At 37.7% G+C, this 72,089-nt stretch overlaps 2 protein-coding genes across 2 annotated transcripts in view; both read right to left on the minus strand.

Annotated features, from left to right (window-relative positions):
* LOC140164021 (uncharacterized) overlaps nt 1-2,615 on the minus strand; it is a 22,667-nt gene extending 20,052 nt beyond the window's left edge. Inside the window, exons 1-3 of the mRNA XM_072187301.1 lie at nt 2,535-2,615; nt 1,625-1,826; nt 1-10 (exon numbers count right to left, since the gene is read on the minus strand). The exon at nt 1-10 is cut by the window's left edge and continues 242 nt beyond it. Coding sequence (XP_072043402.1) covers nt 1-10; nt 1,625-1,826; nt 2,535-2,615 — 293 coding nt within the window. The remainder of the gene's footprint in view (nt 11-1,624; nt 1,827-2,534) is intronic.
* A 3,777-nt stretch (nt 2,616-6,392) lies between these two features.
* Nucleotides 6,393-39,060, minus strand: LOC140164033 (uncharacterized). The gene is made up of 9 exons (XM_072187307.1): nt 38,949-39,060; nt 38,390-38,426; nt 37,635-37,754; nt 21,134-21,625; nt 19,468-19,693; nt 19,156-19,352; nt 13,097-13,431; nt 7,420-7,561; nt 6,393-6,565 (listed from the first exon to the last, which is right to left on the minus strand). The coding sequence occupies exons 1-9, from the start codon at nt 38,997-38,999 to the stop codon at nt 6,393-6,395; spliced, it is 1,773 nt and encodes a 590-aa protein (XP_072043408.1). The 5' UTR covers nt 39,000-39,060.
* Nucleotides 39,061-72,089: the final 33,029 nt, after the last annotated feature.

Genomic DNA, 72,089 nt, shown 5'->3' on the forward strand with positions numbered 1-72,089 from the left:
CACTCGGCATCTAAACCAAGAACAAGAAATCAAAAGTTAACTTTTTTTAAAGGCACGTGTAGTTATAGTTTAGGGAGAAGAAGGGGGTAAATTGTCTCAAATCATTCGTCTTGCAAAAACCATTCCAATTAAGAATGTTTTGCACTCGGCAATCCGAGGTTGCACGGTACCCCCATCTTCCCACTAAAGTACCAATCATTGTCTTCATATAACACACCATAAGTGGCGTAGAGTCAAAAACGGCTTGTGAACCCCAATCAGGCCTGTTGCCCTCTCCCTCCACATACGATGACTTTTGCAGAATGCCGAATAATAATACCAATACCCTAATTTGTCCCCCTCGTTAAGAGCTTCAGGCGATTCGTGAGAGCTCCAGATTGTCTGTCATCTACTCAATATGCACAACGTTGTATGGCGATATCAATGGCCGATTTGCTTAAACTAGCGGGATACCCGCGCTTCGCGCGGGTCCCCGCTAGATGAGTAAATGGGAGCGTTCACTATAACAGGAAGAATTACTGAACAGTTAGAAACATTGAAAAGGTACATTTTATTTATATAAATCTGTCTCTTCTTACATTTAATTTTTCCTTTCTTTTCAGTTTCTTCTACATGGGGCTACTTTGTTCCCATTAAATTTTTTGTTGCTGCTTATCTTGTGATTTATGTTATTTGATTTATTTAACCCCTTTCCCATTATTTTCTAAATCTGTTATTTCTTACATTTCCCATTTCACTTCTATTTTTTATTTGCTGCTTGTGATTTCCCGTTTCCATGTTTTTATTTAATTCTGTTCTCATTATTTTAGCTTGTATGTAGACGTGTTCATCCGTTATCATAATCACGTGACCCGTCCATGTACCTTTTTGTCCTATATTTTCTATTTATTTTTCCTTAGGCCTATATATTATCATGTCCATTGGTCTCTGGCTCGCAAGTCGCGTGGCTCTGCGCCGTTTACTCGCGCATTGGCGTAGTGCGCATTACGCCCGCGGCGCTGTCGCGCTGCCTACCAGCTGCAGTTTTCATTTTTTCACTGTTTTTGAAGCCAATTCTTGACCGATTTCAACCAAATAAAGTCCAGTCCATTTCCCGTATATTCCTCGATCTCCCGTATGAATTTGGATCGAAACTGACGGAGCCTTTAACATATACCACACACATACACCCCCCCCCCCCCACATACAACATTAGCCTATTTATAGTAAGATTCTTGCTGCAACCATAATGGACCGCAATACACCTAACCTGTATATAGTTTAGGGTAAGCGTATTGCGGCTCATGGTTGCAGAAATAAATATGCTTCCGGTTTCCTATTATATAGATCAAGCCTTCCGGTAGCTCTAGTAAGAGCTTCTACCATATCCACAGGCCATCTGAGCTGAGGTTTTCATTATAAGATGATAGGCTTGAGTTTACACTTTCACAATTCACAATCTACAAATATGCACATCTTCAAGAGAATAGGCTTTACTTGAGGATGTATAGGTAGATGTGTGGTGGTGTCACTGGTGCAAACTTGAGTGGGTGGGGATATGATTGTGTATGTGTGGCTGCGAGTGAGGTGTGTGGAGGGTGTGTATGGGGTATTTGTGTGTGGAGGGTGTGGGGTGTGTACTTACCCGGGGCTATGTGCATCGACAAAGTCATATTATCACCTTTATACGTGGTTAATATGCATTCAAAGTCTTCATCTCTAATGACATATTCGGGACAAGCCAGACCGCCCTTTATGTCAGTCACAACGTCTACTTTCGTCTGATAGGAAAATGTCTCTTCAAAGGCCCCGTTACTTCTACTTGAAACAAATGCACGCCAGGTATCCTGCAACAGCAAACGTTTTTAAAAATGTCAATGCAAACCTGTGATTTGAGTCCACGCGTCTTTTAGGCGTCAGCGACTTTCTTCACTTTTGTTGGGCTTTGGTATTACTTGCATTCAAGAGTGTTAATCAATAAATACATCAATGAAATGTAAATGTGCCTTTTTAGGCTTCTGTCAGCATCGGATAGGAGCAAAAACAAGTAGTAAATTAAACAAGTAGTTATGTACATTTTCTTTCGTAACATTTTCTCATGGGTGAAAAGAGGCGATGGAAAATCAATACATAAATCTTAAGTTTTTGTAAATGGATTTTGACATTAAATCGGATATCATTCATACGATGTGCTATAATACAGGATGTATCAAAATAAAGTAAACAGTTTGGGGAAATGCCACTAGATTATAAAGGATGCGATATTCGGTCAAAAATGCTACAGTTGATAGCTGCAACATCTTCTCCTCCCACGACTGTAAAATCACTGGTGTGTGACCATTAATAAGGACTCGTGCAGTAGCGCAAAGTCAATTAAAATCAAAGCAACATGAAAATCAGATGTTTGACCACTTTCTTTACAGTAAATGACCGTCTTAGTCTTCCGCATTCCCCCAGGTAAGGCCACCTTTCCTTTGTATGTATATTTTAGCTCTCCTCAATATGGCATTCACATAACGTCTTATGAAAGGTCTGTCCTATTTGAGGATGCCAACAAGGGCTGTAAGAGGAACCTTTGATTTCAGATAGATCAGCAAGAAATCAAGAGGTGTAAGATCACGAGATCTTGGGGCCATTTCACTTGGTGCTCCCAAGCAATCACACGATTGCCAAACAATTCTGCAAGCCGTTCTGTCAATTACTGTAAAGAAAATGGTCGAAATGTGATGTTCGTGTTATTTGAATTTACTTTATTTAGTCAGCTGCATTTTTACTCAGCTCAAAAAAAATAGCCACTGAGTCCTTATTAATGGTCACTCGCCAGTGATTTTATAGTTGTGAGAGGACAAGATGTTGATTCAGCTATCAACCTAAAAAAAGCCTAAATCTCGTCTCGGCAATGGACAATGGGCTAATTTTCCCGGGCTAATTTTTCGATATTTCCGAGGACTCGTCGCAATAAATGCAACAGCCAGTTACATTGACTGGACATTTTCCAAGAACACGTCCAGAATTTCAATATTCAGACTTGATGATATAAAACTTATTTTGATTGGTTTGTGAAGATAATCATTTATCCAGCAAATAAAAACTATGAATTTTGAGATAATAATCTGATCTACTGGACTTACAAAAGGAAGGTTTTTTATTTCAAATTCTAATCGTGACCCGCAGGTCAAATTGCAAGAATTATACATTAAACACACCTAAACAGACACAATGCAATTTGCAGGCAGCAGCTTAAACAGCGCCAATATTGCAACTTTGAAACAAACAACTATACAAACATCCAATCCAGCCCAACCACATCCCCCCAAGTAGGCAATGAGGATAAAGTGCCTTACCCACGGACACAACACGTTGGCACGAGCGGGGCTCGAACTCACAACCTATGTATTATGAGTCGGGCGCCTTATCCACTCGGCCACACGTGCTCCACTCGTTTTATGATTTGGTCCTGATACAACAACATGTGCTTCACGGGTCAGCAAACTTTTGACGCCATAAAATCAGTTAGCCTGTAAAATATTGGCACTCATAAAACGTAAGTCCAGTAGGTCAGATTATAATGTCAAAATTATTTTTATTGAATAAATGAAAGTGCCGCGATTTTTTTTATTTGAAATACACGTGTCCTGAATTGACCAAATCAGTATCGATTCTGCGCCCCCTCCAAGCGATGAGAAATTTAAATTTTTGGTCGCTTCATGCGCATTTCAGCACAAATAATCATTTGAAAGATCAATATCGATATTCAACTTCACAACAATTTGGTTGGCCTTATTTGCGCCATTGTTGCAGGAATTGGACATCATGTATCATTAGCATTGGGCGCCACAATGATAGATTGACTATTATACCGCTCTCAGTTTTAAGGACACTAATTTTACAGGTGGGGTGATCAGCATGATGTAAAAATGCTATAGAATTACGATCCAGGTCTTTCTCATTGTGTGGCTTCGTCTAGTACAGTGCAGAGGAATACCAGGGCCGTGACACTTGTATTCAAACCCTGTATTAAAAGTGAAGTCACTTTACGGCAGTTTGATTGACACATCGGCAGTTTGAGTGACGGTTACTAAGGAGTTTGGTATCATCGGTATGTTGATTGACAGTTTTGGGTAGTTTGGTACCCTAAATTTTTCCAAGATGGCGCACATCGACTGCCAATTATTCGGACCCTTTCCAGCAAAAAAGCTTATTTCGCCAGTCTCGTCATGGGGTCATCGAAGAGAATATTTTCCTAGCATATTGAGCTAACTCCTCAGCTATTTGGTTTTTCACGATATGATAGTAATGGAAAGATTCGACCAAATGTTCGCCGTTTTTCGCCATTTAATTTTTTTTTTGAAACGATGACGTAAACATGCATCATCTCTTCCACAGGTGATACACTCCTACACAGCGCAAGCCATCACATGATCGCGCATTGAGTGTGTGACTGACTTCATTTGCGCAAACGAGTGGCTTATCCTATAGTATATAGTCAGGGGCGTAGCAAGAGCATCAGGGGCCCATGGACAAGGAACAATACGGGCCCTTAACCATGGCGAGATTTACCTTATGGGGGGCCCTGGGCCAGGCCAAAATTGGGAGGCCCGAACTCACGTGCCGAGGAAGGCAAATGCACTCAAGTCAGTGGCCAAGTTTTGGTTTACGTATAATTATAATATATATTATTTGCTATTTGAATGCGCGCGAAGCGCGAAAAATTGTACAGTTTTGCCCAATTTTTGCCAAAAAACATGCTGTTATTGGGGTTAAAAGAATAGGACATGGGGCAATTTTGGGGCCAAATTTTGGGGGCCCTGGGCCCATCTGGCCCAATGGTAAATCCGGCACTGCTCTCCATTCGCCTTTGTGCTCGGGGCCCCTGAGCCCTCGGGGCCCATGGACTGCGTGCGCCCTGTCCCCCCGCTTGCTACGCCCCTGTATACTCGAGAATCCTTGGGAATACATTCAAATAGTGTAAACCCATTGCTATCATGGCTATGGTAATTAATCCTGTTGCATCACTACTTCTACAGCGAATATATTCATATAGGAACCAGACCAATTTAACAACCTGTGCATGTTGTACTGTGTGCACATGTGAAGATGGCTCAATTATTATATAATACCACATACTCACTTTGCACTTCGCGTTCACTTGTCAATCAGATTGGGCCAAACCTTATAATATGAACGCTAACGCTGGGCAACATTGATCGTGTATCATGTTGTGCGTGCATGTGTGAAGATGGGCCAATTATAGATTAATGAACGCGTATTACTTATTGGGAGAGAATTAGACAAAATAATGCACGCGTGCTGATGTTGATGCGTCTAATGCACGAGCCCCGAAGGGGAGTGCATTAGACGCATCAACATCAGCACAAGTGCATTATTTTGTCTAATTTCGAGCAATAAGTAATAAAGTTTATTAATCTATTTCATACACGAGAAGAAAAAACACGTGATTTTTACTTTTTTTATATAACAAATTATCACTAAAATGTTGGAAAACAGAACCAAATCTAAATGCATCAACCCGCCCGAAAAATGAATCAATCCTACGCGACGCGAACGCGCGAGAAACACTGCGCGTAGTACGCGGAGTGCACAATATACACAATCAATGCATGTTTCGTACTTTTCTAACAGCTTTTCTGATTGGCTGCTTTGATATAAGAGTGTATGAATTATTAATAATAGCCGGGAGGGTGCCTGTTTATAGGGACAATGTCGGGAACCACGTCACGCTATTGTTCGACGTAGGCTACATCATTTTTGACGCATGCGTGTTCGTCAATACAGCTTTAGTCTCCTCCACTTTCGCAACACGGTACGTGGAGTGACTGAAATCACACTGACGGCGGAGGAGAATACTAGCTGGTGAGTTTAATTCTATCAAGCATATAATTATATATAATACCTGAACAATCACCGTCATTTGATCGATTTACTAAACAATATATTGTCAACTTAAAATATAATTTACAAATTGTAAACATGTTAACTTATATATTTGTGTCATAAAGTATAACGACACGTGAATAATATCACTGGAAACAAAATGGCCGCTAATCCGCCTATTGTCTAGACCTAGGCTACATCTTCCGGTTTGATTACGTCATTACAGATGCTCATCCCAATTCTATTATTCCTGTTATAGCACACACTCACTGTGTACTTCGCGTTCACTTGTTCACTTCGCGTTCACTTTCTGACTGAAAATGGGCCAAAATTGAACGCCGGGCAACAGTGATTGTGGTTTTATGTCTGTGAATTTCGTTTTGCACTATTGTTAAGCGTGAATAATGTTACACCATTAACATGTTTCTTCCACAACATCTGTAAAAAACAACGAAGCTTTCCATAAACAATAAGAACCTTCTGACTCAGGCAATTGAACACACATACATTTTAATGACTCATATTTTCTCAACACAATAAACTCGCCTGTATACGTGGGAGATATTTGCACCAATTGCCAATTCTGAATAGCCGTCACCGTAATTGATCGAATACTTCCCCACAATAGATCCTTCGTGTATCATTTGGCCCCATATCTCGATATTTGTAGGCACTACATTGAATATTTGTGCTGAAAAGAAGTGGAACCAAAATATCAAATTAATAGTTTGGAATATTGGAAAAACTATTGCTATGAATGTCATCATTGTTTTTCTTTTTGTTTATTTCTCAAAAATTTTTTTTACAATTTTTCCCATTTTCTTTTTGTCCTTTTGTTTCTTAATTTATTTTAATTTTTTTAATTGCTCCCATTTTTTTTATTTCGTTAAATCTGTTCTATTTTCCAGTATCACCGTGAAGTACTAATGACATTTGGCTTACAAAAATGACTTCGGCCTCACGGCCAAAAAAACACTTTGCCCTCCCTTTGCACATGCCAAGTTTTTGGGATTCCAATTTTCAAACCCAATGGACTTAGATATACAGCCTGTCTAAAAAAATGTGCAAGTGAAAAGCACCCTCTTTGGCAATTAGAAAATACCGTGATGACATGATGCTTACATCAAGGGCCGTAGTCTTAGCTCTCAAATGCCGTTTGTTCTGTTCAATATCGAGATATGTTTAGTTAACAACGGAAGGGTAAAATCACAATTGTGCCACTTGTATTTTTATGTTATTTATATGCTTGCCATTTATAAAGCATGGACTTTTTTCTTATGTAGTGCTGTCTCTTCATTCTACGCTTTGAAATACAGCATGGATTTTTTTCATTCTTATGTTTTCTATTATCTTTGTTTTCGTCAGTGATGTGTTTTGAAAATACAGCATGATTTTTTTAAAATTCTTATGTTTTCTATTGCGCTGTGTTTTGATCACATAGCCTAGCATGTATTTTTTCCTCTTATGATTTGTGTTATAGTGCACTATTTTGAAAATACAGCATTCCCGCCTGCTTCTAACTCAACGAGCCTGGCAATATATTACCTGTACAACCGACAAGTTCAAAACGCATGCTGATGTGGCCGCCGTGCCACGCTGCAGGCCGTATCCTGATGTAAGTAGCCTTAATTGGTTTAGCAAATAGTCTTGTTTCGACTGTGGTTTGGTCGGTATTTCCATCAAATATCTGTGGTATGAAAATATAATTATTTAAAACCATCAACCAAATTTATAAAACTTGTTATGTGCATCAAATGTTAATGTGACATAGAAACCAAATTTTTCAGCCAGTGTTGATTGTTTGAGTCCGGACTCGAGTACATTTTGTCGGACTCGGACCAAAATGACTTGGCTCAGCTTGGTCTCGGACAAAACAGAAATTTGAATCGAAGTACAGTTCATTGAAATTGGAATTCCAATTTCCTTTCTCACGAAGTAAGGGCTAAGAGTGAAATTGTATAATTGTGTTTGGGAGTGGCTTTCTCTCTTTCTCCTTTTCCTTACTATTTTCTTCCATTTCTTGCTTTGTTAATCAAAGCTATCTGGGCCAGTATGCATATTATTACACTGGCTATCCAGACTTGTGCATTTTTATTGTATAAGCTTGGAACGGTCCATGGATTTCCAATGGATTAGCATGTGTCCCTCACGGACCAACCTGGGTAAACAAACAAACAATGATATCCATGTAAAATACGAAAGATCTCAAAGTTTCAAGTCTTAACGCTTTTCATATACATTACGGCAGTATTTTACATGCCATAATGTAATGTAGTTGGTTTCAAATTACTTTCTTGCGCTCGAGTTGAGACTCTGACACAAAAGGACTCGGAACTTGGTTCAGACTCGGATACAAATTACCTCAGCTTGTACTCGGATGAGATGGTCTGCTGCAGGGGCTATTTTAACGTGTCTAGTGGCACGTTTGTGCAGTGAGATTAAAATTCCGTGCAGTGAGAATTGGGGTGCTCATAGCACCTATACCGTATGGTCACTTCCAGGTTTCAATTACAAAATTTCCGCGCTGCACGCACGTAAGATGTCTCTACCCCCTTCCTCATGTTTCTCGAAAACTCCCATTTCCAAAGGGCCTCAAATGCAAGTTTGCGAACCACTAGTATTGTCAGCGCCCACCCTGCCCTGTCCAAGTTATATAAATCATGAATAATTATGAGTGTTGGGGAAGCTCTCCGGCTCGATGCCTTGAAAAGGCTTAAATGTAAAAACTCGCGAGCATGGGGATCTACCCCCTGGGCCCCGCCAAGTCGGGGCTTCGCCCTCGACTCCATAAGGGGATCTAATATTATAAGGCGGATGCCTGCACCCCACCCGTTTGAGTTCGCAACATTAAAACGTGCTAATAAAAATAGTCCTATAATCCCTATAAGTGAGCAAAGTGTTGGACTGCAGTAATTTCTCCCCTAAAATCATTTTGTTCGGCCTTCGGCTAAGTTGCTTTTTTCAATTCAATGTTATGGTGATTTTTTTAGAAGATTGTTATTTTTTTAGAAGATTGTTTTTACTCATTTCATGGGCAATTATTTTCTGTGTTCAAAAAGTAACAAAATAAAAGAGTATTTTGCAGGTTTGTTTGCAGGCTAAGTGCTGCTTTATCAGAGTGTCAAGTGTCCAAACATTCAGGTAACTAATACCATGAATACGGTCAAAAATGAGTCACTGAAAATGCGTGATTTTTAAAAAGCTCCAAAACTCGAGAGGGAAAAATAGAATTTATTTGGGGCTGATTTTTTGAAAAAGAGGATTCTTTTAGGAACTTTCCCAAAACTTTCCCAAAAGGATTTTTTTGACCATGAAAGCAAAAAGAACCAATTTTTTTTCGCTCGCTACGCTCACAGATGATCTTTTTGACCGAAAAAGCATACAAAAACATGGTTTTTTTTCACTCGCTATACGCTCACAGAGTAAACATTTTTGGCTTTTTGTGATGGGGTGGGGGCGGGGGGGTGATCCTACCTACGCCCCTACCCCAACACCCCCTCCCCGGCCCGCGAGCTCGTTGCCGCTGGTTGATCACCGAGACTTTACATCGCGAACGTGCAGTGACTTTTTTCTCCTAAAATTTGCTGCATGTTTTGACTGTAACTTTGAAATGTTTATCTCTTTCATTCAACTTAGGCCTAAAAAATTGTTTGATTGGCGTAACATAAAAAATTAAGGTATATAGTACTTTTTTTTCGCACACATATTTTAAGCTGTAAATTGGGTTCTGATAAAGGCCTTGGAACTTTTTTTATTTTTAACTTTTTTAATTTTAATTTTTTATTAAATTCTTTTTCGCTAAAAAATACGAAAAAAAGTCTAGGGTCGGACCTTTTTTTAGGGTCGGTCGGGTTACGCCAATCAAAAAATTTTATTAGGCCTTATTAGTTCAATTATTCATCATCGTGATTTAAAGACGGTAACCCTATTGGTTTAGGATATGGATTGTCTTCAAACTTGCATACAATTTCAAATATCAGGTGTGAAATATTAGTATTAGCATACATTCAATATACTACGGACACTGCAAAATCAAGCAAACAGGCGGGCCTTTTAAATTGAAGTAAATGAAATGTTATTGAACAACGCAAACCAGCAAAATTTGTCATAAGTTTGAATAGCCATTACAATTTCAAATATCGTCCCCTTTATGCATCTATGTGAGAAAACGAGAACATTTTCAGCGTAAATGTGAATAATTAGCACAACTAGCAAACCACGTGAATTGCATTCTAATCCAGTATCCTGAAACAACATTGTGTGCCAGCATTATCCTGACGCTTTGCCATACCACTACGCCCAAATATCATTCTTGACAAGATATCGCATGCTTCTTTTCAATCATGCATTTCACATTTTTCTTTTCTTTTATGTTCTTTTTTCATGATAAAATTATTTTTCTTTATTTTATTTTTAGGCCTAATCAATTCTTTAGTGGGGGAGGCTCTCTTATATATTTTGTCATGTTCCTCGTATCGTGCTTGACAAGATAAGGTCATGATGCTTTTAAAGTTTATTTTGCTCCTTATGTATTTCTTTATTTTTTGTTTTAAGGGATGAGCCTATAGGAATAACGACCAAACAAAGAAATTCTTGTTTATGCCGTAATATTGTAGTCTTTCAACCCTTTCACAACTTCAGCTGTGTAACTTACAAAAATTCCCGCTAAAAAGTGGTTCTTTTAATTTTAGAAAATACATTAATAATCGCATTGGACTTTTCGTACTGATCGTACTATAAGTGACCACCAGCCTATAATGTTCTAATCACACTATAGACTGGGATTACATGTGACGTCATTGCCAGGCAATTGGTCTCTATTGTTCCTTGTCCAGAAATATGCCCACGCAGTCAGGGACCGTGCTTTTAAAACGCCCGCCAGATCACAATAAGGCCATTGAACTGCGTAGTAGCCATACGTACTCACTGAAGTATAACGGTAGCACGTTCCCTTACCGACTCATTATTAATGTGTGGAAAGGGGTCAGGGACGGCATTCTGATCATTCTAATCCTTTCTTTTGAGGTCAATAGATAAAAGGAAGGCCTTGAACACAGGTGTGGAGTTGTAGATAATATTTAATCATCAAAGCTGATGGCATAAGAAATTTCGAGGAGGCAGCGCTTATTATTTCTTGTAAACACAATCTAATGTGGTACTCACTACATGTAGAAGTCCGGGCGGGTCTGCAAATTAGTGCATGAAGCTAGTAAAGATATAGCTTCATGTTCAGTTTAATCAATTAAAATACTATGGCTGGATATCAAAAAAATCGCGAAGCATTATTTCTTGTTATGGACGACAAGTATTACTTTTTATATTATTATGACAAAATCCAGTCCCTTCTCAATTGAATAGGCTCCGAGATTAGACTTTCCTTTCCAAAAATAAATTATATGGCCTAGAGGACATGATATAGGCCTAATCTAAACCCATATTCGGTACCCAGAAACCTTCACAGTCCGAGCGGCGCTTGCACTCGCATCGCATTAAACTAGACAAAGTTCGCTAAACTGAGGCCTGCTTCAATTGCCAACCTTTATCGAGGGGCATCTATGCGGTGTCTTTAAGCGCGTGCGTATGTACACCAGCGCCATCGAACTCCAGCGAGTGATGCTGCGCCTAATAAAATTCGTACTGAAACCTTTTTCCCTCTTTCCCACCATGCACTATTCCAGGGGAGTATGAGTGTCGCAAAATACATCATCTCCCCGGGGGAGTACAGAGTTATGTTCATTGCATTCTGGAAAACGGACATTTCGGCTGGTGCCTTCATCACAAAAAAGGAATCCCCGATCATCACGATAATGGCGCGCGATCACGAACACACGGCAAGCGGCAGAGCGTTTCAACCAATGACAAGCCTTGATTCTTTCCGTTTGTCTGCAATGCGCGTGCGCCACGCCGCTAATTGCAACCGGCAGGGTAGTATGAAACCAGCTTTATACTGACGTGACCCCGGATGTGACGTCACTGTCACATCAGGGTGAAATGGTATTGAACAACGCAAACCAGCAAAAGTTGTCATAAGTTTGAATAGCCATTAGAACAATCGTGAATATAGTGTCAGAAAGTCTTACACATCTTAGTATAACCTTGTCGTTAGTGTGATACTGAATGCAGCGCCATATTTGGAATATATTCGTACACGGTGTGGGCAAATAGTTGGTCAAATATAGGCTAAGTAGGCCTAAATCATGAAAATCGCTTAATCTGAATAATACCAACCAGTAACGGACACTGAGACAGCACTACGTTTGACGTTTGAGGTAAGTAAAGCTTTTCCTTGTTATAAAAATCAAGGAAAAGGCAGTCATTTTTATCACAACGCGATATTTAAAAAAAGTACATTTTGAGAGGGCCTACGCTGGTTCTTTTGATTCTAGTGTAAAATCTGTTCATCACATGCAGTCCGATTTGGTATCTATGGTTTCATCAAAGTCTTGAGAACTCTTTTTGATGGTATGTTGGTTAACAAAAACGATACTGTTAAAAATAGCGGTATTTATGCAAGCGACGTATCTATTGTGTAAAATGCATTGAAAATTGTCGGCTAAAGAGGGCATAAATTAAAATCGCGAAGAGTAATAGCAACAATAACTATCTACATTCCAAGCGGAAACGCTTTTCAAAAACATACCACCTTTTTCGGGCAATCGCTGAAACCGAAATATGAAATTCCAGGCCATCTGTAAAAAAGTGCGTGAGCAGAAATGACCATGAACTTGGGTCACCGAAACAAGTGTTTATATTGGTGTCAGGCCTATCATAGTGATATAACAATTAGCCTCCAATAATGGCTTTCATTTGAACCGTTATTTGTTAAACTGCGATTTTTACTTTTGAGAAATCAATGAATGTATCAAAAACTTTTCGAAAGTCGATATAAAATGGCCTAACCCGTTAAGTGTATATCAATGTTGATCTATTTTTCTGTGCGAACTGGTATTAGAGTGAAACGTCTCGAATTCACCGATTTCATTCGGCCTGGTCCAGAATCCCGGGCGTGTGAAATTTGGTAACAACAATTCGTGTGATTTGTCACGATATCTTCAAAAATACATCGATTTGGAGCGTAATATTTCAGGATGGTAATGAGAAAAATTTGATCTTTTGAGAAAAATCGGGTGATGGATGATTCTGACGACCGGTTTCGGACCTTTAACAAACGAACACGCGCATTTAGATATTTTCAATTACAGTTCTGTACGTGAAAACTCACCATTTCGCCTTGATTATTTGGTTGTTGCACAAACGTCCAATATTCACCGTCATTACTGTATTGAACTTTGAAGCTGGTCACCCAATGTGGAAGGTCTTGTCTTCCTTGAATCATCACACCAAGCACCCAAGTTGAATCACTCAAGTTTGCCTGGATCCATTGGTTGGTATCAATGAATTGGGCGGTCCATGCTCCATGAGTACCGGACTGTGCAACACGATTCAGACGAGCATTGGTAGGTTCGTAACCGGCAGAATGTATGGACGACGCTGTGAGATGACTGTCAGGTATTCGACCATCTTCAACACCAAGACGGTTTTGGCAAGTAGATTGAGCTGGTCAAGAAAATACAAGAAAAGCGATATGATCAGTGACGGATCCAAGTGTTTGAGATAAGAGGGGAGGGTCACATTCAAAGGGCTGCGATCTCGCGAAGTGCCCATGGCGCCACTTTAGCGCCGCGGGTGGGACTTATTACTTTGATTTTTCCCCTAATGCATGCATTATCCTAATAATAATAGGGCCATAACCTAGTCTGTGCTACCATGTACCTAAATACCCATATGGAGATAAACTTCGCGGTTTGTGACTCGCGGGTTGGGTCCCCCTAAATCCAGGGCCGGACTTACCCTTTTGGGGGCCCTGGGCCAGCCCAAAATTTGGAGGTCCCAAACGCACCGTGAGGAAGGCATGTGCACTCAAGTGGCCAAGTTTTAAAACTTTACCAGGACAAATTGTCAATTTTAGACTATGTTAGCCCAAATTGAAGCTGAATTTTGTTATATAACAGGGCAGTGCGCGCGAAGCGCTCAAGATTTTATGCAATTTTTGTACCCTATTTTGGCCCAAAACATGGTGTTTTCGGCTAAAACGGAAGATGGATAGTGCACAGGGCAATTTTGGGGGCCCCCAAAATTTAGGACCGGATCTGATTGTCGGGAGCACAAGCCGTTTTTCGGCAATTTTCCTGTGGGATTTTTTTTTAAATTTCAGATCGGGGACACGTGCCCCCGTGCCCCTATGACGCTACGCCACTGGTGGGTAGTGCAAGCGATTTCTGGCAAACCCCGGTGGTATTAGTATTGCTCACACCCATACTGATAGTGTATTTAACTTCGGGAGCACTAATTCAAAAGCGTTCTAAAAAGCCTTTAATTATTTACAGATACTCTGTCACTCATCGTCACCTCTTTTAAATTCGTTACACTGGCTTCCAATAGACAAGAGAATTTGCTTCAAAGTGCTACTCTACATTTACAAGACTTTGAACGATCTGGCACCACCCTACCTCTCTGATTGTCTGACCATCCGTGTTCCAACTAGGGAAGGTCTTCGTTCAAATCAAGATCTTACGCGCCTTATCATTCCTAAGACAAACAGACTGATAGGCGATGGATCGTTCAGTGTCTTTGGACCCAGAATCTGGAACAATCTTCCTTCATCCATTAGGTCATCTCCCACAGTTACTACTTTCAAACATAGTCTGAAAACCCATCTTTTTAACCATTGCTGATTTTATGTTGTTTCTTTTGCATATTTTTGTTTTCTTGTAGTCTTTAGTATAGTAGGATAGGTTTTCTGTAAAGTGCAATGATTATTTCTTTGAAATTGCGCTATATAAATGCCGTTGTATGTATGTATATGTATATGGTCGAATCCAACGAAAAGTGTACACGGCATGTTCAGGGCCATAACTTAAAAGTATTAATCAATTGGCATTCGTTTTTGTATTGTGTTTATTCGCCTTGATCATACGCTTCGCGCCATATATAATAAGACCCCCTTCTGTGAAAAACTTAGACACAGAGACCCCAAAACATGCTATTTTTACCCATTTTTTCAAAATATTTCTTAAAGTATTTTTGAAAACATATAAATCAGTTATGAAAAGAAGTCATTGGATTGAATCTAAATTTATTTCCTGAAAGGTGTGTATTCAAAGATTGCCTGTTCAATTTTTCACATATTTGTACATAATTATGATTTTTTTGTGATAATTTTTTGAGTGGTATTTTTTACATTACCTACGAATACAATTTTTATAGCACTAGATATATCTTTAAAAATGGAAATCACTAATAAATGCGCAATTGATACAAGCTTTGATATGTCCAATACTGAAATGCATTGCATTCGGACATCTTTATTATTGTGTTTAGCTGCCAGAAATTCTAAATGGCACAAAGGTAGGTTTGGTAAAAAATATGCATTACCTCCGAATACATGTTAAAAGCTGTGCCATTTCCACAAAGTGAGAGAATAGTAAACAATAGTTAAGCAATAGGTGCAGGGTAATACACTCTTTATTTCTACCAAGTTTTAATAGCCTGCGTTTAAATATTTCTGAGATGTCAACCATAAAAGCAAGTATTCGTAGGTAAATTTCGGTAACCGAATGTTACCTACGAATACAATTTGACATCATGACAGTATTGTGAAACACCGCCATTCATGCCAATGCCCATATTGGTACATAATAAAGGCCTGTATGTTTACTATCAAATCATATGTCAATGAAAGTTGCGAATTCACATACATGCCCACCATGCAAAACTGAATACGGCTTAATTGGTGAAAAATATGTACTGAAATAGACGACGGTCTGCTCATTTGAAAGAAAAATCAGATTCAAAGAAGATTAGAAGGGGATAAATACTTGGATTTGTCAACTGTCATGTGTGCTTCATTTTAAATGTTTACCGACCTTCTGGTTTCTGAGTAATTTGTGTCCAAATTGATTTATTCGAAGGTAACTTTTGACGTTTTCGCTAAGGTTACCTACGAATACCATGGAAAAACGACTGTTCTCATTGTCTCATGATCTAGACAACACATTGATGGACCCTGGTATAAAGCTAATTGTAGTTGCCCTCAAACGAAAGGCCACAAGACGTAACTGACTCCAAGATGGACTTCACAAGTCTGCAATAACGGTTTTAAGCGATTTGTGTGCAATTAAGCAAATTAAAGTCACTTTAGTGCCTTTGTTTCTTACTTCAATCCTCTTTCAACCGCTGTGAACCGACATTATTAATACATGATAGGGTCTAAAGTATCAATAAACGCACATAAAGAAAATAATACATTCAAAGTGCTTTATAAAATGAAGTTTTGATTGCGATATCCACCAAAAGTCTAATTCTTACCTACAAATACTGAAATGTTACTTACGAATACAGCATAATACATGACATGTGTAATGAAGTGTCTCTACCAATGGAAATTAATTGTCAAAACCTTTAAGCGGTACCCCAGGACACTATTATTACCCATATACGGATTCATTCAACAATTATTTATTATGTAAAATTGCTGATTAACTACTTGTATATAAAAATGAAGTGGTCAAAATCTTGCTAAAAGCATCAAAATTTTTTGATCTAAGGTAATAGCATTTATTCATTTGGACGTACCATCTGAAAGAGATCTAAAAACTACCATTTTTTTAATTCATTACCATAATAGCCAAATTTAAACCTCTAAACTCAATATAGATATTGTTAAATCGCTCATGTTACCTACGAATACCCGGGTTTCTTCACCTTTTCATTGTATAAAGCGTTAGGTGTATGCGTATAATTCCGAATATTCTTGAAAACGTATATCCTACTCGTTCTAATACAATGTGTAAATTGATTCATACTCATTTGATAAGTAAAATACAGAAACTGACCTAAACTTCATTTTCAAAAATAAGCTAGCATAAATTGACTAAGATCATATTGATCGCGTTATAAAAATAAAAACAAATATTTTCTGGTTGAGCTTGCATTTTCCTGACACCCTGTGGTCTACATTACACGAAAAAAGCGTTAATGGGAATATTCCATTTGTTTTAGGTTGATTAGTATTGCGATAGTGAAAGCATCCTAGTGGTATTCGTAGGTAACATTGGGTTTTGATATCACATTTACTATCACACGTCCTGGATTTATTTTTCAAGATTAGTAATGGCACTTTTGGTTCCTATAAGGCCAATATGTCATCAATCAATGGGCAAAAGGAAAAAATTGTGGAGACATTTTTATTTCGGAGTTTTATTTTTGGCCCGTGGACACTTTTGGTTGGATTCGACCATATGTATGTATGTGTTTTTCATGTAAATTAAAAATACCCACATGCTTGAGCGCTTAGAACGTTTATAATTATGTCCCAAAATGGTAGTCTAACATAGAACATATAGGCATTAGCACAGCCAAAAAAAAAAGGAATTAGCTCCGTAATGAAAGACCATTATTCCAAAATGGAATTTATTTCTTAAATTATGACACCTCATTTTGTTGTAATGGTCCCCATATTGCAGATCTCACACCACCAAATAAATCCCCATAGAGATATGTACTAAATTTGCCTCAAGAAAACGTCATTTTTGCTTCGCAGGAGCGACTCAGTTCTTAACGACAGATATGATGGTTGAAATTAGCCCTAGCCTGATCCCTCTGACTGGGAAAAAAATAGGTTGCCCGTCATTATTCTGTACGACTGGCCCTCGCAGTCTTTGATGTCAGGGAATTACCTAATTATATCTAAAATCATGTCAGTGTTTCTGTATAGAAAAGGCTGCTTAAGATCATTAAAATATACTCGATCTCTCCGATCTGTAGTGCACTTGCAGGATTTGATATTACTAATCATGACCAATCCAAATTTAGCTAAAGTTATGCACATTTCTGCTAATTTTATAATGCTTACTTCAGGTCATCTATCATTTTTTTTGTTAAATGCATTCAGGGCGCACAACTATATCATACTATTTGGTGGCGTGAAATCTGATGCCGCAGCGTGTAAATACATTTAAACGATCGTAACCCAAGATTTGAAAGTTGTACCAAAATCACAATGCTTTGTATTCGGTATCCATTGAAGGAAATCTGTTAGACTCTTATTATATTATTCTCTTTGTTTCATACATTTGGAGGGGCTTTAAACATGTGATAATCAGTAAGAGTTGTCATTATTCACATCAGTGGCCATTATTCATTTAAGGTTATTAATTATTTTAAACTGTTGTGATTTGGTAGTTCACAGCATCTTACGAATCTTAGTGAGTTTTGGCAAAAACTGCATTGCTCAATTCATAGCGAGTGTGTAGAAGAATTAAAATATTACAGAGATACTTTTATAGGTGCTGTGGTTCTTGAGTTACGTTGTAAAGAGCGCTGAAACAACAACACTTTTGTAAAACGTACATAACTCATTAACAACAATAAATTAAGCAAGTTTGCAAAGTATACAATTTGTAGAATGAACTTTTGCAAAACATCAAGTTATTAATTTTAAATGATATATTGATGTAGATATTGAAAATCGATTTTAGGTTGCTTCGACCAACAATACCTCGTCTACCCTTAAAGCCTACGATCTTTTTTCAGAATTTACCTTTATTTTTTTTCAAAACCGATTTTTTGGCATATTTGTAATACTTACACATGTTCTAACTTAAATCTATGAGCAAACTGTCAAATTCGCCCTATTTGTAGTAAAACGGGATGATTTTCTGTTGGTCCGACATAAAATCATAATTTTTTAGATTATGATTTTATGTCGGCCACGATCGCAAACCGTAGTCTCCTACGAAACTAGTTTGGTTACCATTGTTACGCTCCTTCCACATGTGGAGGGAACGTAACCAAACTGGCCGCGTAGGAGACTATCTCGCTGTCCTAATCCAAATAGTGCGAGATATTTAGAGTGATAGAGGTGAAGTTTATGATGTTATTTTTGTGCCAATTCCCAATGTTTTTCGCGGCCAAATGTTGGTAACTTTCATAATGATTGCATATTATCATTTTGGAAGAAAAAAAGAAAAATCTATAAATTTAAAAAGATCGTACATTAAGGCTTTAATGTCATTTCAATATTTTTCTGGCCAACAAGGTTCTAAATGGCCATTTCATCATTGGTAACGTTAGACTCAACATTTTAGTATATATTTCTCAATTTCATCTTATGTTAACTAAAGTGGCGCTGTGGTGGCTCAATCAGTGTTTTTAAAAGGGTGCAATAGTATGAAACCTTGCTCAAAAGTTTTCCATCTGTCGCCCCACTGGTTTACTAACCTAGTGAGTTATCAAATTCCACTCGCTGAAAAATGATTGGTGCAGGAACGTTGTAGACGGAGTTAAACAGATTATCACCACATGTTAACGTTGCTTCATTCTGACACGATATACACTCGGTTGAATCAGGAACTCCATAGTTGCCAACTGTGTCACCGCAATAGCAAGCACCACTTCCGTGACGTATGGCAGCATAACTGAAAAAAAAGGAGAAATTTTTTGTCGGAATTAGGAAGTACCTGAATAGTGCATACTAATAATAATGAATTTGTAGTAGCCTAAAATAAATAGAAATTTGAATGCGTCACCTACCTGTATGGTTTGGGCTCGTGATTGAAGCAGCGTTTGACACAAGAGCTTGGTATTAGACTGTCCTTGTTATAAACGCCAGGGTTGACATAGAACTCGTGCAATCCTGTAGAATCGGGGTAACTGCCTGATTCACAAGAGCTTGGAATTAAATTGTCCATGTTGTAAACGCCAGGGTTGATATGCAACTCGTGCAATCCTGCAGTATCGGGGTAACAACCCAAGTACGCTTTGAAATTAAAATACAGAAATAACGTTAACGACTTTTGAAGTGTATATACGAAAAGGGGCAATTGTAAATGTAGTACGCAGTGATCCGTACCCCCCACACACACACACCCCCGACTACGTGAGAATTCGAGCGCAATGATTGCACTGGATCATTTCGGCGCGGGAATTTTGAATATCGCGCATTGAGAGCCGGCTGTTTTTATTCATTTTTATGGTCAATATGAGTTTGTTTTAAATACAACCATGTGATTCGTGCTTGATAATTATTTTTCTAACATGTAGTGATGAAACAGGATTAATTACTATAGCGATAAGTGAAAACAATCTTTAAATGTATTGCGCTGCACTAGACGTACGATGTAACTCTGTAATGCACCATTTATAGGTTAATAACTGCGCATCGGTTATTTGGAGGGCATTGTGAAAAATCTAAACATTTTGCCTTTGGAACCGAGGAATATTCCACGTGTGCGCATCTGTGTCGCCGGAACACTTCACTCGCACACAACTACCATATTTGCACATAGCGTGATTGCGCAGTGCTGTAATTGGTAAGTCCGTTTTAGCCTGTTCGACTTTTTGAAGGGCGAAATATACGTTTTGATAAAAATTATTTATTTCAACAAATTTTAGGGAATAAAATCTTGAGATTTGGTTGAGTGATGAGTTAAAAATGACGGTTATGAATTCGGTTAATAACTTTGTATCAGTTATGTGTCGGGCATTGTGAAAAATCTAAACATTTTGCTTTGGACCTCGGAAATATCCCTCGGGGCTGAGGTTAAAGGATTGTTCGAAGGAAGAAGTATTGAGAAGGATGGAGCTGCTTTGGAAGACATAAAGAAATCTTATGCAACAAAAATATACCCATGCTAGTCAGAAGGAAAGTATATAATCAATGTGTCCTTCCAACAATGATGTATGGCTCTGAAACATGGTATTTAGTAACTAAACTACAATCCGCCCAAAGAGCAATGGAACGGCAAAATGTTAAACATATCACTGCGAGACAAAGTATGGTGCTCAACCATCAGACAGCTGGCCGGTGTTGCAGACATTTTGAGAAAAATCAAACAATCAAAATGGAGATGGGCTGTACATGTTGCCAGAAGATATGATAACAGATGGACAAAGAGGTTGTTAGAATGGCAACCAAGAATGGGAAACAGAAGAGGAGGTGGAGAGTTGATAATAGTATCATAATATTGGCACAGCATAGGCGAGAGTAGTAGTAGATAGAAAGGACTGGAGTGATCATGAGGAGGGCTACATCCAACAGTGGATTAACATAGCCTAGATACATAAAGATTTAATTATACTTGATCTGAATTTCCTACCCAAAACTGTTTCTGACTCAGCTGACTGTCGTGGTATATAAAATGAAAATGCAAAGTAAATTTCTTACAGCGTTATGTACATAGAGTGTGATTGACCTTACCTTTCGGTGTCAGATGAGCTTTGAGTGAGTATGCTCTGCTGTGAGTACCAGTCGTTGTGAAAACATCTCCAACTCCTTTAGTAGAATAATTCGGTGGTGTAGAATAGTAGTGATCTGACACTTCTGAAGCTTCATATCCAAATAAGATTGGTGCTTTGTCACTCTGAATTCTCCATCCCATCAAATCCCCCGGTTCGAATTCTAACCACTCTAATTCATTGGTTATAATATGCATTACTTTCACATTGATGCTATGTCCACTTGGTATGATCGTTTCGCCCATTAATTGGAATTCAGTCATATCCGTTTTAATTGGTCTGTAGATCCCTGGTTTGAATCCTCCGTTGAATAGGTAAGTACGAAATTCCCACGCGTAGATCCTTCCATAACAATCGAATGGTTCAGAATTTATCAACAACATGTTAATGGTGTCATAATGTCCTCGTCCCGTCACTGGCAAGCCATGTGTATATTTGTTTGTTGCGCAAAAATCTGTAGTTTACGAAATGGGCAAAAAGGAATCAAACTTCAGTCATTTCATTTGTCAAGTTGACGGATTTTAATTTATTTACCCGCATACAAAAAAATACGCCAAATGCTATCATTTTCAAATAATTTTTTTCAAAGTTTACAATGTTGATTGGTTTGGCAATTTACTTGTATGACAGGAACGAGATCAAAATCCTGTTGATGAATGGAACTAATGGGACAAAAACCTGATACTTGTATTTGAATAGTGATTAGATGGCGGCCAATAAGTTTGTAGAACAAGGAACTTGCCAAAATATTACTCTTGAACGTCGTCACTGCCTACCTAAATGCACCTGTCGCAATTTTTTAAAACCATCTATGCCAACAAAATGGAAGTCTTACGATTGCTCCATGAGCCACTCTCCAATGACGGCTTACCAACATTAATCACCAGCAAACCTGACATTATGAAGGTAGGACTTTAAATTCGTGAATGGTGACTTGATAAACTGATATTAGGGTATAGACCACAATGCGAGAACAGTCCCATTGCTACCACCAACCTTATTCACTTGATGGCTCGCCTCAATTTTGCTATCAAAACGGTATGATGCTCCCTGAATCTCAGAAAACAATGGTGAAGACCTTCCACTATCGTGACCGAGTGGTGCTCCTTTATGGGGATCATGATTAATGTAACTCTTATCACCTTTAGCCAAATATAGATAAAGTTTATTTGCTCGTCATTCAAAGTGTATAGAAGGTGTGGATCTGATTACGCCAACTTTGTGCATTAAGATTCTGGGACCCCCATCTAGAAGACACCATTGAAAACCCAAATGTTAATGGATTTAAGATCTCATTTTCTTGTTTGGTTTTTTATTAATTATCCACGCCACTGTACCAGCACGTTTATCATTTGTGGTGGTGTCAGCAAGTCTTTTGGACCTTGGATGATCTTGAAATACGCAAATTCCATCCTTGAACTCTAAGGATTATTTCGTTGCTGTTGAATATCAATAACTTTGTCACCATTTACAACATCTGAGTTTTCACTATCATCGAGAGAAAGTTTCATGGTGATCCTGTGTTTGTTTCTTGTAGTACCTTTGAAATCAAGGAGGTAGGCTTTATCTACGCCGTGTCCTGCCCATATACAGGGATGCAAAAGTCGAATATTTTGCGGTAATGTCTTGAAGGAACAAGCTTTCAAATCAGACTTAACTTATTACCGTGCTCTCTAAATGTAAAAGTGTGAAAATCCCACTCGGGACTTGGAATGATTACATTTCACTCTATTCGGGCAGTTGTTCTTTTATCGATTTAGCGATGCGTGTCACGGAAAATTATGATTATTTATTCGGTTGCGGCACCCGGTCGAGGAATGTTTTTGTTAAATTTGAAGGTATAAGGACAGGGTTTGCTATCAAATTTCTTTATTGCTAATGGTATGGCACCGGCTCCCGTTATTCCCATTGTACTCGCTCCACTATCAGTGCTCATGGTCAGAAACCTATAAATCATTTTAATTATTATAATAGCATATTTCACTTGTTTGAAGTGTGCTCGTCATCAATTACATTAAAACAATGAATCTTCACCCCATTACTTTGTAAACACGACCAAGATAGCTCTAGATTCTTGGTCTCGCGCCCAGATTGCATGGTCTATTATGAACTACGAATGTTAGGACTGACAGAGGTCAGCTGTGAACAGGGCCGGATTTACCTTTTGGGGGGCCCTGGGCCAGGCCAAAATTTGGAGGCCCCTAACGCACCGTGAGGAAGGCATGTACACTCAAGTGGCCAAGTGTTTAGATTTTGCTAAGACATTCATGATGCAGTCATGGTCCATGGCAAAGGCGATTCGACCTTTGTGGCATTAAACCCAGTTAACAGGAAATTAATCCAGTAAATCGATTCAGTAAAGCAAATAAGCTCATGCATTCGATCACTAACGGCAACCAGCTTCGGTCGATTACCCCAGCTGCAGCGTGTGTAAACTCTAATTTGCATAGAGGCTGTACGTGAAATTATTGATTGGCTCCAAACAAAGGATTTGAACCGGTGCACGTAATCATGGCGCAGTGCAGTCCATTCAATCAAATGTTGTCTTCAACCTATTTGATCGCAGTGCATTGTTATGTGTGTGAGACGAACTGTCGCGGTTGATTGCAATCAAACAAACGATGTCTTATGTATTACTTTGTTCCGTGATGAAAATCGTGATGTTTTATTTAATCACTCTCGAAAAATGTATTTCTTTTGTAGGCCTATTACTTTGTTTTGTGATGAAAATCGTGATGTTTTATTTCATCACGCTTTAAAACAAACGATTTCTCATGTATTACATTGTTTCGTGATGACAATTTTGATGTTTTATTTCATCACTCACGAAAAATTGATTTCTTATGTATTACTTTGTTTCGGTATGAAAATCGTGATGTTTTATTTCATCATCACGCTCTAAAACAAACGATTTCTTATGCATTATATTTGTTTTGTGATGAAAATCGTGATGTTTTATTTCATCACGCTCTAAACAATAATTATAGTTACATGCATTTCAAGAAAAAAATCTTATTAAAACGGTAGGCCCTATGTTGTTTAGAAAAAATGTAGAAAGTGATTATGATGATGATGATGTCGATGATGATGATGATGATGATGATGATGATGATGATGATGATGATGATGATGATGATGATGATGATGATGGTGATGTCTCCAAAAGTGTCCCGGTTTGTTTTTCTTGCCCTAAATCGTGCGTATCTATTAATAAGGCACTTCAATAATCAATAATCAGTCCCGTGACGGCCTCCACTAACTAGCTACTAACTTGGGTTTATGGGCGCTGATATTTCATGTTCACTGTCACTTATTTATCAGAAAAGTGCGACCCTTTGTCAATCACCTACAGTACCCAATTTCGGCATACTATATAAGAAACTCATCATGAAGGTTTGCCAGAGAATAATTAAAATGTAGCTTTTACCGTTTTTTTGTGGCATCCTTCAGAAGTGAGCGGTCCGATACCAATATTTTCGGTCAAATCTCCATTCAATTAACACGGGGAGTTGGCTAGCTATGCCTTGCCCTCACTCATATTTTACAAAAGTGCGACCATTTCTGAACATCTAACCTAGCTGTAATTTTAGGTCATGTTAGAGAAATATATTTGCTAGAAGTTTTGGAGAATAAATTAAATATTGGCTGGTTATTTTTCACACAGTGATGTTAACTAGTCAAGTGCCCATTCTTCCAACATACATCATTTGTAGGGGTCACGCGTCAATGGTGAGAGCACTGTGTATTTGTATAGGAAAACGGACAGTAACTGCAGTATGTTGCATTTTTAGCCCAAATTGAAGCTGAATTTTGCGATATATACTAGGCCAGTGCGGGCGAAGCGCGCAAAAATTTTGCATTATATTTTGTTTGTACCCTATTTTGGCCCAAAACATGGTGTTTTTCGGCTAAAATGGAAGATGCGCACTGCACATGGCAATTTTGGGGGCCTGGGCCCATCTGGCCCTATGGTAAATCCGGCCCTGGCCTGTGAATGAGGCTAGCAAACTGTCCCTAAATGAACATTTATCGATTAATCAATACAAAGGAACAAAATATCAATATATATTATTATTAAATGTATTCATCATTCCTTTCTTTTTCCTTCTCTGTACTTATTCTTTCCTAGGCCTACAATTTATCACTCCCTCGCTCTCCTTGTCCCCTCACCCTCCCTCTCTCATTCCCATCATTTTCCTTATATTGCTATTTATCTACTTGTCTTAATTATATCTCTTCATTTCTTCCTCTTTCTCCCTTCCTCCAGCCCTCTCTCATTCTCCATATCCACTCCTCCCCTCTTCCCCCCTCCTCCCCTCCCAAGCCTTCTCACAGGGGTGAATCTGCACCTCCCCAATCCTCCTCCTCTCGTTGGGTACGCCACTATTTCTATAACAATCTCCTTCTTAAAATAAGATTAAATGGAAATTTGTTAAATACAACATTTATAGGCCTATACTTATACTTACATTTATGCATATGGTCAATTCCAGCCAAAGCGGGCCAAAATTCTCTCTGGGGGCCATTTTGAAAATGTTTTCCTTTTCAATTCTAGACTTGTCAAATGAGACGATCATGTCTAGTGAATCATCAGGTGGAAGTGCCATCGGATTGAAAAATAACTTTTCTTGCTAGACCAAATAAAGTGTTAAATGCGCATATGCATGTTACCCACGAATTCAAGCATTTTTCACCTGTTGTACGCCATAAAATTTCACTTTCTTTAATATCTTTTAATATTTTATGTGTGACTCATATACACTAGAAATCGGTGAAGACTTTGAACGTAAAATAGAATTTTATTACATATATCTACAAAGAAATATTTTGGTTATTACAAATTTTAAGAAAGAACCAGGTGTACAGTTAAGATTGTGTCAATTCTTCGAACTCTTTCCAAAGTGGCTGTCATTTAACATTACTGTATTATTTCGAAAGATTAGAATAAATGCTTCATATAAATATAAAGTTAGATTTTGTATCTCGTCGCAGGATGAGGATCTCGGATGGATTCGTGGGTAACAGCGTCTGGAATATAGCAATTCCTATTAATTTGTTTTAATAAAAATAAAAAATACTTTTCCGTATGTCAATAATTCAGGCTGCAATGGCACTAAAATGAATTTTAATCAAAATACAGACTACATGGAATATTTAGAATGGATCATTATGGCATTTTGGGTATAAAAATTTTGAGAATAATGAAGTTGCCAAATTCAAATAGACAGAGCAAACAGTTTTATATTATTATTTTAGTAAAATCATTCCATATTTTCATGCAGCAATATTCTATTAACTCGTGTTTGACAGTTCCTATGAACTAAAACACTATCAATACATTGTTAACTATAATTTAAGTAGGGATTCGTGGGTAACCAAAATGTTCGTGGGTAACACATATTTGAAGGTATGTATTGGTAAGCGGCAAAATAGAAAATATTACAGAAGGTTGGAAACCACCATGCGGTTATTCCTCCATTGTGTTTCAATGATTCCCGTTTCTCTAACCAATTGCATTTACCCAAAAATGGTAATTTAGGATAATCAATCAAAACTTCATGATGCAGCTTCAGTATACCTTCAAGAGGACGCTATTAAACAGGACTGTTTTGGAACCTATTTCGCATGTTTTCAAAATGTTAAGATGCATAAGAAACATATAATTTCGAGTAAATCCTTGGATTCGTGGGTAACGCCGAATTCGTGGGTAAAGCTATAAGTACTATAGTACCGTTTGGGGTTTGCGTTTCTTAGGTGTATAAACTGTAAGTACTGTCAAAATTATAGCATACCCATGGCTTGAATATGTGCTGATTTAAACTTAAAATAAACAATCTCCTTATTTTTCAAGGTTAGCATCTATTCGGGATTCGTGGGTAACAAAAGTTTAAACCGTCGTAGATTCTTTTTAAAGCGGTGAACGTATTTTTACGATTTACAATTTTAAGCGCTTGTCAAACTAAATTCAGTGTCCAAAGTCATTAAATGTTAATTTAAGTTATGGCAATTATATTTGCTGGACTCGTGGGTAACAGTTGATACGTGGGTAACGTCAAATTTGATTTTATGGAATTTTATGGGTAAAACGTATTTGCATAAAATAATCACTTGGACCTCAGAATTATAGAACGAAACTTCGTTTCATGATATAGTCATTTATGGCATATTCACTTAACATTTTCAGAACGATCATTTTATTTTTGATACGCGGGTAACAAAATTATTAGCCAAATTGACTTAATGGCCTCTAGAGTCCACAAACTTTGGTGGAATTCAATCGTTTTACATATGATGAGAGATCATGCAAACGTCTTTCTAACGGTAATAATTTCATTTTGATTGAAGGACATTCAATGACATATATGGTGCTTTATCTTTGAATTCGTGGGTAACGCCAATTTATTTAAGCTATCATAACTTGTCCCCTGGAATGACTTGCTAGTAAATGCCTATATGCACAAAGAGAGCACATTGGACGTGACATGATATGCTCCATCATTAACGTTATTTCCTTTATTAATGACATTTTAAAGTGGAAAGTTAACATAGAGAGAATTTTGTCCCGCTTTCGCTGGAATTGACCATATAGCGATTACCATTATAGAGTAATATAGATATGGTGGATACATTCTGAAGTGTAATCGATCAGCAAGAGCATTCAATTTATTTAAATGAAGCGCCTAAAGTCAGGTGGGTGGTAAAGATGATTGCATCGACAGCTAAAAGTCGTGTTCACACAGTCGGACTTGAATCACTCATTACCGGTCTTAAATTACGTCGGTAATAGTATCGGATATAAGTGGCAGTGTGAATGAGCGTCGGATATTAAAAAAATTACTATATCCGACGTAATGTGCTTTAAATCCGAAAATTTAAGGCTGAAGATCACCAGGGTTAAGAGCAGTTAAGACCGATCGAAACGTTACGTCCGGTAATAGTAATTACGTGTGGACATGCAGCACTATTGGGCTGTCGGATATAACTGTGAGTATATCACTCGCGCAGAGGCATAGGCGTAGAGTCCCGGGGGATCATGGGGGGATAACCCCCCCCCAATATTTTGCCAGGGGATGGTCCATACAATGACCCCCCCATGCCTGATAATGGGTTTCTGACCAAATTAACCTCATATTTGCCCATTTTTTGGCCCAAAGTGCAAATTTTCGCGCGCATTTATTCTACTTTTACACCATTATTTCATCAGTTTAGCTTCAAAATAGCAAAATTTTTCGCGCGCTTCGCGCACAATTGAACCAAAAACTTATTCAGTCACCAAAAGGTGCTGGATTGACTATACTTGAATTTTTTTCAACTCCACCCCCACCCCCAATGTCAAAAAGAAATCTACGCCACAGAGCAGAGGAATTTACTGCGTGATGTCATCATGGCTGCAGCTGTAAATATAAATAAACGCAATAGAGGGGTCAATTGAAATGACAAGGGAACATTGGCTATCCTCAAAATTTGGAGAGACACGGAAAGTATTTCTGGGATAAAAAAAAAGCTTTGGGAGGAGATAGCCACGCTATTACATGACAAGGGGGATTCCCCATACGGTCGTGGGAGCAGATACATGCTAAGATAAAGGCACTGAAAACTCTCCATCGCACCCTCCATGATCGGGTAAAAAGTTCAGGCGCAGGAGCAATTGACCATCCTTATTGGGATGACCTACACGAGTTTCGGGGGGGTAGCAAATGTAAACCCTCTACAGGGCTCAGTGGGGGGGGGCAGTATGGCACTGGAAGTAGATGGAGATGACATTTATTAAGCCATAAGCATGATAACAGAAAGGCATGTAATTGGATTTTATAAGATGATTAGGGGGTCCCAAATATACGGAAAGAAAAATAGGGGGTGTCATAAAATATTTTTGATGACCAAATGTAGGGAGTCACAACACAACATGACTACAGATAGTGTGTTTATTTTATTTTATTTTATTTTATTTTATTTTATTTTTATTTTATGCCTGTTGGGGTGCAAACGGTGGGGGGGTCATAAAATCTTTGCTGACGAAATAGGGGAGGTCGCAATTTTATTGAAGCCGACTTTTTGTAAATTTGGGACCCCCAAGAAAAAAAATAGCATGATGATAGGAGTCATTGTTATTTTTTTTTTTTTTTATTTTTTCAAAGATGTCCACCATGTAGGGCCTACATGTATAAAATGCGATATAGAGCTAAGTCTACTGTAAAATGGGACTACTTTGTCAAACTAAAATAATAATAATAATAATAATAATAATAATAACAATAACAACAACAATAATAATAATAATAATAATAATAATAATAATAATAATAATAATAATAATAATAATATAATAATAATAATAGAACCTACATAAATACCAAATTGGTCTGAATTTTGGTACTTTTGAATCTGCCTTTTTCTTACATGACATACCTACCGCATTGTCTCTAATTTTTTCTAAAGAGGGGCGTTTGTTGAAAGTGAATTTTCAGTGAAAAAATTTAAAATCGGGTTAAATTTTCTGAAGATGCTCATGTAGAAAGGAGAGATTTATGACCGGTAATAGGCTCATCGGACATAACACGTCGGACATACGCTGGCGAAGTTACGCAATTTATCGCATTAATTACCATAGCAATAGGTGAAAACAATTTTGAACATATAGATTGAATACAATACTGGTCTTTTCAAAGATACTAATCTTACAGGTGCAAGTAATCACCACGATTCACCTATTGCTATGGTAGTTAATCCGATTATTACGTAACTTCGACAGCGTATAGCGCTATTGCCGACAAATGTGGACGCGCTAAGGGATTAGCGGAAATATTTAATTCGATCGGACATAAGCCTACCGTCGTTTTATCTTTTCAGTTTCTGTTTCCGTAACCGTAATAGTTTTTGTAAGTCATTGTTATTCTGAAGTGGTAGTCTCCCAGGTATGACCAATCTTTTATTCTAGCCTTTTGCTAGTTACTGAAAATTTGAAGCTCGTGAATTTCAGTTTTCGTTTTGGTAAGTTATATTGATTTTTTACATAAAACCTCGAGATGTGCGGTTGGGTGCTAATCTAGACAAAAGAAGAGTCTAAATTTTACGGTCCTAAATTCGCGGGAAATTGTACGGCTTCAATTGACTTGTGTTTGGTGTATATGCACTTACGCCTAGACGTAAGTGCCTCGTAAAAATTGTCTTGCATTGAAAAATATACTAACCATATTGCCAAGTTATAAGCAAAAGTTTTTCATATTGGCGATGAAACGAGCGTCTAAAATAGTCAAATATCTCCCTATGAGGCGCGTACAAGTGGTGAGTTGGTAATTATGTTTTATATTGAAATGCAATACAAAGGAATTGCATTGGAGCAAAGATAATGTATTCTATATATTCGTACCAATGGTAAGCTAATCTGATAATTGGTTGGGTCTATATGCAAGGCTCGGATTTATTTTAAATGTTTATATTTTTGCAGAGCTTATTTTCAGTCATGGATCATACTGATAAATTTCGGGGATGGGATGGAGAGGGAGAGAGGGAGGGAGGGAAATACTTGAGACTGAACAAGTGACTTGCGGAGACTGAAATACTAGAAAGAGAAGAACTCGAGAGGAGTGAGTAGGGACTGGGGAGGGAGTGGGGAGACTAATCATGGGGGGGGGAAGGAGGAACAAAATAGGAGATAGACATTGATGGAAGGGCGATACTGTGGCCATGCACAAGTGCTTTGGGGTTCGACAGGCTCATAAGCGGACCTTTTGTGATTTTAGGGCTTATTTGCAACGTTTTTACAGAAAAAAGTGGATTTTGTTATTCGGATTGGCATGCATTTTGTGAAATTAATGTAGATCAATTTACCAATGTTAAAGAGAGAGGGCGCTAGGCCATTAAAAACACTGGTGTTAACATAATCTTTTCTCGCGGTTTTATTGACATAAGCAATCACCTGTATTGAAATAAGCTGATTGGTACTACATCTTCTCTATTCAGAGTTAACAATGAAGTCAGATTACAGAAACTCACTGAATCCCTTGCGTTTTCGTATCTGAACAAAAGACTTACGGAAACTGAAAAGATAAAAAGACCCCTAGATAAAATATTACCGGTAATAAGTGCATGTGTGAACACAGCTAAAGCCTCCTTTAAAGACTTCAGCCCAACAAAAGCACACATTTTGAGAACAATGGTACCACTTTACACTTGATTGCCCTTACACATGACTGTATTGTGGTCACTTATTGATACTCGCCTGTTGTGTAGAGGGTTAATATGATGCCAGATCAGTGACCAATTTAATGGCGGAACCCCGTTGTTCGCAAACTCTAATCGGCATCAAACGAACAAAGCATTACATAATCTATTGCTACTCTATTCTATTGAAAGCTCTTTGTGTTCGACCGTCATTACAAAAGTTTATTACTATTGGCTAGTCTCCTTCACAGCATATTTCTGTCAGTCCTAACATTCGTCGTTCGTAACATACCATGCGGTCTGGGAGCTATCAATTAGAGAAATTGGAGAATTTAGAGCTATCTTGGTTGCGTTTACAAAGTAATGGGATGAAGATTCGTTGTTTTAATTTTGATGACGAGCGCACCCAAACAAGTGTAATATGCAATTATAATAATTAAAATGATTTATAGATATGGTTTCAGACCTCGCTGACCATGAGCACTGATAGTGGAACGATTACAATGGGAGCAGGTGCCATACCATATATGGGAGTGTTGCGTTTTAGACCCGATAGAGCTGCCCGGGATGACCCTGGACGAAAAAAGCTAAGCTACCCGATGAAATTCAAAGACCTGGACCACTTCCCCCTACGTAATACATACATTCGCCTAGCCCCATTTCCTAAAATAAAATTGTCAAAAATCACACTTTGCAAAGGTGAGCCTCAAACCCGTGTCGCCTGCTACTTGCACGGCTATTGAACTAAACGTAACTGTATGGTTCCGATACGCTAGACCGCTTAGACTGTGCCATAGTCGATTTTTGATAAAAATATGTTATTAATCATGTTGAACACATTCAGTTGAACTCGAAATTATACTGATATTGTTGAAAATGCTAGTAAATGGTTTAATATGAAACAGTTTATATACAATTATGTTAGTGACAGTAACAGTAAAGGCTTATTAATAGGCATGTCCACTAAAAATTGAAGTACTTTTAAATTGATTCAGACCTAACTTATTGGCTGGGAATTGATGAAAGAAACATTTTGGCGTTTAAATAATCTTAATCGGACGTTTCATTCCAGAGATATGGCCTTTTGAGTGATACGGTTTTATATAGGGCTGCTAGGACATGTTAAAAAGTTAAAGTCCAAAAAGGATTACTAACAGAAAGTGCAATTTTAAGGTACTCTTTCTTAATGTATTTATTAACTAGCGTTATCTGGAACATTATATTTGCTTATAACAACATGAAAATAAGATCATCCTGAAAATTTAATCGATTTTGTTGACATACAACAAAAAATATAAGACTTCAAAACCCTTGGTTTGTTTGGTGAAACCGCAAGCATGATCATAGATGGCCGCCATGGAAAATATCTCCATAGAGGAGATGAACAATAAGTGCATTATTTCAAATGAATGGCGGTAGTCTTAAACATTGTTCAATCTGTTACGGTCAGCACATTTTATCTTCAAAAATTATTATATTTCATCATGGCATAAGTTTGGTAATATTAATCACTACCAATTTTGAGAAATTTGCTCCAACTCAAAGGTTATCTTTAATATATTGAGCAATACACTGTGTGTGCATGGAAGCCATGATGGATAGCTTATGAAATGGACATGGTAGTGAGAAGTGCATGATTTGAGATGGGCCGCGGTTGGCTTAAACATTCTTAAATTTCTGAACATCCTGTACATTTTGTCTTCAAAAATAGTTACATTTTATGACTTTGTAAGTTTGCTTGTCTGATTCACTCCAAATTCGGAAATAATTGCGTTTGAACACCTGATGCACGGAATGGTGTCACTTCAACCTGTTGTAGTTCTCATCTCTAGAAATTTTTCATTAAAAAAAGTTGATCTCTGCATGGAGGAAGGTCCTCTCTATTTACTGACCAATCAGGAAAAAGTTTGGTTAATGTTTTCCGGTGGAATCAGGAATTTCTTGAAACACCCTGATATAGGCCTACATTTTGGATCAAAAACAAGTATGTACGCCATTTAACAGGCCTGGGATTTCTTGTATCGATCAGTTTCTCCATAGACAATACGTGTGTGAGTGCACGCACACAGTAAGGTGCGCTTCAGACTCCATATTGTACGTACAATATTGTATGTACAATATTTTTCGTGACGTCAAAAAGTATTGCACGTCCAATAAATATACGTGCCACGACGAGTTGAATCAGATTAAATAACGCGCTATATAATATAAAACCCTGACGGTTCATTGTTTGCTAAATCCAAGCGAGGTCACCCGAAAATCTATGCAAGAGAAATTTCTACTGCTGCTGATGAAAAATCCTAGAGTGCGTTTTGAGGTTTTTCTGCACTTTACCAGTAGGCCTAATAAATTCATTAAAAAATAAAAATAAAATAAACATTTAGAGGGAATGTTTTTACTCACTGCTCATCTGATCCACTTTCCCAGGAAACTAAATACCGATACTCCTTAGTTTTATCCCTGACTTTCCAGACATAATTATGAGTAAACATCAAATTTAATGTTTACAAAACAATCAAATATATACACATTCGTTTGCATTTTGTACATTAATATTAATATTAATATAAAAAAAATATTATTAATATTAATAATATTAAAATATTATTAATATTAATAATGTACAAACATTAAAAAAGGGGGCCTAAGAGTATGTCTATTTTTAATCATATACTAATTCCGCCATGCCCAAACATATTTTATATATGAAATCGTGTAAAAACAGACTACTTGTAAATTGGAACCCCAAATTCCAATCAAAAATAAAAACAACTTTGTTGTCAAATACACTAGGCCTATACATTGTATTACAGGAATTTAATAGATGGTGCATTTTAATAAATAAATAGATTAACACGGATAACGGACGAGAAATATTTGGCAATACCGGATTTACCACAGAGCCAGTGGATAAAGAAATTAATTAAAATTAAAACAAATTAAATGAGAAAATGAAAGCAAGGACATTTGGTGAAGTATTGTTTTAGAATGCGAAGGAGTCCTAAATGTTACCCAGGCCCAGGACACTGATTAATGTAAATTCGACCCATAGTTATTTTGTCTACTTTTGCCAGCATTCAACCTGTTCAATGTAATTTATGCCTATTTTCAATAAAATTCCGAAATCTGACGTACGGTAGGCCTATCAACGTTGTATCGTGCACAAATTATGATTCGAGACTATTTCATTTGACACGGTTGTATGGATTTCAAAAGATCGGTCCTATAATAGATATCGAATAGAGAATTACAGCAGGAGGCTTTGAGGATGCCGTAATCCTCTTGATAATCAACCAATCAGAGAGACATATTTCAGAAATATGTTCGTATAGTTGAAACTCTTTCAATATTTTAAGTAATCGCGTTTCACATTTAGCAGCACTTTGGCTTGCAATAAAGCCACGAAGGGACGGTAATGCTAATATACGATTTCAGTCAAATATTGATGCAAATATACGATTTCGGTCAACTATTTGGCTATTCTTTGCCCAAAATTATGAAATGTTTATTAGTAACAACTCTTAGGAGGGTTTTCGAGTAATTTTAACGAAATAATGAGGTAAAATAAAAGAAAGCCCACTTACAATTTGGACGCTTAACTGTGGTGTTTTGGACGCTAAACTGATTAGACCAAATATCTGCCTCTGACGAAAAAAAAATGTTTTCCATGCTGATTTGTTTTTGTAACGAGTATATCATTTCAAAAAGAAAGAAATAAAGGCGGATATTACTTTTTAAAATCTCAACGCATTACTATTAATAGGTCTATAATTAATGAAAAAGTATAGAAGGCGTTGCATCCGGGTCTACAGGCCTATAAATAATACTTAAGAAACTGACTAAATCAATATATGACTAAATATAAATTAATCTCTAAATCAATTAATCAATCAGTAATCAATCAATCAATAAATAAATAAATAAACAAATAGGCCTAAATAAATGAACCTATAAATAAATAAATAAGAACTGAATGTGCCATTTATATTATTATTACAATTTTAATATTTTTTTATATTAATATCAGTATTAATATTATTAACTTTAAAGGTGCCCATTGATTATATAATAATTCAAGTACAGTTGAATACAAGAAGACATAAAAAGATGTTCATCATTCCGTGCACGAACACTGCACTAAATTTACCACTCTTAGAAATTTGGCAACTCCGTATCAATTAAGCAACCAATGATTGTGGCAAAATATATATTTTCCCGGTACATACTTTTTATTGTACGTGCAATACTTTCTGACGTCACGAAAAATATTGTACATACAATATTGTACGTACAATACGGAGTCTGAAGCGCACTTAAATGAAAAATCGTTCTAGTGGAAACTGTATGGACAGTGCAGTTAGCAGCCTGGACAACCGATTCTTTAGAAATGCTTAGTCGCGCTGAAAGTCGATCGATACATGTTAAAATCAGCACAATTCAGAGATACACCTTTTTGCTATGAAATTAATTTTCTCGGTCAAATATAAAGCAATATTTTTTTTTCTTCAGTAATGTCAGTTAAAAACTTGGTGCTTGGATATACATTTTTTTTCCATATCCTGGTGTTAAAATTAAGCATCAAATTGTGTCTTTTAGTGTGATATTTTGATTTTTATAGGCCTTCAGTTCGCACGCGAGCTTTTTACGGAATTCATTTTTAGCGTCTCAAACTAATATAGTTTGCTAAAGAAAGATATTTCCCACCTCTGTAAAGCACATCGTGTGGGTCTATATATTATAGTTTTGTTAGAATTTCCGTTTTATTTTACCCTTTTTCCTTCATACTCCGAAAATGTCTAACTCAGTACTTTTATCTCGAGAGCAACCAACAGAAATAGTCGATATTTCCTTTGTTGTTTATCCAGGTCAATTTTCCATTGAAAGCAAATTGCCCGACCAGCGATTTGGTAGCCCAAATCCCCAATTGAGTGTTCTGGTTAAACATGATCAGTAGGAGAGATATAGGCCTTGGAATTTCTTTGCTATATTGAAGTTCTATCAACACTGTAGCCATGCCGGTATTCCTATTAAACCCAGGGATATCGATCCACAATGCCTTAGATTTCACTCGTTGATTTTGAAAAACGGTCAGCCGGCAGTTAAAATAGTGAAATGAAAACGCAAATTCTGACAAAACTATGATATATCGCTCACGGTGATGTGCGTTAGAAAGTTGGGAAAAATCCTTCATTAGCGAACTATCTTACTTTGAAAAGCTAAAAGGTTGATCAAAAAAAGGCTCGCGGACAGAGTTTAAGCCTATCAAAATCGAAAATCTTACACTAAATGACTAAATTTCATGCCTAAGTTTAACACTAGAATTTGAAAAAAAAATACAGTATCAATCAAGCACTACAATTTTTCCTGACATTTACTGAAAAAATGAAAATGATTGCTTTTCATTTGGCCGAGAAAATTAATTTTACATCGAAAAGGTGTAACTAAAAATTTAGCTCATTTCAACACCAAATTCGATCGTTTGTATTGCCTCATTAAATGACTGAGTGAGCCTTGCCAAACAAAAGAATCGGTTGTGCAGGCTGCTAACTGAGTGGGCATCCCTATTATTAAATGCAATTATTAATTTATTATAATGACACTTCAATACTGAACAATTCTGATTTTAGAATCAACAAGTTTAATAATGGAAGTTTATAGTTATAAATGGTAATGGCTCGTACCCGGAGTATTTAAACCATAACGAGATCTGGGCGACCAGTCACAAGTCAGGTCCATTTAAAGATGCATTACATCATGGCCAATTTCAGTAGGCCAGAAATCACATCCATAGACAACCGTGTTAAACATGTTAACCGCAATGAAAAGAACGTAGTCCACTTGGGAAGCCAAAAAACAGGTAGTACGGTGACTAAAAAGATCGGATCAGACGTGAAAATCTATCAATTGTGCACACATTAATTAAATCACAGTTTTAAGAGTATGCACAATGGGCAAGTGGACTACCGAGTAGTCTATAGACCGCCCGGCCACCGATTGCTAGGTAGCAATTTTGAAACATGAAGCTATGTACATAACTTCAACATATCGGTATAAATTTACAATATAAAGACAGAAAACATACCATACAAAACTTTTGTTACCAGTGTGTAGTTATTTTTTTGAGAAAAATGCAAAATAGTCACAAATTTATCAACGGGTGCAGTTGATAAGGACATTTCTTTCGTATATGGATGGTAATGGATGAAGCGTGACTCCGTTATTTAACGTGGGATGAATTATAGAAAAGACAGATTGTGATCACGATAAATTAAATTTCAAGTTAAGATTTTTTCTCATACCGTCTCCTCTGCAAAAACCGCAACTCCTTTGACAGGAGGACAACATCCAAAGAGGATTTGCATCACATTCTCCAGTTTCAGCCACGTTGACGCAGTCATCTGGATTTCTATCAATACATTCTGTAAAAAAATATATATAGATTCTCGAGTTTAGTTTTTGCTTGTAGAAACTATTTTAAGTGGAAAAAACTGATGTAACCGCACACAGATTCAATTTAGGAGCACACGGCATTGCCACAGTGTCAGAGGGAAGCATGACATATCCACTCTAATCATGCTACGACAAATGAAATATACACACAAGAGGAATGGTATGGGTTTATATAAGGCTTGATTTAATATGCATAACCGGGATGTATAAGGAGGGGAAACGCCCAAAACCTTCGTTTTGATATATTGCTGGCCTAAACTCAAGAACCACAAGACATATGTATAAATAATGTGATTATTAGTTTCCTTGACTTAATTCCTTTAACATGTATAAAATAGCTTAAAATTAATGTATTGATATTAAAAAATAGCACGGCGGGTTTTTACTTTTTAACTTAAAACTGGAAAATTGTGACTCCTGCTATCCCACTCGCCTTAAAAAGATCACACTTCTACTTGTGAGGGACTTGGAAGTTTTTCCTGTTTTTATCGTGACATGAATGATAATCGCATGGTTTTTAAACAGGTATTGAAATGGCTGATATAGTTTCACAAAATTTTATATCGATGTCGTAACCGATCTTATACCTTTAGCAAAAACTCACCTGTTGCGGCCGTGAAGATGGGACCAAAGTATGACGCCTGTTGGAAAAAAACAAGTAAAAAAATGTTTCTAGACATTATACACAATTAGCTGGAATGTGCGTTTCAGGAAATAAACCCTAATAAAAAATAGACGGATCCAATTTCGCGCATTCCTACACCTCAATGGCAGCCATAGCTGGGTCCCCCTTTAGGTCTATCTCACCTAAAATGTGACATGATGTGGCATTGGCGGGGATATTAAACTGCATTCGATCACCCGTGTTACAACAAAGACAAAAGAATGATGAAAGTTTACAACACAATAAAATTCAATATCGATTTTTAAGCGGATTTAATCCACCCAGTTTGTTGCAGACGGGACTCAGTAATGGCCGACCGAATTCTGACCATCACTTGGCTCGTTGGATTCGTCTATATTCTGTATGTTTGAAGGTCAGGCTTGCAGACTCCGGCAATATTATTGCTTATGAAACCTTGGTATTTCATCGTAAGAATCGCATGGAAGTACGATAAAGCATTACATAATATTCATTTTAAAAAGTCTACAAATCAACTTACACAAAGAACGAAACCCAAGCCAAATCGCGTACTCAACGCGAGAAGGAGCATTTTGCTTATATTTCCAATGCTCAGCCGGAATTGTTAAAGAGAACCATGTTAACAGTTGAATCTAACATTCCAAATGAATTTTTTCAAAGAGCATAGCTTATTATTGTGAAAAGGCGCTATCGTAGCTAGGAATGACAACTTGAATTTCACGATCAATTTTTGTTTCAAAGCAATCAGCATTTGGAGCAAAAAATGTTGTTCCGTTGTCATGGTAAGTTATATTAAATTGATACACAGTTTACGCTTGTTTTTGTTTCGTGTGGAGTAAAATTGATCAGACGTACAATCTTTTGTTTGGCCATCATACAACACCAAGTTCTCATACACCTCATATCGACAAAATTATCAATCCATTGTGTTTCTATAAAGCCGATAGACGTCAGCATGATTAATAATGCAAATCTGTGTGAATCTAACATGTTGTAATTTTCAAAAGAATTACTGTGAATGTTATACAGACTGTATAAGAAAAAATGGTATTCATCATTTTTGATATTTATTGAAACGCCTGCCTCTTCCAAATGCAACAAATGAATATGTGTGTACTAAATGTCCAAATTTATAACTACCCAACATTAGACATGTACTCTCGAAATGTCCAGAATGTATAGTTTATGACTTGTTATACAATTAATCTACATTATTTGGTTGTTATGTTGAATTTCGATGTGTCAGACTCATCCATCATTATCAATGAAAACTGATGAGTGCCAATCATTTTGATACAGCTTGTTTTGTGGTGATGATGATGATGATAGCAGTGGTCATTTTTTGATGATCATTGTCATCATAATAATGATAATGCGTGACCATGATGATTATTATGATCTTCATGTTGATCATCGTCATCATGATCATGGGCATGCGCATGATCTTGATAAAAACCATTATAATCAAGATGGAAACAGCGGTGATGGCGATGTCGTTGGCGCTGGGCAGTGTCCATTATATGGTATATTACAAGGTGTGAAAAGAGTGGCAACCTTTGTATCGATCAAACGTTTCACAAATTTTTAAAGTGACGATAATTGATGTCCATAAATAAAATAAATAAATAAATAAATAAATAAATAAATAAATAAATAAATAAATAAATAAATAAATAAATAAATAAATAAATAAATAAATAAATAAATAAATAAATAAATAAATAAATAAATAAATAAATTTATTAATAAAAAGGTGCCAATTAGAAAAATTGAAAAAATTAATGACAAGTAAATTTAACAAAAAACCAGTTGTCATTATGAATTGATACATTGGTTTTGGTTGCATTAAGGCGTGGGGTATGGGCGAACTTGAAGTACAGATATCTGGAGAGGGGAAGCAACGAGTTACCCCAAATCACAGCGGCAGGTAGTCACTGGGCCGCCGAGTGCGAATATGTATTTATTTTGGAAGGTTCGTGTTTGTTTTAAATTTTGGGGCGTTTTTCCAAAATTTGATATTTTTGGTGATATTAAAAAAAAAAAAGCGACATGCCAAAGACAACTATTTGACTGAAAAAGTGACTAATTTAACAATATATATGCTTTTCATTGATTCTGGCGGCCATTTTGAAAAAAGCGCCCTCAGCTGTGACCTCCTGTTACCTTCATATTAATAACCTGACTTAGTAGTACATTGTTGCTATCAATAAAAATCTAAAATCTGGTTAAATATGCCCCTAAAGTGACTAATTTAACCATATATATGTTTTTCATTGATTTTGGCGACCATTTTGAAAAAAGCGCCCTCGGCTGTGACCTCCTGTTACCTTCATATTAATAACCTGACTTAGTAGTACATTATTGCTTTCAATAAAAATCCAAAATCTGGTTAAATATGCCCTAAAGTGACTAATTTAACCATATATATTGGATTTTGGTTTGCCATTTTGAAAAAAAGCGCCCTCGCGGAAAATTTCTCAGGTTACGGGCACACACAAAAAAAATGTTAAGCTACATCCTATGCACCAACATTTCACTCGCTGCGATATTTGATTACTGAGAAAACTCTGTTTTAGAGAACAACTTTATACGTCTTTTATACGTTTTTTATACGTTTCTTTGTGTAACCTTAATAATAGATTAAGAGTGCCCAATCAAGTCTATAACAAGGTCAGAAATTGGCCGGCTTGCTGATAGATACAAAGATACAGGGTGTCTCAGAAAAAAAATACCGGGCGAATGAACTTGGACGTAAGTCGAGAAATAGACATCAGAATCCAAAAATCTAAAAATCAGCGTGTGGCCCATCTTATTCTGTATCTTATACGCTAATTTTACTGGAATCGTTTGACTGATTGCGAAGAACTGAGCGATTACATAACGCATGCGTCAATTCACTTCATTCCCAGTTTGAAAGAACGATCAATCAACACAATGCGCACTAGTGGTTAACGGTCAATGGGCTGCTTATTTTGTTCAGTGAAATCCTTTTCGTTCTTTTTAAACAATCTGGTTGTTGCAAAACATTTAATTAGGTTTTGTTCAAATTTGAAAATCTACACGATATTGAAAATGAAAGCTTGTATGTAAGATGATGCTCGGTACTTCTAAATATCTTTTTCGTTAATGTTGATATAAATGTTGCATAAAGAATTATTGCATAAAGAATTCCAGCTGGCTTTAAAAAAATTCTCACACACATTAATGTTCTTTGAATATTTCCAAGAAATTGTAATGCAAAGTTTAAATCTTTTAAAACTTCAAGCTGTAAGCACTTAATCATTGTCATTCTTGGCTCAAATGTTCTTTAGAAAGTTAAAATATAACATACTTGCACAAGCGAAAGTATTAAAGTTGGAAAGCTTCCAATTGCAGAAATCGAAGTTTTCTCGGACAAACTGTTATTCATCTTCAGTGAAAGCATGAATAACATAACATCTTTTGGATTATAAAAAAGATAACTTGGACTAAATTTAATGAAATACACAAACTTCAGGAAGTGGTGAAACCCAAAATATAACTTGTTTAAAACGTTTAAGGGCTGGGGTATGAACGTTTGGACAGTATTTATTTTGGGACATTAGAACACATCAGACATATCGAATTGCATTCTGAATACGAAGAATGTCATTCTGATATCAAATCATTTTGGTTTTTTGAAATTCGCAATTTAATACACATTTTAAGGCAAATCATTAAAAATTGATATTTTTGATATTTAACAGTACTCGCTACATACACTTTAAGAATATATCATTAGATTTATATAATTTACTTCGAGGGCTGTTATATATCAAAAATTTGAAATTTTTATAATTTGTCATAAAATTTGTATTATATTGTGATTTTCAAAAATGAAAATTATTTGATATCAGAAAGACATGCTTCGTATTCAGAATGCAATTCGATAGGTCTGAGGTGCTCTCATGTCCCACAAAAAATACTGTCGAAACGCAATAAACGCTCATTTTAGATCCCTTAAGGACAAACAAAATATATAAGCCTATAACATTTCTTCACTTTTTGGAATAATTTCTTTTGGTATTTATGTGTTCAAAGGGGATGGGTATATTAGATAAATAGTTCAACACCAAATAAGGGGTTATATTAACTCTGAACTCTCGTCACTGACATTAAATGCAGAAATCCAAAACAAAACTTTCGGGTAAAAAGCGATAAAATACAGCACTCAGCGGCATAAAGGAGTGTGGAGAGTATACAAGCATTGTAAAACTTTAGCTTGGTCCCCAGGTTGATGTTACGATCCTTCCACACTTTGTTAGGCTCTCTAAAGGCTCCTGTGGCTCTACCAATTCTGTTGTTCAGTTCTTTGACATTGGACCCATCAGCACTGCAGCAGGCACCAAGGTACTTGAAATGGTCGACTACTTTGATGTGAAGAGACCTTCATTGCCTAGGGGGACAGGTGGTTTTGTAACATTGGCTCGGCTGATGGACATGATCTTTGTCTTCTTATAGCTCATCTGGAGTCCTAGTTTATACCGGCAGTTTAACACGGATAGCTTCGGTTGTCTCTGCCATCTTGACATCAGTCTCTTCAAAGAGAGCTATATCATCAGCGTAATCCAGATCAGCTAACTTTCTTTCTGGATACCTTGAACTCCTCCTTGGCAGTAGGGTTAATCCTCTGCTGTTTTCATCAACAGCCCTCTTCAAGATGAAGTCAATGGCTAAGCCAAAGAGTAATGGAGACCAGATATCACCCTGTCTGACTCCAGTGATGATCTTGAACCGGCTAGAAAGATTCCCTTCTGCTTTCACTGCACAGGTTTTTTCCCGATATGAACTCATTATGATGTTGATTATCTTGTGAGGGAATCCGTAGATGCGGAGAATTTCCCAAAGGGAGGGCCTGTGCACTGAATCAAAAGCAGCCTTGAAGTCAATGAAATTAATGAGGCAGTGTAGCTGTTGGTCCAAGCACTTCTCAATGATCTGATTTAGGCTGAATATTTGGTATTGACAGGAACGACCCTTTCTGAAGCATGCCTTGTAATAATACAAAGAGATAAACATCGATTTGATGAGGAAAATATTAAATTTTACGCAAGTATGTGCTGAATAATGAGGATTTTAAAAGTTGGATTTGAAAGATAGGTTGGGGAAGTGATTTCCCATAAAGGGCTCCTTGAAAGCTAGCTAATTTGGTGTTGGACATTTTAACATGAAAAAACAAGGGACAATAATTTTATATTTTATATTTTTTGAGAGCAAATACCCGGTCATGCTCCCCTAGCCCAAGTCTCCTTAACGGTGTTATTATTTGAGTGGTTTACAAAACACGCTGTTTTGGTGCAATGATTTGAAGTAAATGTACGTTGAAATATAAACGCAGAGGTTGAATGGCAAAGGCAAATTTTATTATGTGCTTTTTATCTAGGCTAAGGGGTCACAAATTTGGAGAGGGTCATGTTAAAAGTTATCGACGGGCTTATGACTATACCAATTTGTCATCTAAATATTGTCCAACATTGCAGCTACAATCAGTTTTTATACTTTTTCGGTCAAAAGGGGTATAAATTTGCCCATTGGCGAGCGTAGTGAGCGAGGAAATTAGGTTCTTTATGCTTTCTTGGTCAAAAAAGACCAACATTTGGTAGCCTTGATTCAAGCCGTAGTGCATTTTAGGATTTATCTTCATTTGACTTCTACTATAATACACATGTTTAGAGATATCAAGCAAGTGTCAAATCCTGCTTCTTTCTAGTTTGCACAACAGCAAGAACTCCCTGAAGGCATGTCACTATTAAACAGTCAACAGGGGAGGGAGGACTTTTAAAATATCACACCAATTGGGATTAGATTAATTGGTAAAGATTATTTTTACATACAAGGGACTAGGCTCTAGGGTATTATAGGCCTACAGCATGAGACAGGGAAGTGGTCGAGAGTTCTGTGGTATACCAGTGGCAATAGTACTTTGGTATAGGTCTATATATTAGTATACTAGTTCTTTTAGCATGTTTTAGGGGAGGGAGGACATGTTAGAACCGGGGCTTGATCATAGAGTGACAAGGGCCATAGCTGAAAAAAGAATAAGATATCGTATCACAGAGACATCAGGTCCGAAAGGGCTTGAGCAAGTCTAACATTTGGGGAAAAGGTCTGTATCTGTTCAAAACAAATCTTTCGATCATACACAACACACAATGAACTTTAGTCCCGCGACTAAAATTATGCACACCATTATGATAACACTATTTGCTCTACCGTTGTAACCGTATGTAATTCCAGGCAATCCCGTGACGGTATACTGTAGGTGATATATTGGCATATATTACTAATATTTCTTGACAAATCGTCTTGCATATACTTACATGTAATATCAAGGTAAGATTTACAAGTAATTTACCCCCAAGTACATATAAATATCAATCTAGAGAAGGATAATAATTCATGGTAATAGATAATAACTAGAGCAGTTATACATGTATGGCTCAGGTGGCATGATTATTGGATGGAATATGAGGATTGCTGACGATGTACAAACTTAGATATCGTCAGCCTGCTACGCTAAATGCCTAAGTCATTTTTACATGTTTCTCATTTGCAATTTTGATTTTCTAAGTAATGAACCCATAATTCATCAAATTCCCAGCCGCATTCTTCATTAACTTGTCGAATACATCAAAAGAGGTCTACATCTTAATAAAACAAAAAGTGACGCAGTTTGGATTGGCGCAAGCAAAAGTTTGAAAAAGAAGGTCGGTGACATCAATTGGAAATTCGAACCAAACAACAGTGTCAAATTATTAGGAGTAGTAGTTAACCCGTCAATTAATATTGAAGAGTTGTCTGCAAATTGGGAACCAAAAATGGTCTCAATAGAAAAGTCCATAAGAGCTTGGACAATGAGAAACCTATCAATGGTTGGCAAAATACTCACAGTAAAAAAATTGATGGCATCAAAAGTTTCATATATAGGTTCAATAATAGACTTACCACAATGTTTTGTAAATAAAGTAAATAGTATGTTTTTTAAGTTTGTATGGGGAGGTTCGGAAAAGGTTAAAAGAACAACACTAGTAAACGAGTACGACAACGGTGGCCTAAAGATGTTCAATTTTAAAATATTTCTGGACTCATTGAAGTTGTTATGGATAAAAAAGTTGGCATCGCCAGAAATCAGCACGTGGAAAAATATTCCTTTATATATTATTAATAAAACCCAGCTAGGCGTATATATTTTTAAGTGCAACTGTAATTTTGAAAATATCAATGCAGTGGTAAGATATATAATAAATGAGATGCCCATGTTTTACCGAAATCTAATCAAGGTATACAAAAAGTACTCAAGACAGAAACCAAGTGCAAAACTGGGGAGATGAAGTTATTTGGAACAATATTTGTATAATTAGCAGGGGTTAGACATTTTATTACAAGGAGTGGGCTAAAAGAGGTATAATATGTATTTCAGACTTGTATGATCAAAACGGTGTCTTTCATTCACTAGATGAAATCAAAAGTAGGTTTCCACAGCCAGCCAGTGTTTGTATACAATATTTAGCTCTAAAACAAGCAATTTTAACGACATGCAAAAATAAACATCAGAATGTTACTAGAACAAGGATATATACTTTTATGATGGAAAATTTTTTGTTGCATTAATGAATTGCACCACACAATTATATAGGAAAGCTATGTTATCAAAGATATCGACTAAACCAATATGTCAAACCTTTTGGGAAAATAAATTCAAAAACATGAAATTCAATTGGAGCAAAATTTGGAAAAATATTCTGGCAACAAAAGAACCTAGGCTAATGACATTAAATTGGAAAATAACCAGTAATATTTATGCAACAAAAGTCTTTCTTAACAAAATAGGAAAAGAAAAAAGTAATGTATGTGAAATTTGTAACGAAGTAGATTATATTGAACACTTTTTTTTGGTTGCAAAAAAAATAAAAAGGTATGGAGCGAAGTGGACAAAATCATTTTGCAACACTACAATGTTAAAATTAAAACCACACAAGCAGATGTTATCTTTGGTTACTACCATGCAGGAAAATGTAATACTATTATCAATAAAATAATAAGTGTTAGTAAACTGTCAATTAGTAAATATCGTTACGGGAAATATCCCGATTTGATCAGTCTATTACATTCTGAATTAAGAATCAGAAAGCTTATGTAGTAAAAATTGTAGTAATCAGTAAAGTCAGAAATTAGTAAAGTGAGAACAAATGAGTGATGTAAATATACAATGTGATGAAATCAACGAAGCAAATAAAATAAAAGATTAAAAAAAAGAGATGCATTACACAAGTTAATGAAAAATGTGGCTGGAATTTTGATGAATTATGGGTTTATTACTCAGAAAATCAAAATTGCAAATGAGAAACATGTAAGAATGACTTAGGCATTTAGCGTAGCAGGCTGACGATATGTAGTTGTCGCATTGAAATGCATTGTCAGTGGCGGCACTACGGGATGGGGGTAGGGTTTTTGAGGCAAAACACCAAAATTTGTCGATTTTGCACCCCCCTGAAATTCACTTTGCCCCCTCCCCATGCCCCCAACAAATTCCTGGTGCTGCCACTGTGCATTATGCTACTAGTGTTAAACGTCACAAGTCACATAATGGGTATGTGAGTTATGGTTGTTTATGTAACATGGAAACTGTAGTGCCTTACACCCTCTGATATTCATGTATCAGGATGTCAACCGTATGTATCTAACTTAATCTAAGATAGTATGTCAACCCTGTGTGAAACGGCACTCAAGAATAAGAACATGTCTGAGTCACAACATCATATTTGTGTGTCTGATTTACTACATTATATTGGCGACGAGTGAACGGATTCAAGATAACAAATATTAACAATGGCAACTTTCAATATTCCAGCACCTGCACAGCTGGATATGACAGCAACGAACCTTGCCATAAGTTGGCTAAAGTTTAAACAAAAGTATGAAAACTTTGCACTAGCCACTGGTTGTATCAGCCAGCCAGACGAAACACAAGTGGCTACACTTCTTTCAGTAATTGGACAGGAGGCTGTAGACACTTATAATACATTTGCATGGGCCAACGTCGGTGATGACAAGAAAATTGCCCCAGTATTAGCTAAATTTGAAGCGTTCTGCTCACCGAAGAAGAACATAGTGTACCAGCGTTACATATTTAACTCGCGAATGCGCAAGGAAGGTGAGTCCATCGACTCATTTGCCACAAATCTCAAACTATTATCTGACACTTGTGAGTTTGGTGCACTGAAGGAATCCCTGATCATGGATAGAATCATCCTTGTTGGGTTACGCGATACGCGTATGAAGCAACGTCTAATGAACATTGACAAATTAACACTTGAAAAAGCTGTCAATCAGATTAGATCAGCAGAAACCGCTGCTGCACAGGTTAAACAGATAGATACGCCCAAACCGGAGCACATCAAAGCAGTGCGACACAAAATCAAGCCCAAGCACAAGCCACAGTCAAACCCACAAATGCAACGACCCAAGTCAAAGCCACCCGCCAGTTGTTATTTGTGTGGAGGTCAGTACCCACACACTGATGATTGCCCAGCTAAAGGAAAAAAATGCAACTTTTGCGGTAAGATGAATCATTACGCTAAAGTATGTAAACAAGCAAAGAAACAGCCAAACAATCGCGCTGCATTAATTAGCACTAACAAGTCAGACTCTGAAGAAGACTACGCGTATAGAATTACGTCTACTGAAGATAAACAACCTAGAGTAAACATACAAACGCAAGGATCAACACTGAATGTAATGATAGACACTGGTACAGGCAAAAACATCATGAGCACAGAAACATTCAAGAACTTGAAAATCAGACCAAAGCTAGAAAAAAGTCATGATGACCGACCACTTTATGGTTATGGTGGCAAGGCACCACTGGATGTTGTTGGCAGTTTTACATCACAGACAGCATACAATGATGTGGAGATTGCAACAACTTGGTATGTCGTAAAATGTGACAGAGGAACGGACTCTCTGTTAAGCTTCAGCAGTTCAAAGGAACTCGGTCTTGTTGCAATAACCTACAGTATTGCTAGTAATCTTAGTGAAGATGTGTTGCATAAATATGATGATAGATTCACCGGTATTGGTCAACTGAAAGACGCGAAATGCACGTTGCACATCGATACCAGTATACAGCCAGTCGCGCAGCCGCATCGACGCATACCGTTTCACTTAAGACAGAAAGTAGCCGCTGAGTTGCAACGACTTCAAGACCTTGACATTATTGAACCTGCTGAGGATCAACCAACACCATGGATCTCCCCATTAACAATCGTCATAAAGCCCAAAAAGCCTGACGAGATACGCATCTGTATTGATATGAGATCCGCAAACAAAGCGATACAGCGAGAGAGACATGTAACACCAACAATTGATGACATCGTCACACAAGTCAATGGCGCTGTCATGTTCTCAAAGCTTGACTTAAACTCAGGCTATCATCAAGTGGAGTTGGCACCTGAATCAAGATACATCACAACATTCTCTAGTCATGTTGGTTTGTTCCGCTACAAACGCTTGAACTTTGGAGTTAGTTCAGCTGCTGAACAATTTCAGAACTTAATACAATCTGCGTTAGGAGGACTCAACGGAGTCCTGAACATAAGCGACGACATTCTGGTGTTCGGACACACAGAAGAGGAGCATGCTGCTAATCTTGAAGCTTGCTTTGAAAGTCTCCGCGCAAAGAACTTGACGCTCAACCGCGGCAAATGTGAACTGTTCCAGCGAAGAATTCAATTTTTCGGGCATGTCTTTACAGACACAGGAATACAGCCAGATCCAAAGAAAGTATCTGCAATAACCAACGCTGCTGCACCTCAGAGCAAAGAGGAAGTCCACAGTCTTCTCGGTATGGTGAACTACTGCGCACGCTTCATTCCAGATCTTGCAACGCTAACTGAGCCACTGCGCCAACTCATTAAAGACAACACTATCTGGACATGGACTGAAACGCACCGGAACGCACTTCAGCAAATCAAGGACAAGCTTACTGCAGCAGAAATAATGTCATACTTCGATCCACAAAAGTCAACAGAAGTTATTGTGGATGCAAGCCCCGTTGGACTTGGAGCCATTCTAGTCCAGCACAGCATGACAGACCAGTCATCGTATGTTGTAGCGTATGCAAGCAGATCGCTAACTCCTACAGAACAACGCTATTCGCAAATTGAACGCGAGGCACTCGCGGTAACTTGGGGCATTCAACACTTTCGTCTATTTCTCTATGGAAGCACGTTTCAAGTCATCACAGATCATAAACCATTGCTCACTTTGTTTAACAATCCAGCAGCAAAGCCATCGCTACGCATGGAGCACTGGTTGATGAAAATACAGGAATACAGCTACCAGCTACTGTACAAGCCAGGCAAGAACGATCCCGCTGACTGCCTATCAAGACACCCACTTCCAGAAAGTGGACATAAGACATCAGCAGAAGACTATGTCAATATGGTATCCCACAATGCAGTTCCCAAGTCCATATCGCTAGAAGAGATACAGAATAACACTAAAGCAGATAAGCTACTGCAACTGTGCATGACTGCAGTTACGACTGGTAATTGACATCACGCGCGCACACAAGTACCACCAGATCAGATCCAAGAGTTTGAAAGCATTCACAAACTGCGCAATGATCTGACTGTTGACACGGAACATGGCATTCTCTTACGTGATCATCGCATTGTGCTACCACGCGAACTTCGTCAACGCACAATCAACATCGCACATGAAGGCCATCAAGGCATTGTAAAAACTAAACAACTTTTGCGTGAAAAAGTGTGGTTCCCCGGCATTGACAATATGGTTGAAACCACAGTGGAAAAGTGCCTTCCCTGTCAAGTTACTACACCTGCAAAAGCTGTACATGAACCGCTCAAAATGATTGAACTCCCTGACTCCACATGGACACATGTCAGTATCGACTTCAAAGATCTTCCATCTGGAGATTACCTTCTTGTTGTCCTCGATGACTACAGTAGATATCCAGAGGTAGACATTGTAAGTTCCACCAGCGCAAGATCAGTCATTCCAAAGCTAGACAGAATTTTTGCCACCATCGGTAGTCCGCAAGTTGTTCGCACAGACAACGGTCCACCGTTTAACAGCGCAGACTTCGCAGCATTCGCCGACTACATCGGATTCAAGCATCGTAAAATCACTCCCCTCTGGCCCCAAGCCAACGGTGAGGTTGAAAGAATGATGAGGAATCTCAAGAAACTGTACAGAACAGCGATAGAAGAGAACCGCCCTTGGAAGCAAGCAATATACGCTTACCTTCGCAATTACCGTGCTACGCCTCACAGTACAACAGGTGTTCCCCCAGCGACCCTTCTCTTCCAACACAACTATCGCACACGCCTACCAGAGACAATAACTGAATATATGAATACAAAAACCACCTAAGTCCATACTTAAACCAAATTGAGTTAAGCATGGGAAAGTGTTCCTTTACATAGGCCTGTCATATGTATGAAAGAACAACTCAAATTCATCCTCTGTGTCTATTGAGCATGTGAAAAATAGCCTGTATGAAAGAATCACCCAATTCCATGATTTGAGTCTTGTAACACATTGATTAAAATCCAGTATGTATAAAAATCCACTTGTAACACATTCATTGCTAGAGAGTGACTTTTGAAAAAAAAAAATGGGTTTAATAAAGGAAAGTGTGTGGTTTATATTACATGGCAGAATGCTTATCAACATTATACATACCTGTGCGCTTTATTTTGTATTATCTTACTAGTGGTAATCTCATTCTAACATTGTTGTCTTTGTATATGATTCAAACAACCACCTAAGTCCAAAATTTAAAATGAACCCCACGAAGTCCCTGAAATGCTAATCGTCATACCTAATACAGGTTAATCCACTCATTTGCACGTAAAACTTACCATATTGACCAGGTAAATCTAACTGAAGGAATTAAAATGATACACAGGTTTTTCTCTCAAAATCACTTCCCATGGACTTAGGTGGCTTTTGTATTCATGTATTCATTACTGTTAAACAATCTGTACTTGACAAAAGTGTCAGACACAAAGATAAGAAAGAGAAACAACGCATGAAACGCAATGCAGAAAAACGCAAGACATTCAGAAAGACTAAATTCCAAATTGGAGATGTTGTCCTAGTCAAACGCACAGGCATCATTCCCAATGCAGTCAGTCCATATCACAGTGAACCAGCTCAGATCACTATGATAAATGGCTGCATGATCACAGCAAGCAGAAATGGTGCAACAGTCACACGCAATGCATCATTCTTCAAACGTCGTAAGCATCATAGCAATGACTCTATGTCCCAATCAGACTTTGACCCTGATCCCTATGATGATCTCACTGAAGACGACCAGCAACAGCCACCAGCAAATCCTCCAGCACCAGCGCAGGTACCAGCTCGACGAAACCCAATGAGAAATCGCCAGCGCCCAGCTCATCTGCAAGATTTTGTGCTTGGATAATTTGACTTTTAAAAAACTACAAATGTACATGTGTTTTTGTATGTCTCTTTCACATGCATGTTTATGAAACCACACAAAAGTTATGTGGAATGTTTAGTGAAATTTTGGACACTTTTTCCCACAATAATCACATGTATTTCTGTGAGCCAATTGATTTCATAACAAAATTTGAAAATTGTGTCACCAAATTTTAGAATTTGCTATTTAATTACTGTGTGACAAGTTGGACACATGTAAAATCACATTCAACATGTGAAACTATATAATTTTGTTGTATTGATCAGTCATACTTCAACTACATGTAAATTTTCAGTACCACCTGGACTACACAATGTACATGTAAACCGCAATGTACTCTGTATGTGAATTGAAACTCCCTACATGTATGTTCATGTGTGTAATCAAAGTGCACAATGGCCACAGCCTGTAATTTTCAAGACTGAAAGTTAAAAAGACTTTAACTTGTTAAATTGGTAAACTATGTAACACCATTGTACATGTGTTAAAATGTTTGACTTTATGAAACTGTTGAACAGTTTTCCCAGTTTAAGAAAGAAAAGACTTTCAAGTTGTTATAAGAACACTCAAAATACTGTTGTTTTGAACAAAAAAAACACAAAAGTGAACAGTAAAGATGCATTGAGTTTTCACAACACTTAAAAAGGTTGAAAGAGAGACTACAGATAAAGAACTATGACAAACTGAACATTTATCTTATTGAGTTGAAACTGGAAAACTACCAGTATTCATTTTCTTCTGATCAAGGTTGAAATATGCCAACCTGTATTGAGTTGAACCTAATTTGCAAACTTTGAAAGCCACAAGTTTGGATCTTACATTTTGCATCAGATCGTATTAAAGGGTAAATGATCTCTCTAAAAAAGATGGGAGAGATGTAGTGTCTTACACCCTCTGATATTCATGTATCAGGATGTCAACCGTATGTATCTAACTTAATCAAAGATAGTATGTCAACCCTGTGTGAAACGGCACTCAAGAATAAGAACATGTCTGAGTCACAACATCATATTTGTGTGTCTGATTAACTACATTATAGAAACATAGGGCCTGCACTTTGGCTCGACATTTGAAAGGGGCGTGAATTCATTTTTGGATACGCCCCTAGTATAATTAGGTAATACTCGACTCACACACATTCCCTATATTAATATGTATACATGTACCACATGTAGTCAATCTGTCTGCTTTATCTGTATTGTGCCCCTTCTTAAGCAAATACGGTAGTTAAACACGATTTCATCAAACATTATAACAATAGCTCTTTTACAGTGTGCAATCATCCCGGGCAATAATTGGGCAATAATAGAGGATGTGCGTGAAATTATTGATTGGCTCCATACAAAGAAATTGAACCGGTGTCCTTCACCGTAATCATGGCACAATGCAGTGCATTCAATCAAACGTTGTCGTCAACCTATTTGATCGTATTTGTGCATTTGTTGTGTGTGTGAGACGAGCTGTCGCGGTAGATTGCAATAGCTTGTAATCATGCTTTTGTTGAATGAATTTGAGTACTCCGCCATATTTACGGTATGATACGTCATAATCTAGGTGATTATTTGCATTGGATATCTTGAATACGCTGGTGAGGTTGTGTAATAATCGGATTAATGCTATAACAGTAGGTGAATACAAGTTTTGAATATATCGCGTTGCAAAGCCCCATTCAGTGATCCCAGCGAAAGTGAAAAAAAATCAAATTGTTACTTTTATAAAAATTTTAATGAAAAAATTGGCACAAAACCCAAGAAAACGGCAGTATTGACGAAGTTGAAGCCCCATTCAAATACATGTAGCTAATTTATATATACTGTCAGTATATAAATTACAGATTCACGTAAATGCATTATTTTTGTCTTAAATAGGCCTACACGGCTTAGGGCTGAACCACTAGCAGAAGACACCAAGTTGATGTTTTATGACCTTTGACATTCTTTTGTGGCGAGTGACATGGTCAGTTCAATTCACGCCGAGTGTCCTTGACAGGTTTAACTCTGCTTCGGTGGTCATGAAAGAATTCAAAAGATAACCTCTGCCCCAACAATCCCAAGCAATTGTCTGAAACTGCTCTTCGGATGATGTATCATAAGAACTCAGTCGTCAAATGATGATAGTCATATAATGACCAAAAGATTATTACTGACTATATCATTGAAGACTGAGTTCCGCAGTCTTGTACAAAATCTGAATTTTGATGATTTTTACGATCGTCCGGATGAAAAAAAATCACTGAATGGGCCGTTAGTTCCCTACTCTCCTTACACTGGCAATATGGATCAAAGAAAAATAAAGAAAAAAATAAAGAAAACAAGAACAAAAAAGACAAAGAAAAGAAACAATAAAAGAAAAACAAATATGAAAAGTTCGAACAATATTTGGTTTATAAAATTAATGTGACCGTGATGAGGCTCGAACGCACCACCTTCCGATTTAAAGTTCGAAGCGCTAGTGTACCAAATTCTGATGCCTTACCAAGTGAGCTGTGCTCCTGAGATACGAAATAAAAATTAAATAATACACTGTATACCTGCTTGTGTCGGTAATTGATTTGCTCAAATTCCATAATGGTACAGTGCAACAGAGCAAAAATGCCCAAAATTTAAAAGCTATATAATTTATGACCACTATACACTACACATAAAAATACTAATACAAGGGAATTTCAACGTAAGAATCCAAACAATTAAGTACCAACATGCACAGCTTTGTCCTTATATCACATTTGGGTTTTAACAAAATGTTATCAAACCTCTACTGTGATTGGCAGCTGCACAAGGCATCTCTTTGATAGCTGATTATGGCCATCCATTCAGCAAGTGGCTACTAACTGACCTTGACAGGCTTGAATGAGCACTGTCATCTGCTACAAAACCATCACACTCTAGGACCTGGTCACTCCATAATGCTACAGCTACAGGGAGCACAGTACTTTGACAATGGAGTGAAAGACTATTATTATTGATTAGGCGCGGATTTTAAAAGTACAGCTCCTATGCGTGTATAGCAAAAAATTGGAATAGAATGTTTGGAATCATGTAACTAAAGTACTAAATGCATTCTGCAAAATGCGCTCTGACCAATTTATAAAGCATTTCATTAGCTTTAATTTGACATATTGTTTGACATATTTGGAATTATGGTAAATCATTAAATAAAATATTTATTAATTAATCAATTATGTCAATTAATTAAAAATTTAATGAAAATATGCATATTTTCTCTGACAGAATTGTAGGATTTGACAAGAGCCATATTTCTTGTAAGTTTGATTCTTATAACATACCGGTATCGTATTGCGTCCCGTTATAGTTGCAGAAAAAAAAATACGCGTGCAGGACACACATACGCACACACCCCCACACACACCCCCACCCAGAGGATCGTACCGTTTTACAATCTTATAACATTCATTGGCGCTAGTAGTAGTAAATTTCAATTTTCTTTGCTTTACCTCACTTGTTCTGCTCAAAATTAAAAGGGGACATATCTAGCTGACAGTAAAAAATTTATGGCAATTATGTTTAACTATTTGCTTAAACAGCACAAAACAGATAAAGCAGACAAATTTACTATACATAGGCCTATACATGTATGGTTTAAGAATATAACATTAGATTTATGATATTTACTTCGAGGACTGTTATTTATCAAGAATGTGAAAAATATCAAATTTTAATAATTTGTCATAAAATTTGTATTATATCGTGAATTTCAAACAATGAAATTCATTTGATATCAGAAAGACATTCTTCGTATTCAGAATGCAATTCGATATGTCTGATGTGCTCTCATGTCCCACAAAAATACTATCGAAACGCTCAAAACGCTCATTCCAGATCCCTTAATTTGGTTAATTTTCTTTTCTTGTTTTCTTTCTTTCTTTTTCTTTGATTTATATTGCCAGGGTAAGGAGAGGGAACTTAAGGCCCATTCAGTGATTTTTTGATTTTTTTTCATCCCGACGATCGTAAAAATCATCAAAATTCAGATTTTGGATACTAGACTGCGGAACTCAGTCTTCAATGATAGTCAGTAATTTTTATATTTTGGACATTATTATGACTATCATTTGAGGACTGAGTTCTTATGATCCGAGGAGCAGTTTCAGACAATTGCTTGGGATTATTGGGGCAGAGGTTATCTTTTGAATTCTTTCATGACCACTGAAGCATAGTCAAACCTGTCAAGGACACTCGGCGTGAATTGAAAGACCATGTCACTCGCCACAAAAGAATGTCAAAGGTCATAAAACACCACTTTTGTGTCTTCTGCTATCTAAAGGCCTATGGCTGATTTTGTACCTTTCGTCATTGTCATAGATGTGCTAACATACTAGTAGCTTGCTAGTGCAGTGGTTCAGCCGAAAACCGTGTGTCTAAGACAAAAAATAATGCATTTACTTGAGTCTGTAATTTATATACCGGTACTGACGGTATATAAATTAGCTACATGTATTTGAATGGGGCTTCAACTTCGTCAATACTGTCGTTTTCCTGTTTTGTTTTTTTGCCATTTGTTTTTCATCAAAAAAATTTATAAACGTAACAATTTGATTTTTTTTTCACTTTCGCTGGGATCACTGAATGGGACTTTATAGCGCGGATTATTCAAAACTTGTTTTTACCTACTGCTATATAGTATTAATCCGATTATTACATAACTTTTCCAGCGTATTTAAGACATAGGTTATGTAGGGATAAACTGTACATGGGTATAGAAGCCCTGCATGCTTTTATCGATTGGCTCCAAACAAAGGATTTGAACCGGTGTCCTTCACCGTAATCACGGCGCAGTAGCCTACAGTCCATTCAATCAAATGTTGTTGTGCGAGACGAACGATGTATAAATCTGCAGGTCACATCATCACTTATCAAGCTTATTGTAAAAAGTTTGTCCAATGCATATACTGTGTGTATTGTTCCCGGGTATTGTCAATACAGTCAAGCAAACAGGTATTATATTTTGAAAAGGCCGCTATAGTATATTCACAGGGGTGTCTTGAATGGCCAATCATATGGGACATAATCAAATTGCAGTGACTGCTTCCTTTGTTACCACATGTCAGTCATCTTGTGATTATTGGACCATGTAAACCTGCAAAAAACGAGCCAAAGTGCAGGCCCTATGCTTATTAATTTGGGCAATGGGTCCTTATTCGAAGAGGAAGTGAAGTAGTGCTGTAACAGGATTAACTACCATAGCAATAGATGAATATAATTTTTGAATCTATTGCCCCGCTGTAACTCTGCCTCGCACCATTGGTTATCAAATAATAGGCATTGTATTTAATATGTAATTGCACACACACACAGACATGACAGGTGATAAGCAGCCTACTTGTAGTGCAGGGCAAAACTTTCAAAAATGGTATTCATTTATTGCTATGGTTATTAACCCTATTGCACTACTACTTCTACGGCGAATAGTTGGGAGATTAAAGATGTGTGACAAATTATAAGGGCATATCGTCGGTCGCATCACATACGGTTCTATTGGGAATTTTTTTACTTTTTTTAGAAAATTGCTGTGTAGCAATATGTTTTGGAGCTCTTCAAATGCACGACTCACAGCGTCATCAGCCCTATATCTTCGTGTCAAAAATTGCCGTGATAGTACGGCGAATCCTCTCGTTTTTCAATAGCTACGCATGGCGATTTTGTTCGATTTTGGTCTTGTCATTGATAGATATTGACTCCGTGGAAAGGCTGGAAAATGAGGGAGTTTCGTAAAATTCTTTTATTTCAAAAACGGAGCGGTAAACTTCTGTACATACAAAAGTATGTGATAGCTGATATGTTCATCAACATCACCAATTATTTAGTTACGTTTGGTTTATGCGTTAAAGTACCCGACGATACAGTTCTTTCAGGGACACTCTGTAGATGTTGAAGAGTAGTGGTGCAAGTACGCTTCCCCGTGACTGACCATTCATGCGTTTTCGCCGTCTGCTCTTCTTACCACCCAGGTCAACGAAGAAGTATATACATGTTCTCAAACATACTTTCAATCAGTTCTGTTACATGGATGTCCTTGGTAAGTTCCAGTGTAGAAGGCATCTGTGGTTGACTGTACCGTAAGCAGCTGAGAGATTGACGAACACTGCACCGTTCACTATCCCTTCCTCAAAACCATCTTCGATGTGCTGGGTAAGATTGTGTTCTTGGCTCGTCGTGCACTTCCCAAGGTGGAAACCAGCTTGCTTTGGGATGAAGAGTTCATCGATAGCAGGTCCAACTCTGTTGTGTTTCAGGCGTTCCAAGAGCTTATATGTGTGACTCAGAAGTGAGATAGGAATTGCTATAGGAATAGCAATTTCTTTAATATTAGCAGGTCCAAAGTTCTTAATCTGCCCTGTTGAGATTTTATCTAGTCGAATTGTTTTTCCTGTTTTAAATGATGAGATAACCTTTCCATAGTCTAAGGTCGAGCGTGACCAGGGTCTTTATTGTACTCATTACGGTCCAGTTTTAAATTATTTTCATAGTTCCACTTTTTCCATTAAGAAGCAGCTGGTTAGCATCATTGGAGTCACTGCAGAGCTTTTGAATGTTCTTTTACATATCGGTTGACTCTATCAGGGCTTGCCAGATCTTACGACGCTCAAGGGATATGCTTATTATCACTTTCTCGCCTACTTCAGTTGTTTCTTCCGAGAAAGGATCTTTTGCAAACATATAATTCTGAGCTTTCCATGGAGAGTCCAGGTATATATTCTATTATGCAGCCCCGTAGAATATGCCTTCGTCACTGGTTCTGCAAAGCAGTCATAGACCGGTAGATATTGGTGCAGTTTGCAATACACTTGACTGCTCCCTTTCTAATTTGCTTTATTGTAATTGAAGCGACTCTTGACTTGACTTGCCAATAGGCCGGTGATTGGAATAGGCTCCATCACAATCTGGTACAGACCTTCAATATTACCAGTGCAATGACAATGGCTGAATCTGGGTTGTAACCGCATCTCCATCGGGCACTGTACAATAATGGTGATAGCTTGGGGTTATGAATTAGAGTTGGTTTGCGTTCATTTCTGTATAGTTGTCAATGGCATGAGGATTTGGTCACGCATGCTGGTCTTGGTATATCGTGCCCATGGGTCATGTGCGTATTTATAAATACGTATTTATCAATATAGTCGAAGCATACTGCTAAAGAGTTAACAATGGTAGTTTAATGTCTCACATTAGTATGAAGCAACTTTTCCATTTTATGTTTATATTTTCAGTTGTGGAAACCATCATAATGGCGGAAACCTATAGCGACAATCCACCACCTTACAATATATCGGCACCAAATGAGGCCCAACCGAATGATGCTGGAATTCAGAATCAGAACTCTGACTCTCAACCAACATTACCTACTGCTCCGTACCCAGTCCAGGCCCAAGTCGATGCCCAGGCACCGGTCCCTCAAGCAGAAGCCTTACCAGCACACCCACCTCAATATCCCTCTCAAGGGGTTTGTCCTCAGAAATACCAAGATATGACGCCATATAACACTCAACAACAGTACCCTGCACAATACCCTGGTAATGATACTCAAATAAAGTAAAGATAGTCATATAAAGTACATACATGTAGCAAACACGAAACGTTTTCGACGTCATTCGCAAAAGGTTAGAAAAGGCTGTCAGGCAACGTTTAAATATCGGGTTATATGAAGGACATATAAACGGTATACATCGTTTTCATAACATACAAAAACATTTGTTGACAACCTACTGCAAATATTCTAACATAATGTTATTTAAGTGTTGACAAAATATTTGCAAAAAATATATAAGAATAACATTTTAAAAATATTGTATAGTGTTTATTCATACAAAACATTTTCATGACCTTTATATAACACGACATTTAATTTATTAAAACGTTTTTATCTCAGTAAACAAAAACTAAAAACAAAACCTTTTTGAACACATTTTTTTGTTTGCTGGGTATGGATACTCATTACGTTGTTATTTATAATGCATTATGCAAGTGCATGCTCATATGTGACCATCCAGCACAACTGATCCCTGTAGTCACCAATCATCATTTTTGAGATATTCAACCAAAATATTCTGCTTGAAATTAGCTTTAAAATGATGTATATCATGTCTATAGTACTTGACTTTTAAGATGTGAAAAATCAATAAAACAGTCAATAAATCCTTTGTTTCCTTTTGTTTATTGTTAAGTTCAATGGAGCATATCTCAATAGTGGCACTGGCGACATCCGGTCTCAGTTGTGCTGGATGGTCACATATTTTTGTCTTTGATATTCCGTCCATTGGTTAAAGCAAACTTATTGGCTTCCTTGACTCATTTTCTATAAGATAGTTGTATTAATATTATGAGGTACATTTTTTTTACTTAAATGGTTAAATATAAAACCACACACACCCCCACACACACACAAGAAAAAAAACTATGGCTCCTGTCTCCTGCCATCCCACTCAGCTTAAATCTTTGAAAACAAAAGGTATTTCCCACTTTGTCACAGTTTCTTTGTGGTATTTACTGGTAAATTACCGGTATTTAGGCCCCATGACAGGGTGTAATTCCCATTATTCCAGTAATTCCTAAATGTTCCCTGTAAGTCCATATTATTCCCAACTAATTCCGAATAAGTCCGGTAAGTCCCTATAAGTCCATATTATTCCCAAATATTCCTGTAATTCTGAGTAACTCCAAATAAGTCCGGTAAGTCCCTATAATTCCATATTATTCCAAACTAATTCCAAATAACTCCAGTAAGTCCATATAAGTCCACTTAATTCCCAAGCATCCCTCTAATTCTGAGTAACTCCAAATAAACCCGGTAAATCCCTGTAAGTCCGTATTATTCAAACTAATTCCAAATAACTCCTAATATATCCCGTAAGTCCCTAAAAGTCCCATGTTAATTCCCAAATATTCCAAATAAGTCCATATAATTCAAAATTTTGAATCTCAATGAGTTCAGGCAATTTAAACAAACCATCACAGGGACATCATGCACCCCTAAACATACCCAGATATATGGGCCCAAACCACTCACCTCCCCCTTGTCACCCCAACACCGTCGCACCTCAGCCCCCCACACACACACATCCATCCCACCCGTCACCACAACAGACAACAACCCCAACTCAACATACCGAGACATCATTTAAAGTACCAATATCTTTTATTTCTGAAAAAATGGCACATTTTTTTATCAATTATCTCTGTGATTAAGGGTAGACGAGGTATTGTTGGTCGAAGCAACCTAAAAATCGATTTTCATTATCTAGATCAATATATTATTGAAAAATAACACCTTGATGTTTTGCAAAAGTTCATTCTACAAATTGCATACTTTGCAAACTTGCTTAATTTATTGTTGTTAATGAGTTATGTACGTTTTACTAAAGTGTTGTTGTTTCAGCGCTCTTTACAACGTAACTCAAGAACCACAGGACCTACAAAAGTATATCTGTAATATTTGAATTCTTCTATGAAATGAGCAATGCAGTTTTTGCCAAAGTTCACTATCATTCGCAAGATGCCTTGAACTACCAAATCGCAACAGTTTGAAATTGTTAATAACCTTAAAAATTCAAGCTTACAAGTCATATAGTTGTGCACACACCGGTGTACACAAAACACTCGGGCACCCAAAATGACACACCCAACCATGTCTTACCAATTAGATAAAGCATTTCATGTTCTGTATTATTCCCCCAAGGTTACGGTTACACTGAAATAATGCATTGATAGGTCTAATTCAATGGGATATCGACTTACATATTACACACCCCTACCCTGCACAACCCATCAACTTACTACACCGGGACTACACCCCATCAACAAACTCACATACCCTAACCTCACACACCACAATATATATACAAACAGTACACATGTGCGCTACACCCCGCCCCCTCACACCCAACATTAACATACGCACACATTCATTGCACACATACACTAACATACGGGGACACCAACAAAAATTAAGGTACACCAAACCACTCAAACATAAAAAACCTGAAAAAAAACCACTTAAACTTTTTAACTGTTTTGTCTGATATTGATATTTTTCAAAAACCTGTCATGATTATGCATCTACAATTGTATACCCATGAGGAGTATTATGCCTACAATGGGACTTTGCACATGTTTACAAGTAGCTTTAAGCCATTGTCTGACATTCTGAAGGGGATTGGAGTTGGCCATGTTGACTGAAGTGGCAGAATATATTAAATAATCCAACAATACATAGGACAAGTGGCAGAGGAGTTCCAAACCCAAGTAGATGGGAGAGGAGTGTGTCAAGGGTGTCTACTGTAACCCAGGACTGTAACTGATCTCTTCTGCATTATATTATTAATTGATGATAGGTGATATGTAGAGTAAATAGGATGGGGAGAACACAAGAGTGTGTACTTTTGGAGGGAGTTATTGGATGATGTGGTATTTGCAGATTGCCTAGCAAGTATGGTAGTCCTATGGTACAGGTCTACAAAGATTGATGGGCATCATCCAGTACTGTTGACTGTACTTCAAAAGTAGGCCTACACTCATGTACTCTAGGTTCCAGAGTAAAAAATAAGTACAACTTGTCTGTACCAGTGCGATAATAATCATGCATATGAGGGAGGCACTTATAAGGAAGAAGAAGAGAAACATAATTGTGTTGTTGAGAAAGGAATGAGGAAACATATAAACTCGTTTTGTTTCAACATCAGATTAATTTTTCTTTACAATGATTAAATTGCAGCATTATAATAGACATGCATATACCTCAAGTGGATAGTGTAAAAATAAAAAAAAGATGACACAAGATGATGACTCAGTATCATTGGTCATGGGAAAGTATGTAACGGGTATGGGTCCCAAGCCATGAGTACGGGTACGGGCACGGGCCCAGACCATGGGTACAGGTAGGGGTCCCAGGCCATGGGTACGGCTCCCTGGGTACGGGTACGGTCCGAACCCAAAATAGGGTGCGAGTACGGATACAGAGCCACGGGTACGGGTATGGGTACGAAAATTGGGACTCGAGTACGGGTATACGGATAGGCCTACAGGTCCCAGTACGGGTAAGGATACGGGCCATGGGTACATCAGGTACGGAAATTGGGACTTAATTAATACTTGTATGGGTCCCATTATGGGTATGGGTATAAACAAAGCTATTACTATTGGTGTAAACATTAATTTGTTGTTAATTGCTATTAATACACTCTTGATGTAATAAATAAATAAAACTACATTCCGCACCAACAAACATTTATAAAGAGAAATGTATTATGTCATAATCATATGCAACGTAAGTTTTAAGTTGTTTTATGAACCATGAGTTCCTGAGACATTTTTACTTGCTAAGTACTCTCATTTACAAAAAAAATGTAGAACTGGTTTAATTTTGTGGAATCAGATCCTTTTCCAGGATCTGGTGGAATTAATCAAGTACAAAAAGAGATTTGATGTGGTCTTAGTGAATCGAGCAATATATTGGGATGTGAAAATCATCATGTGAAAAAAACTATGTCTGCATGTGTATTGACACACAGACTGCACAAATAATAATTTCAACATACATTTAGTAATTTCATCCAATTTAATTGTTTTGTCAATTTTCCGAATAAAGAGCCTTTCATCATGTTCATTTCATGCACATCCACACATCCCTTCTACTTCTAAGGTAATACTGGACAGGACCAGGCGGTATAAATATCCAGACTTCCGGTTACATCTCAACTTCTTACACACAATGATTAATAATATCATTAATTATGCACATCTGGACAACTATATCCAAGTTTTATCAATACTTTACCTATTAGCTTCTGTAAATCATAAATTTCTGTAAACATGGCGGTAAAGGAACTCTATTCATTTGACTCCGATGCACAAGCATGTGGCGGAGAGCTATGCTCACACAAACATTGACATGTAGTTCTTCATGTGTGCACTTGTGCATGCAGGAGAGTCATGTGTATTGGAATGGGGAATAAATGATGAATAAAAGCTATAATAATGATATTAAACATGATAACTTGAAATTCACCACAAAGGACAATTCTTGAAATGTTTTTCCAGTTTGCTGGTTTTTTTTCTGTATCATAGTGTGCACGAATGCGACATGCATACATATGTATGGGTGCATGGCATAAAGTGTGCACTGCAGTGTGGAGACTGTCACAATCTACACAGAGTGTAGCATAATATGTACATTTTGTGTAGCATTGGCTAGATTTAAGTTTTTCTGGGCCCTGGGCCAGGCTAAAATTTAGGGCACTTGCTATATGGATAGTGGATCCATGTGAAGAGTTATCCATGTGGATCCATATGTTACTCACCACCCAAACCCATCCTATTTGTTTTGATTATGATCAGTAACTGAGAGGAGAAGTAGGAGAGGAGTTAACATGCATCTGGGAAGTGAGAGTAGATCTACTCTCACTTTCAAATTTGTATTCACTTGTATGTATTGATTTGTCCTGATTGAGCACCATTGTCTCATGTTATGGTTAATGAATATAAAACACAGTTAATTTGTCCTCATTGAGCATCATCATTGTCTCAAATTGGTTGTTGTCTTGCATTTTTATTTAGGTTTCAAGTTTCATTGTTTGGTAACATAATATCTACGGAAGAGCTGCCATACACCTTCCAGCATTTTCCTCCATAATGTGTCTGTTTATTGAATTGTGTTCAATAGCTTTCAATATTGTTTTCAATGTATTTACTATTACCACTAGGCCTAGTATAGACTACTCTAAGGTCAAGTGGTTGTAATGATAAAAAAGGAAGGTAGTGAACCTGCAAGTTTTGGTAACATTTGTATAGACTCCTATATAATAGGCCTACAAGTGAAGTGAACTTGCTATCAACCCAAGATAGCACTCTCCATTGATTGATCGATTGACATATAGGTACAGGATGAAAGTCCCATCCTGAGATGGGTAGGCCCTATCTGACACCACAGGGGTTCAAATTCGCAATCAATTGCGGGAACCTTCGGTTCTCATCAAAACCAGGCTTCTGATTCCTGCAAAATATTGAGAAAAATAGGTAACCTTAATTTTTGTGCAGTTTTTCTGACAGACAATGCATGTTGCTTTCACTACCCTTTCACAACAATGCTCAAAACTTAAAACTAGTTCTAAGTTCATCTGAACAATCGGCCACTGTTGCCTTTGTCACCGATTTAATTTTTGCCTTGGAACAAGGGATAGATTAACTACCAGAGCAATAATTTATGAATACAATTAATATATCTCCCTGCACTATCATATTTCTGCTGCAGAAAGGTAAAATATAACACAACATGCGATCTGAGACTTGGAAGCTTACGAGAACCAATTTTGGTTCTCCTAGTTGTAATCCAGCGAGAACCTTCAGGAGAACCGGTTCTCAGGTTCTCCTCGAATTTGAAACCCTGCACCATTGTATATTTATACTCACAAATACATACATGGGGTAGGGTGTGGTTCTACCTGGTAGCACATTCGGAAACAACATGGAAAGTATTTGCTATCTACTGCAGATATACATATAGATGAAGTTTGCACGTCCAAGTGGTTTAATTTGGGGTCCTGGACATGTGGACCTTCAAATGCAATTTCTGGGAAGTCATTTTGACTTCTGTGAAATGCATGTAATTTGTGACACAATCTGGTCCATGGGGGGCAAAGGAGACATTTTTGAAAATTGATTTACTGTAATTATTACATAATACGAGGGTCATTCAATAAGTTCTACCCGTTGGGTCATAACTTTTGTTTTGTTAAAAGTAGCTACTTAAAAATTTGCAAACATATAGTACGTACCTGTCTTCTACAGATGGTGAAAAAATTATGTCAAGATCATTTTCAGATTTTTTGTTGGTGACCTGAAAAACACAGTAAGATATGGTACACCGGAAACGGTGATGCATCTTTGGATATTGAACTTGAAAACATGCGTGCAGCCAATGTACGAACTTCCCTCTTATACAAACAAATCATATTAGTAACAATATAAATTTTGAATGAATATACACCTTACAGTCCAAAACATCATCTGTGACTGAAAAAGTTAAATTTTGATGGACAGAAATTACCCAGAATTCCAATTTGTGGAGGGATATCTTGTAACATCTCAGGTGATGATAATCAGCTTCAGCATAGTGTCCATCTCTACAGTGTGAGTTTTCTAACTGTGCTATTAGATAAAATACAAAAGTTAAAGCTACTATAACACATTTTCAGTCAAAAAAGTAAATTTAATTCCTTTTGTGATCTATTGTGGTATTTTATTCCAAAGAAAGCGACACAATGCCACCATTTTACAGCATGATTTATTAAAGTCAATATCTTCATAAACTGGGTTTGTGGTCATTTATACTAATTTGATTACACTGGCTATTTGTTCTATTAGTTTTGTGCATATTAATGCCCATCATTTTCAGTTTGTGGCAGCCTTTTAACTAGTACATATAATTGTATGATTATTCTTGTGTTTTGTACAGTTTTTACAGTATATCATGACCAAATGCAATAATTATGGGATCTTCAACACACTGTACTTGAGACGCCTCTATAAATATTGTACATATTTTGACCATTTCCGGTGAACCATATCTTACTGTGTTTTTCAGGTCACCTACAAAAATCTGAAACTGATTTTGACATATTTTTTCACCACCTGTGGGTGACATTACGAACTATATGTATGCAAATGTTCAAGTAGCTACCTTTAACAAAACAAAAGTTATGACCCATGGGTAGAACTTTTTGAATGACCCTCGTATATACATACAGTACTCTATCATTTACTGAAAACACCAAAGGTCTAGCATACTCGGTTTTCAAGTTATGACGATTTTTGATGTTTATTTTCTTATGCATGTTATTGTTTTTTACTCCATATTTTTACCTTTATCTCAGTTTCAAATTTGCCGCCTTTAGCCCCTATGGACCAGATTGTGTCACATTATGACTTCTGTGACATCATATCCTTATTTTAATCTCCAATCTCTCTGACAACTTATGACAGCGTTCAAGCTTTGACTTACGTTTGGCAGATCAGACAGAGTGGTGGAAATTTAAGTGAAAGATATCCTAAAGGAACATTTTCTAGGGTGAAATTTTGTGTATAAACTGAATCTAACATAAAAAAATGCATAATTATCAACTTGAAAATTTCAAATAGCACTGCACAGGCACATTTCTGCCCCAAATCCTCAAATTTGAGCGAAAATTTTGCTGTTAAAAAAATAAGTCCTTCAAAATGGAGATACTTAGGACTAAACAAGAAACATGTTGCTCTAGAGAAAGATATTGGTAAGAGCAACATGTTCTTTGTTTAGCCTTATACCTCCCAGTTTTGAAGGACTTATTTTTTAAACAAAATCCATTAATTTTTTCATTCCCTTACAATTCTTAGGGTGGGGGTAGCATACTGCAAGTTATTTTTTTTTCTGTAAATCTAGCTTACTTATTTGTTATAATGACCTTTAAAACATCCCTATAGCTTATACCATTGGGCTATTCCAGATAATAAAGGACCCCCCTATAGAGGGCAAATGTTTTTTTGAAAAAAATCTGGAATTCCAAATTTGTTTTGGAAAAAGCATCTGGAATTCCGGACCCAATCTCCGCAAAAACATATGGAATTCCAGGTGTATTCCATAGAACTACTATAGAGGGCAAACTTTTTTTTGGAAAAAATATCTGGACTTCCAGACACAATCTCTGCAAAAAGTATGGAATTCCAGGCACATTCCATCAAACCCCTATAGAGGGCAAACTTTTTTTGAAAAAACATCTGGAATTCCAGACCCAATCTCCGCAAAAAGTATGGAATTCCAAGCGCATTCCATCAGACCCCTATAGAGGGCAAACATTTTTTTTGAAAAAATATCTGGAATTCCAGACCCAATCTCCGCAAAAAGTATGAAATTCCAGGCGCATTCAATCAAACCCCTATAGAGAGCATGCATGAAATAATCAGAATAATCATGGAATTTTTTCCAGATGTGTGAAAAAATAACAAGAATTCCATGTATAGGCCTAGTGAGGGGCCTATAGAGGGCATCCATGGAAATGTTAAAAAAATCCTGGAATTTTTACTTGTATTTCCATAAAAAGTCTGGAATTCCAATGGTGGGATAGAGGACATCAATGAAAATTGTTAAAAAATCTTTGAAATCTGGAATTTCAATGCACCAGATTTTAACTTCCAGATATGGTACATTATGCATGGTAATAATGAGCCCTGGAGGAGGAGGTTGTGGGTGACTCTTGATGGGACAGGCATCCGGAGTAGATCTGGTAACTCGGGGAATCGCGGCAGATCCACCATCGGACAAAATCACAGGTGTTTCGGCCAGAACGGCGCGATCAGAACGACGTTGCAGTCCTCCCCCCCCTCTTGGCCACCACCCTCGTGAGTAGTGAGATCGGGGAAAGCGTATGCAGTCATCCCTCCCCAGTCTACGGACAGAGCGTCCACGGCGAACGCTTGTGGGTCTGCGACCCTCAAGCAGTACACCGGCAGTTGATGATTGCGCTGAAATATCTATCGAGGGGTGGTACATCACCTCGAAGATCGTCTGGACGACCTGCGGAGCAAGGGACCATTCTGTTGGTCCCGACACCTTCCCTCGTGACAGATCGTCCGCGAGGATGTTGGTGACGCCCGCTATGTGCATCGCTCTCAACGTAATATGCCTGGACTTGCACCACCCTATCAGGCGCAGTGCATGCAGGCACAACCGAGGTGACCTGGTGCCCCCTTGTCTGTTGAGGTAGGCCACCATGCACCACGGCTGTGTTGTCCATCTGGACAACGATATGAGATCCCACGATCACTTCCTCGAAGTGCTGGAGAGTTCTCTCCACTGCCCATAGCTCGAGAAGGTTGATGTGGGACTGTGTCCCTGTGGATGTGGCCCTCCAGCCCAGCTTTGACGCGTCGGTCAAATTGGGCTGATGGGTCCACCACCAGAGTTCCTCTCGCGCGATCTCCGACATCGGAACCGCGAACGATATCGGGTGATGACTGGGCCTGTAAAAGGCGAGAAGGTACAGTTGGATATGCCTCATAAGGCCCAGAACCTTCATCCATGCCAAGATCTAGCGATGCCGCCCACATACCCTTGATGGGACAGGCTAGCACCGAAGCGAGAGTCTCCATTCTGAACCTCTTGGGCCTGATGAACTCGTTCAACGGCTTGAGGTTCAATATGAGCCTCCAGTCGCCGGTCTTCTTTGGAGCCAAGAAGAATGTGCTCCAAAACCCCTTGGGGAAAGGGGGGTAGACGGGACAATCGCCCGCTTCGTGAGAAGCTGAGTGACCTCCGATAGTAGTGCCCGACGCTGGGGGCCGTCTGACGGCACTACTGTGGACCTCTGAAACGTGCACGCGCACGAAGGGCGACTGGTGAACTCCAGTCTGTAACCCCGCTCACTACCGACAATACCCAGGCGCCCGGAGAGATGGCTTGCCGCCGGCATGGACTGTCGACCGCCGTACCCTCAGGAACGATCTGACTTGCTCCCCTTGGAAGAACGCTTGCTCTTCTTGAGGGGTTTGTCTGATGATCCTGCACTTGCCACTACTCTTGCGCTTCACACTACTCTTGCGCTTCCCAGACTTGCGCTTCCCGACCTGCTGAAGCCGGAGCCGACGAAGAGGAACGCTTACCAGAAGACTTGGACTTATTGCGTTTCTTCTTCGTCTTGCTGCCCTTCCCCTTGGTCAGGGCAGCCTCTGACTTCTTCAGAGTGCTCGCTTTGGTTGCCTTCTCGGCCCGGTCCTCAACCGTGGCGCAAAAAGCCTCACCAAAGAGAAACCCCTGTCACTCCAAGTCGGATCTCTTCATTGCCAATGCCTACATGGAAAGTATTATTTGCCATCTACCACAGATAGAGCAATTTTGCAGGTTCAAGTGGTTAAATTCAAAATGCAGTGCAGTTTTATGGGAAGTCATTTTGACTTATATAATTTTTTTAAATATGACACCATTTGGTAATCTCCAATCTATCGAACAATTTATAAGTGTTCCTTAATCCTATAGCTTTAAAGGCTTAATGTACGATTTCCTTCAAATTTAAAATTTGTCATTATATACTCAAAATGCTGAAATAATACTAGTAACACTGGCGTGTCCAGGATCTTTTCCTGCGGGGGGCTCAGCCCCTCTTTCAGATTTATGTGGGGGGCTAAATGGCTAAAATCGCCAAAAAACGGCTGATTTTACATGATTTTTAACAAAGTGCGGGGGGCTTCAGCACCCAAAGCCCCCCCCCCCCCCTGGACACGCCACTGAGTAATAATGATCGGGAATGGTTTCTGTCCATTTTGAGCTGAAATAACGAGGTAACGTGAAAGAAACACTGCTTGTTATTTTGGCCATTTAACACGCAGTTCTATGGGCGGACATAAAGTCATAATGACTTTATGTCGAACTTTGCTCTGTTTACCTACAAGGCTACAAACACAACAAATTTGCCTGATTCCATTTAGGTGCAAGTTGTGACATGTGTAAACATTACAAATATGCCAAAAATCAGGTTTTAAAAAAAAATTAACCAAATTCATATTAGATTGTACATTATGACTTTAAATGGCACTTCCCTGTTAAAATAGTGAATCCAAAATGTCATCAATATTAATTGAAATGCCAGTAAACTTCAACTTGATTTGATTTTTGTATTTTTGAAGATTTGTATTAACATATCATCAATATAGTTGGAACATGTTGTCTAAATAGTCAATGTGTACAGTGTAAATAAGTAATTTACATTTCTTTATAGCTGTTTATAAATTTAACAATTATGAAGCAAATGGGATTTCAAAGTTTCCAGTCATAGAATTCAGTTTGTGTGTAGTTTACTTGAAAAATGAGTTGCGGAATAAATACTACTATGAACTTTTAAGCAGCCAGTATCAGCTGTAGTGACCTGGAGTAAATGTCCCATTGGGACTAGTCGTGTGCGTGTGCGTCCTTGTGTGCCCTATAAAAAACAAGCAATTTTCACTGTGAAATCTGCATCATAATACAGGTGTTTGGTTTTTCACACCCTCATAGATTAGGTTTAGGGGCAAAACCCAGGGTGGGGGTTGTCCAAACAAGTTTTGCTGCATATTAGGTCTTCCAAAAAGGGAATGGGGCTACTTCCCAGTAAACACCGATACGTCGGGCCTACGTTGGCAATGGGTTGGACATGGTGGGAACACGTCGGAGTCGCCCTTGCTTCTACGGAACGGCGTCGGGCCTACGGCAATGTAACGACGTCTTCTTCAGATAGTTGGAAGGACGTCGGACCTACAACAGTCAGCCGGCGTCTTTCATGCATAGTCGGAAAAAAGTCGGACCTACGGTCGAGTAACGACGTCTTTTTATGGGTAGTCGGTAAAACGTTGGTCCAACGACAGTGAACCGTATAGGCCTATATGCGTATAGGACGATCTTTATTTGCATAATTTAAATTGCAAAATTGGGTTAAAAAATTCTTTACCTGGAATGGGGTAGGCCTATTAATTAATTCATAGCCCCTCCCCCTCGGCAATGGCTCATCTTTATACCTGTTCTGTACATTACCTGGTCGAAAGTGCTATACTAATGTGTTGAACAATGTTAAAATTCACGTCATAATAATAATAACCTGTGTAAATGACTAACGCAAAACAATTTTAAAGATTTCCCCAAAAATAAATAGGCACATGCCTAGGCCTACTAGCAATATTATAATCTCGATTTTAGAGTTGAAATGATGACCCAGTCATAGGCTAGCTATTATCATGACGATGTTTGTTTTGAAATGAGTGGGCAGCTCACGGGTGATGAGACTATACAAAACCGTTATAACATTTGAACTGATCTTAACCCCTGTTGCCCAGTGTAAAACCAACGTACTTTTTATGTTGGTATACCATCGGCACTAGCGTAGGCAAAGAGTTGGCCCTAAAACAATCCAACGTACTTTTCTCGTCGGCATAAGTAAGGTCCGTAGCCGGCAAAACATTGTCCCTAAGTCGGAACGACGTCCTTTTCAAGTCGACATGAAAAAGTTGGTCCCACGTCGGGACAACTCTTTTTAAACATCGGAATACAATCGGCATGACAGTAGGCAAAACGACGGCCCAGCGTTGGAACAACGTCTTTTACGTGTCGACGGCAGGATGCACCCCCGATGAGCACCCGACACGAATCCCGACGTCCGGT

This window comes from Amphiura filiformis, chromosome 1 (assembly GCF_039555335.1).
Source record: "Amphiura filiformis chromosome 1, Afil_fr2py, whole genome shotgun sequence".
Classification (NCBI taxonomy): domain Eukaryota; kingdom Metazoa; phylum Echinodermata; class Ophiuroidea; order Amphilepidida; family Amphiuridae; genus Amphiura; species Amphiura filiformis.

Bases quoted from the DNA above. Each gene is read 5' to 3' on its own strand.
- LOC140164033 (XM_072187307.1), bottom strand. From the start codon at position 38,999: ATGCTCCTTCTCGCGTTGAGTACGCGATTTGGCTTGGGTTTCGTTCTT. The intron at 38,427-38,948 runs GTAAGTTGATTT...TTTTTCCAACAG, and splicing joins GCTTGGGTTTCGTTCTTTGT to GCGTCATACTTTGGTCCCAT. The intron at 6,566-7,419 runs GTAATATATTGC...ACTTCTTTTCAG, and splicing joins TGAACTTGTCGGTTGTACAG to CACAAATATTCAATGTAGTG.